A 72,089-nucleotide genomic window follows, 5' to 3' on the forward strand; every position below is an offset into this window, starting at 1 on the left:
ATAGCTAAGTTGAAACTGACAAGGAAGGTGCATCTTTGGTGGAAGTAGTGGTGCCAAAATAATGGAATCTCGAAGGTTATTGCCACATGAGAACAGATGGAGGAAGCTCTATGTGTGGGAAGTATATTTTGCCCTCTTGTGGTACCTTGAAAATGAATGAGTTCTTTGGACTTCGCCACTTAGGGTTGAGTCTGGAGGCTTACTACTTCTGATTTGTGACTCTCAAAAAGTATGCCTTGCCCATGGATACCACTCAATAAGTAGCCTAGGTTTAAATCTTCCATTGGACATCTAGCTAGAGACCACGCGACCTTCAAATCTTTTGGATACCCTAATCTAGGCCAATCCACTTTCTCAAGGCATTCAATCCAAGCATAAGATCGCGAGATATTGAGACAAGGTTAATCAAAGAAAGGGTCTCATTGTTAGGGTATTTATTGTATGACCAAAAGCCACTAGGACTTAGGTAAGAAGAGTTCACAACACCAAAAAAAAAAAAAAAGTAGAAGAATTAGACAAGAAGCAATAAAAATCCAAGAGACACATGAGAATATATTTATCATGTAAGAGCTTGACCTCAATCCTTGTACAACATATACATATACATAAATACCATTAAATTGAGGTTATGGCTCAGTGAAAACCCAACTTAATTTAGCTCATATGATTTAATGTTTGCCATGTATGAGATCAAGCATCAAATAATACGTATGAGGCTTAAAAATAGTATGCTACCTATGTAACCCAAATAGACCAATAAAATCATGTTTTGAAAATTTCAAATATCCTTTTTTCAACCCAAAAATCTTTCTTTTAATCTACTATAGCAGTAGAACAAGAATACCCCAAAGCAGTCCACAAAAAACCTCTATTTGGAATGCCAAAGAGCAAGAATCTCCTCAAGATTCTAGGTAGATCAAAGTATTCCCTACATAGACAGTAATAGATAGCATGTTTGCCATGTTTAGAATATTGTTACATTATAGTACAAAAGATCCTAGATCAACCCTTGCAAAAAGCTTTAGTTTGTTATGTTCTAGACTTTGCTCTACTTTCCCCATGATTCAAGCATGCAACACATGCTTTTTTCCCTGCTAATCTTTCCCCTACAGTAGGTGCTAGTTTGCACTCAAAAAATTGCACCAAATTTTATGGGGGTAGCCGCTAAAGCATTCGTGCTTGTCATCCACTTCAAACTCTTATCTAGGGTCACTTAACTTGAGCATTGAGATGTCCATCACAAGTCCTTGACACTTTTTACTCTATCTGATATGTAAAGTTCACTTCAACTTCATGATTAAGATGTACATATATTGTGTATTTAGCATGAACACTAACAAATCAATCCCATAAGCCCACAAGATATTGTCTCTATGAGACTTTCGATAAGTTTTCAATTATTAGACATAGAACCACATGACATCCAACCCTTCTTACACATCTTCTAGCATGTGCTACTTATTTTTCTCCATCATGCTCAAGGTCTTTTTGCTTCATCTTCATTATCTTCTTCTTTCTCTTCAGTGTCATCCCCTTCTTCTTCATAAGTGGAAGAATCTCCTCTTGAATAGTTTGATCTATTTTCTAGCTATGGGTATCTTCAACTCTATCCCATCCATCTTGCAAAGATAGTATGTAGCATTATCATATGCATGTCTCACTATGTAAGGACCTACCTATCTATTGATGAATTTGATGATGGTACTATACTGGTTATCCAAACTGCTACCATAAACAAGTAACTAATCTCGTTCAATAACTCTAGGTCAAAGGCTGTGCCTCTTAACAAATGTGTCCTTGTTTTATAACTTGGCTGCTTTCAATTGTTGAACTACAATCTCTATATCTCATGGTCTCCTCTCAATTGATGAACCCTTAGAGCTAGCATCTCTTCTTTATTCATCCCATGGCAACACATTTCCTATAGTAGTTACCTCCTCTATTGGCATGATTGACTTCTAACCCATATATCAACTCTTCCTATGGGAATATATCCTGTCATAGTGCTCATCAGCATCTAGTGATCTTGCCCACACAACCATAACCACAAATCACATCCTCCTACATATGGCACTAATAGCTTTAGTTCTCAAAGCTCGTCCTTCAACTTGATTTGTAAGATCCTCTCATGCAAGCACAATATATCTTATCTGCCATAATCACATAGGCATGGTCACCAAACCTACAACCCATTTGTAATGCACAAAGAGAGGATAGGTAAATGCAAACCATTATGGTTCCTAAAAAAAAGAAAACATCTAACATGCACTAAAAGTCTGTACAAATTGTAAGATATTCTTGTATATTGCTTTCCACCAAGAAGAGGTAAATAATCCGTCTCCACAATCACTAGTGCTCCAATAAAATACTCTTTGTTGCATTTCAAAGATGTAGCTACTCCCCATAATTCTCTCTTAATCTATGGATACTTTGTTTGTTTCTCATTCAACACCTTTGTCCGAAATCTAGCTATATATACCTATTTCTCTCATCGTCATCATGCCTAATAGCCCAACCAATGCTTATACACTTCTATGAACATTGGTGATAATTGGTCCTCCACTTGCATAATCAGTTTTCTAGAAAGTAGGTACAGTCTTCAACAATTTCTTCAGCTTTCTCATAGGCTTAGTGTGCATTCTATCCCACTAGAATTTCTATAATTTTCTCAATAATTGATACAAAGCATCTACAATATGTGCAAAGTGAGGTATCTAGATAAGATAAAACACACGCACTTACAAAAACCTCCTCATCTTTGAAACTAAAGAGCAAGTCTCTTCCATATTATCAATAGCCTCAACTTTTGTTGGAGATGGCATTCAACCATATGAGTGCCATATGGACCACACACTTGTCCCACAATCAAAATCTCATTCACCCCAAAGATTAACTTCCTTCGTGAAAGAGCCTAATATACCTCTTCCAATCTAATCAAGAGCTTTTCACAGTAAGCAATGTGTTCAACGAGCCTCCTACATCATTGTTCATTCAATTCTATATCTTTATCCTCTTCTGTGCATCCTTTTATCGGCAAGTCATCCAAAAAAGGTAAAGTAAGACGTGATATCTAATCTCCCAATACTTTATTCATTACATTCATCATGTGTGTAATAGAATTAGTTGCCTCCCTAATAAAGTGTACATTTGCAATAATCCCAATGGTGTACTCGTGGTAGTGAGATCCCTACTTTCAATTGCTAACTAGAACTTATCATAAGAAGAGTATAAGTCACCCAAACAGTATATAACTCTCCTAGTAAAAGCCTGTACAAACTCATCCAAACGGGATCTTCTACATTCCTGATGGTTACTTTATTAATGAGTTGCATGTCCTAAATGAATCTCCATGTCTCATTTTCCTTGGATAGTGTAAACCACATGTTAGAGTAAAGAGCTAAGGAAGGCTCCAAAATCCCCATCTTTATATTCTCATTCAATAGATCAATCAACTTAGGCAAATGAGCCTTTAATACTAGAATTGGTTCTAAAAATTGCATTTGACATGTACTGCAAGTCTCTACAAATTGTAAGACATCCTTATACATAGCTTTCCCCAATCTTTTCAAATGTAGCGCACACATCTCCATGACTAGCCCATATAATCTCATGAAATTCACACATAATCTACAAGCTAAGTTGGCCTATCACACACCACTCACAAATGAGTTCCTCTTTTCTACATTGGATGCACCCAAAGAGTATCATTCTTCAACATATATTCATATCCCTTTCTTCTCTTTCTTTTGAACTCATCATCTATCCATCTATCTCTTCTTATCAAGGCACTCAAATACTACCCAATCTACTGCATTCTCCATCATATGGCTCTTCTAAAAAGTTTCTACAAAAGAGATAGAACATTCATGGATCAAGTGTAGCTCTTGCAATTTTAGCCTCTTCATCATCATTCATATCCTCTTCAGCTTCATACATTGCTCTAGACAACATATCAACATTACCCTTCTTGCTATATGTCAAAATTGAAGAGTCATAGATTTTATGTAGGCAATCCACCATAAGATAGAAATGTCAAGAGTAGAATATAATATGTCCACAATCACTAATACTCCAATAAAAATACTATTTCTTACCTTCCAAAGTTGTAACCACTCCCCATAATTCTCTCTTAATCTATGGATACCTTCTTTGTCTCTCATCAATTCAGCACCTATGCAATATGTACAAAGTGATGTATCTAGATAAGATAAAACACACAGGCTCCCAAAAACCTCCTCATCTTTGAAACTAAAGAGCAATTCTCTTCCATCTTGTAAATAGTATTGACTTTTGTTGGAGATGGCATTATGCCATATATACCAGACATGTGTCCCACAATCAAAATCTCATTCAACCCAAAGATTGACTTCTACCGTGAAAGAGTTAGATTTATCTCTTCCAATCTAGTCAAGATCTTTTCACAGTTAGTAGTGTGTTTGTCAACAAGCCTCCTACATCCTTGTTCATTCAAATCTACATCTTTATCATATTATGTGCACCCTTTTATTTGCAAGTCATCCAAAAAAGGCATAAAAAGATGTGGTATGTAATCTTCCAATACATTATTCATTGCATTCATCATATGTGCAATAGAATTATTTGCCTCCCTGGTAAAGTGCATATCGACACTAATCCCAATAGTATCTTCATGGTAGTGAGATCCATGCTTTCAATTGCTAAACTAGAACTGATCATAACAAGAATATAAGTCACCCAAATAGTATATAGCTCTCCTAGCAAAAGCCTCTACAAACTCAACCACAATAGGACCTTCTCCTACATTCTTGATGGTCACTTTTTTTACCAATTGCATATCCTAAATGATTCTCCATGTCCCATTTTCCTTGGGTAGTGTAAAGTACATGTTAGAGTAAGGAGTTGAAGAAGGATCCAAAATCCCTATCTTTATATTTTTATTCAATAGATCAGTTAGCTTAGGAAGATGAGCCTTTGGTGCTAGAATTGGTTACAAGTTCCATGGTCCATGCGAAATAGTAAAAATGACCATAGGTGCAACTATACCCAAATCCATGCATCCAATCTCATGTGGCTAAAATGCAAAAGTTGTCCATGCCTAGACAATATATCCACAAAACATTGCTTCTTTGTAGGTAAAAGAAATTCATCACATCTAATTTTTCAACTCTTTGAGAGATTCTACAGTAAATCAGTGTCTAATTTCTCTTTTGGATCCCTCAAGTTCTGCTTATGAGAAGCCAACCCAACCATCTTCTCACTATCTTAAGGCAAGGGTAATACACTTGGTTTCACATTTTTTTCCACATCTTATGCTTTATATCCACTTTTACTTTATCCCTATCATCTGAGCATAGACATTCCTACCTCACAAACTCTACTATGACTTGGTACATATCCAAAGATTAAACCTTTATATATCCTAGATGTGTATTCTTCAACTTTCAACAATCTCCATTCTTTCATATCCTTTTGTGGCCTGAAAACAAAAACTTCCACCACCCACTGATTAGAAAAAGGTCTTGGAAGAATGCACGTCTTGAATAGTAAATTGGAATTTACCCTAGGAGAGATTCTTGGCATTGCCAAGAGAGAGTTTAATGAATAGATCATTTATATCATTAAGAGGAAATGACAAAAAGTTGGGGATTTGAGACATGTTATGGTGGAGGGAGAAGAAGAGTTTGGATCATTTATATCATATGAAGAATGACTCATTAGTCTTCTCAAGGAGTATTGTGACTTGTTTACCTAGAATCACTTGGATCTCAAAGGATTACCCCCTCAAGTGCTAACACATATGATACTGTTAAATGTTGATGCCAAGCCGTCAAGCAAAGATTATGTCCCATGAATCCTCACTATACTCACTGCATTCAAGACAAACTCGATAAGCTACAAAATAAGGTTCATTTACAAAATTGAGCATGACAGACTAGGTATCACCCATCATTGTCATACTCAAGAAGAGCAAGAAAATTGAAGTATGCATCAACTATAAGAAAGTAGACGCCACAACCAAACAATACCATTATCACTACCATATATTGATGATGATCAAAAGAGTGACAGAAAAAGAAGCATATAGCTTCTTGGATGGCTTCTACAAATATCATTGAATGCATGTCCACCCGAAAAGATAAGCAAAAAATTGTCTTTGCCGCAGAATGGGGAGTTGTTCACCCATATAGTCATGCCATTTGGTTTGGTGACCAATGTTTTGGCCACTTTTCAATCATTAATGCGCACTAACTTCAAGGATATATTGAGACAATGGTTTGGCCATTCATAGATAACCTTTGCATTTGATCGACTTGGGAGAACCACCTCGAGAAACTCTGATTAGTCTTTGAAAGATGTTGGCAGTACCAACTATCCTTAAACCTGCTAAAGAAGTAATTTAGGAATGGCATCATCTTAGATCATGTGGTATCTAGGAATGACATAGCAATGGACACTGCAAAGATTAATAATGGATCTTCCACCACCTTGAAAAGTATCCAATGCTTATTAGGACATACCCAATAGTATAGGCACTTCATGTTGCACTATGCTATGATAGCAATACCTCTTTAGAAGCTCCTAGTTGCCTAAGAATGGACTAAAGAATGCAAAGCTTGTTGCAAAGCACTTGAAAAGGCTCTTGTAATTGCACCCATCTTGCAAGCTTGAGTTGGACAATAACATTCCATGTGTACATTGATGCATCTAAGATTACAATTGGGTGATATTGTGCCAGTCCGATGAGCATAATATAGACTTTCTCGTGCATTTCACCAATAGGGAACTCACTAAGGCAGAGATGAGAACTATTCAACTATTAAAAGGGAAGGATATGTGTATTTTGTTAAAGAAATTTGGTATTATTTACTAGCTAGAGACATTTGCATATCACTGACATTTTCCATGGTTTTATCCTTTTCAACTATAAATTATGTACAATGTATATCCAAAAGGCACATGTACACACACACATGAACACATATAATACCAATATCATCATTAAAATAAGCACACATTTATAAATCATTTGGGATTTAAGTCATTGATAGTCATACTTGCACATGCCCTCTCCCAAAACTCCAAAAAGACTAAAGTAAAGATTTATGAGTATATAGGAATTAAGGTGTGTGAAAGGGAGCAAAAATAACTAAAATCTTTGCATGGTAAATTTTATTTTCTCGTTTTCTTTCACTCGTTTTTTTCTATTTGGACATATCAACCTTATTTGCCACCAAAATATGTGACGATCCAAGATGCTACCATGCTAGAAACATAGATGATGAAGGAGATGATGATTAAATGCCACTGGGCAAGCAAGATGTACTAGAGACATCGCAATGGTCTAAGGAGAAAGAAAGGCACTAATCATGAATGGAAGACTTTGAGTGAGTGCAATACTAGATATAAAAGGCAACAAGGATGCCATGGATAGAAGACAACTAGTGATACATTCATTGTTGCATGTATCACCACAGTCATCACAAGTTAGAGAGATAAAGTATTGAAGATAACAAGACTAAAACTTGACACCACCCTGTCCCCCATTTAGTTGTTGTTCTATACCTCCCAAAATGCCCCCTGCACCCCCCCCCCCCCCCACCCTAAAGCCCCACAACCATATCTTCACCTCTTTATCAAGAATTTCCCCTCTGGTCCTCTCCCATCTATTAACTCTTCAATTTCACCTTCCATCAACTTATTGAAAATCCCAACTCCCCCTTGGCCATATTCAAGACTCACCATTTTCCTACCCTAATCCACTAACAAAATTCTCATCCCCTCCTATTTTCCCTCCCTAACTTGGAAGACAGTAAGTTACTTCCATCCCAATCCTAGGCATCATATCAATTTCTCTATGCTACTGCTCCATCAAATCACCAAAGCATCCCCTTGCCAAGCCAAATACTCTTCTTAGACTTTTCTAAAGGCCCACTTCTAGGATTGTACAAGCATCAAACTAGGGAGTACTACAAACAATCAACAACGAGCACACATGGAATAGTTATTATGTTCATGATGGACCCTAAAAGAAAAAATGCTAGAACCTCACCTAAGTGAATAAGGCCCCACCTACTCTAGTCCAAGTCCAAGTACCCCTTGTCGTGCCAAATTTGTGCATTCTGTATTATAAAGCAAATAAAGCAAATGAGGCCCCGCCTACACTAGTCCAACTTCAAGTGCCCCTTGTAGAGTCAAATTTGTGTGTTTTTTTTCGTAAAGTAAATAAAGTGGAGAAATTAGTAGAAAATTTAAGGTACAGATTGGCTATTTGATTTGGGAGCTATTGTGGGCAAGCTTGAATAAAGTAGTTGAATAAAAATATAAACTGCCTAGGATAGAAATTTCTATAAGGAGCATTTCTCTCCAATGATGGAGTGTAGTCCATGTTGAGGACATAAATTAATTATTGGATTTATGAGTAAGAATAGAGAAGTGATTTGTAGATGATTTGATGGGGGACTCATCATTATAGGATATTGAGATTAAACATTAGAATTGAATTCAAAAGCTTGCGTGAGAAAGGCCAACAAAAGTGGGATTTATTGCAAAGCAATTACAAACCTTTCCAAATTTAAATCTTTTTTCAAAAGGATCAAGAAATGTTGAACCTAGTCTATTTAGGCAAATCATACCTAAGAATTATAATGGATAGTTCTCTTCCCTTAAGGATTGAATACTTACTAGATAGATGCCACTTTGCTTGTGAGATTTGAAAAAAGGGTTTGATTAAAGATATAGGAAATATGAAAACCATGAAAGAAGTGAGCCTTTTTCCAAAATTTCTATCATAGAAAGGAAATCTTTAAAGGAGATAGAAAACCTAGTATGGATTCTCTAAATGGATCCTAGCCAAATTGGGTTAGGAATTAGGATATAATATGGGAAAGAAACCCTAGAGTGGGGAGGGCAAGAATCCTAAAACATTGAAAAAAATTTAGATGAAAAATTTGGGCCAAGTACAATAGCTTTAGATGAATCCAAAGATTTAATTCCCTTCCATGTTGTAGGGACTAGCACTCCTAACCAAGCTATGATAGCTAAGTTGAAACTGACAAGGAAGGTGCATCTTTGGTGGAAGTAGTGGTGCCAAAATAATGGAATCTCGAAGGTTATTGCCACATGAGAACAGATGGAGGAAGCTCTATGTGTGGGAAGTATATTTTGCCCTCTTGTGGTACCTTGAAAATGAATGAGTTCTTTGGACTTCGCCACTTAGGGTTGAGTCTGGAGGCTTACTACTTCTGATTTGTGACTCTCAAAAAGTATGCCTTGCCCATGGATACCACTCAATAAGTAGCCTAGGTTTAAATCTTCCATTGGACATCTAGCTAGAGACCACGCGACCTTCAAATCTTTTGGATACCCTAATCTAGGCCAATCCACTTTCTCAAGGCATTCAATCCAAGCATAAGATCGCGAGATATTGAGACAAGGTTAATCAAAGAAAGGGTCTCATTGTTAGGGTATTTATTGTATGACCAAAAGCCACTAGGACTTAGGTAAGAAGAGTTCACAACACCAAAAAAAAAAAAAAAGTAGAAGAATTAGACAAGAAGCAATAAAAATCCAAGAGACACATGAGAATATATTTATCATGTAAGAGCTTGACCTCAATCCTTGTACAACATATACATATACATAAATACCATTAAATTGAGGTTATGGCTCAGTGAAAACCCAACTTAATTTAGCTCATATGATTTAATGTTTGCCATGTATGAGATCAAGCATCAAATAATACGTATGAGGCTTAAAAATAGTATGCTACCTATGTAACCCAAATAGACCAATAAAATCATGTTTTGAAAATTTCAAATATCCTTTTTTCAACCCAAAAATCTTTCTTTTAATCTACTATAGCAGTAGAACAAGAATACCCCAAAGCAGTCCACAAAAAACCTATATTTGGAATGCCAAAGAGCAAGAATCTCCTCAAGATTCTAGGTAGATCAAAGTATTCCCTACATAGACAGTAATAGATAGCATGTTTGCCATGTTTAGAATATTGTTACATTATAGTACAAAAGATCCTAGATCAACCCTTGCAAAAAGCTTTAGTTTGTTATGTTCTAGACTTTGCTCTACTTTCCCCATGATTCAAGCATGCAACACATGCTTTTTTCCCTGCTAATCTTTCCCCTACAGTAGGTGCTAGTTTGCACTCAAAAAATTGCACCAAATTTTATGGGGGTAGCCGCTAAAGCATTCGTGCTTGTCATCCACTTCAAACTCTTATCTAGGGTCACTTAACTTGAGCATTGAGATGTCCATCACAAGTCCTTGACACTTTTTACTCTATCTGATATGTAAAGTTCACTTCAACTTCATGATTAAGATGTACATATATTGTGTATTTAGCATGAACACTAACAAATCAATCCCATAAGCCCACAAGATATTGTCTCTATGAGACTTTCGATAAGTTTTCAATTATTAGACATAGAACCACATGACATCCAACCCTTCTTACACATCTTCTAGCATGTGCTACTTATTTTTCTCCATCATGCTCAAGGTCTTTTTGCTTCATCTTCATTATCTTCTTCTTTCTCTTCAGTGTCATCCCCTTCTTCTTCATAAGTGGAAGAATCTCCTCTTGAATAGTTTGATCTATTTTCTAGCTATGGGTATCTTCAACTCTATCCCATCCATCTTGCAAAGATAATATGTAGCATTATCATATGCATGTCTCACTATGTAAGGACCTACCTATCTATTGATGAATTTGATGATGGTACTATACTGGTTATCCAAACTGCTACCATAAACAAGTAACTAATCTCGTTCAATAACTCTAGGTCAAAGGCTGTGCCTCTTAACAAATGTGTCCTTGTTTTATAACTTGGCTGCTTTCAATTGTTGAACTACAATCTCTATATCTCATGGTCTCCTCTCAATTGATGAACCCTTAGAGCTAGCATCTCTTCTTTATTCATCCCATGGCAACACATTTCCTATAGTAGTTACCTCCTCTATTGGCATGATTGACTTCTAACCCATATATCAACTCTTCCTATGGGAATATATCCTGTCATAGTGCTCATCAGCATCTAGTGATCTTGCCCACACAACCATAACCACAAATCACATCCTCCTACATATGGCACTAATAGCTTTAGTTCTCAAAGCTCGTCCTTCAACTTGATTTGTAAGATCCTCTCATGCAAGCACAATATATCTTATCTGCCATAATCACATAGGCATGGTCACCAAACCTACAACCCATTTGTAATGCACAAAGAGAGGATAGGTAAATGCAAACCATTATGGTTCCTAAAAAAAAGAAAACATCTAACATGCACTAAAAGTCTGTACAAATTGTAAGATATTCTTGTATATTGCTTTCCACCAAGAAGAGGTAAATAATCCGTCTCCACAATCACTAGTGCTCCAATAAAATACTCTTTGTTGCATTTCAAAGATGTAGCTACTCCCCATAATTCTCTCTTAATCTATGGATACTTTGTTTGTTTCTCATTCAACACCTTTGTCCGAAATCTAGCTATATATACCTATTTCTCTCATCGTCATCATGCCTAATAGCCCAACCAATGCTTATACACTTCTATGAACATTGGTGATAATTGGTCCTCCACTTGCATAATCAGTTTTCTAGAAAGTAGGTACAGTCTTCAACAATTTCTTCAGCTTTCTCATAGGCTTAGTGTGCATTCTATCCCACTAGAATTTCTATAATTTTCTCAATAATTGATACAAAGCATCTACAATATGTGCAAAGTGAGGTATCTAGATAAGATAAAACACACGCACTTACAAAAACCTCCTCATCTTTGAAACTAAAGAGCAAGTCTCTTCCATATTATCAATAGCATCAACTTTTGTTGGAGATGGCATTCAACCATATGAGTGCCATATGGACCACACACTTGTCCCACAATCAAAATCTCATTCACCCCAAAGATTAACTTCCTTCGTGAAAGAGCCTAATATACCTCTTCCAATCTAATCAAGAGCTTTTCACAGTAAGCAATGTGTTCAACGAGCCTCCTACATCATTGTTCATTCAATTCTATATCTTTATCCTCTTCTGTGCATCCTTTTATCGGCAAGTCATCCAAAAAAGGTAAAGTAAGACGTGATATCTAATCTCCCAATACTTTATTCATTACATTCATCATGTGTGTAATAGAATTAGTTGCCTCCCTAATAAAGTGTACATTTGCAATAATCCCAATGGTGTACTCGTGGTAGTGAGATCCCTACTTTCAATTGCTAACTAGAACTTATCATAAGAAGAGTATAAGTCACCCAAACAGTATATAACTCTCCTAGTAAAAGCCTGTACAAACTCATCCAAACGGGATCTTCTACATTCCTGATGGTTACTTTATTAATGAGTTGCATGTCCTAAATGAATCTCCATGTCTCATTTTCCTTGGATAGTGTAAACCACATGTTAGAGTAAAGAGCTAAGGAAGGCTCCAAAATCCCCATCTTTATATTCTCATTCAATAGATCAATCAACTTAGGCAAATGAGCCTTTAATACTAGAATTGGTTGCAAGTTCCATGGTACATGTGAAATAGTGAAAATGACCATTTGTGCAACTATACTCGAATCCATGCAACCAATCGCGAGTCGTTGAAATGGAAAAGCTGTCCATGCTAGACAAAATATCCACAAAACATCACTTATTTGCATATTTAAAAAAGTCATCTCATCCAATTTTCAGCTCTTTGAGAGAATCTGCAACAGCAACTCGATGTCTAGTTTCTTTTTCAAATCCCTCAAGTTCGACCTATGAGAAGCCAACTCAACCATCTTCTCACTATCTCGAGGAAAGGGTAGTACTTTTTTATCCACAATCTTACACTTTATATCCACTTTAACTTCATCCTTGTCATCTGAGCATAGACATCCATGCCTCTCAAACTCTGCTGTGACCATGTACATATCCAAAGAACAAACCTTCATATATCCTAAATATACATTCTGTAATTTTCAACCAATCTCTATTCTTTCATGTCCTTCTATGGCCTAAAAACACATTGTTTTGCAACCCTATTCATAGTCTTAATCCTTTGGAAACATACAAGACTTACCTATTGAAAATCTTACAAAACTTGTAGAAAAAGCATATATACCTACGACACGAGGCAAGAGCAACATCAACCAATTTTTGCATTCCACCTTTTCCAAAATTTGGATTAAGTGGTAGTCTTGTCTTACACAATTGGATCTTCCCGTCTTTTAAAAAAATCATATTCTTGTCCAATGCATCTTTGTACATCTCACAATATCTCTATACTCGTGCTCAATGCTATTATACCAAATACAAATCAAGGCGCAAATATTAGTGTGAAGAGAACGAGAAGATTAGAGCTTTTGTCTACTATTTAAAGGTTGCCTCTAAATAGCTGGAACAGAGATCACAACTATCAAGAGGTCATCATGTCGCACTAGATGTCGGGACTGTTGTAGGCTAGGAGGGATGCAGATCCATTCTTTTGTCTGTAACAAACCTTCTGAAAGCGAGTCATTTGGAGAGTTCGATGATACATTAGGTGGAACAAACCGCTTGGTATCCATGATCCATCCACCACTTATCTCAATACTCAGATTGCACATATGGAGGCTATGCTGCATCTCGTCTGCTGTCTATGTTGCGTCCATGTCCGTGTTTGTGTGTGTTCGTTCTTAGGACAAGATTCATACTAACAAAACAACATGAGATTGGGTCGACAAAGACTTCAAAAGTCATGATAATTTGATCGGAGGGAGAGAGAGAGGTGTGTGCAGGAGCTACTACGGTTGAAATCACCAACTTTTAAATTGTTCTTTAACCTTGTATTTGCAGGTTTTCCTAATCGGTACTCTTTCCGTGGAGAACAAAACTGCTGTTATGGAAGATTGGAGGAGAGCTTTGCCTTTGCTTCTGAAAGTTCCCTCTCCACCTTCCAAGGCCTTTACAATACCAAAGCAACAAGGCAAGCAAGCAAAAGCAACTTGAACATGAGGAGAGATTCAAGAAAACTCAGCAGATAAAACTACAAATGGGAGGCCATTGAATCCTGCTAAGACCTCTTGTATCACAATTCATTCATTATAATATTTCGATACACTTCCCTAGGGAGGACTCCCTCTGTCCGCAGTGCTTTTTTCTGGGTGTCTTTGCTAACAAAAAGAACAGTGGGCAAACCCCTAACCTGCCAATTAACCAATGGAGGGGGGAAATTCATGAGCAGATCACATCAAATGGAAACTGCTTGTAATAAGCATGCAACAAGACAAACCTGCAGGCTGTTGGCCAGTTCATATTCTTCATCAGTGTCCACCTTTACAAACTTCACATTTTCCTCGAATTCTACAGCAAGCTACAGTACATGATGGATTATCAAGCTAATTGCTTCGCATGTATTCTACTTCTACAACTTGAGTAGAAAACTACTATTTGAAAGTGGAAATGCTTCTCATGCATCCTACTTCTAGAACTTGACCACAAAACAAAAAATTTGTAATTTGCTCAATGCATGTGGAGACCTTAAGAAGACACTGTCACAGCAGAAAAGCACATAATGAGAAGGCATGCACAGAGCTCATCATGACTTGACCTTCCACATCAGTACTAACAAACTCAGCAGCATCTTCCATGTTGCAAAGGTATCAGCCTTTCCTTCAAACCTTTTTGAGCTACTACTAGTTACACTGGTCTGCATTCTGACCAAAATGTTACGGATCTGGGTGGCTAATAATCAAGCCCCTTGCGCATGGTGGTTCACTCATGGTTTAACCTTCCACTGACAAACCTGGCTAGCTGACACATTCTTCATGCATATAATGACAGGGCATCTAAACAGATCATTACCAGTAACCTTTCACATCAGTACTAGTACATGCAACAGCACCCTGTATGTTGTAAAGCAATCACGCTTAGGCTTTCATTCAAAAAATTGGTCTGCACTGTGGTCCAAATGTAACTGATCTGGGCAGGCTACTTATTAATCATACTTCCAAAGGAGTCTATAGGCATCATTTTGTGGTTCGCCTAGCAACAACACACAGCTGTCCACCCATGCTTCCATTCCCAGTTGCTGTCTTGTCTTATTCCTTGTTTGGACACACGTCAAGGTAACCAATGGGTATCACTAATGCAGTCACGTCAAGGTAGATGTAAACTGTACTTGTTTGAGGAGCATGTAACACACTGTTTCATGTGTCAATATTGCCAATTAAACAAGCTATTGGTTTGTTACATTAGTGATCTCTACGGAAACTAGAACATTGACTTCTGCTCCACAATGCCAACCTAGGCTTGGGCTCTGTAAGAACTCTCTAAGCTGCAACTGTGATATTAATTTCCCTGACTACTGTTGGTGTTTAGGAACAGCCAAAACACCCAGCTACCCTCTCAAAAGAACCAAGAGCACCAACAAGGCTGTTCGGCAATGGAAACCACATGATTTCCAGGTCATCTTGAAGAACCATTATTGTCACCATCATGTGAATTTACTTCCAAGTCACTCTAGACATGATGGGCGTGATGGAAACTGCATTAGCAACAGTGTAGGACATGGACAAGTGTCAAGACATTGGAATGTAGTTGACAATGCGGACAACAGGAGTAAGACTGGGGCAGTTCTTTCCAGCTGCAAATTTGGGGATCAAAATTGCATGGCCAGAAAGAGCATTTTGAGACATTTCATTTGACTATTACAAACATGGCCATGTTCCAACATGCTGATGCGGCAATGACGACATGTAATTGTGCATGATGACATGATTTAAAAATTGAAAAGGGAAGTTAAATTCATTATTTTAAACATTAAATATTAAGTTATGGTCAAAGTTTGGGCAGCCACTAAATATTTAACATTTGGACAAGCCATTTGAAAGTTCTGGCAACCGAAGATAATATCGTAAGATCAGAATGGGAATTTTTTTGTGCAAATTGGGGAAGTGACAATTGCCATTTTAATATATTTCTTCTCATCTGGTGACAACCATTTTGGGCTGCATGCAACTGTAAAGAAGGCATTTTGGGTAAGGGAAGGTCATTCCTAACCTTGTGGAGTTTGAAAGCAGTAGTGTGAAGGCGAACAACAGCATTGTGGAAGCAGGGAACAGCATCATGACCTGCAGGGAAAGCTTATGGCACTAGTAACAGCACTATGTTACTGATTTGCTTAGTAATGTTAGCCTGCCTATGTTAGTTATGTCAATCTGTCATCTCATGGTTGTGAGCTCATGTCAGAGTTTGATGGAGATAGAGGAGCTCCGTCAGTTTAGGTGCATTTTCTTTATTTGTCAGTTTCCTGTGTGCATTCCTAGGCCAATTACTACTTTCCACAGTCTGGCTACACCTGTCAGACATTGTCATTGTCATCTAGGATTTTTTTGGGGTCACCCCTGTTTTTCTGGAATTTTTTCCTTCAATGACCAGCATTAAATGCTAGTCAGCCAACATTCATGGTCCCTACAAGAGCAAGTCGGCCAAATTTTTAGGGGATTTGGCTATTTTTAGCCAACCCCCCCCCCCCCACTTGGCAGACACACACATACTCTTCAATCTTCAATCTTCCCTTTGCAAAGTGCACACTTCCACACTCCAACTCTCTGTGCTTGGTGCTACCATTGTCCTCAGCCTGATCTAGTGCCCTCATTGATGCTTTGGGCTGCATACAAGGACTGATCAGTCCATCATCATTATATCAGCATTCTTCTATTGCATTGCTTCCTTCATCATCTGCTTGCCCTCTCTCTCTCTCTCTCTCTCTCTCTCTCTCTCTCTCTCTCTCTCTCTGTGTGTGTGTGTGTGTGTGTGTGTGTGTGTGTGTGTGTGTGTGTGTGTTCGTGTTTCTCTTCCATTGCACACTTTCACATGGTATCATCACCTAAGTGAGGACACAACCTAGAGATTTCTTGCAGAAGAGTAGGTTTTCATCGTGAAGCAGCAGCCTAGATAACGTAGTTTTTTAACATGCATTTACTGCGTTTACACCCTGTACAAGTGTTCCAAGACCAAGCAACTTTGTCTACTCATCAAGTGGCCCCAACTTTCTACATTTTGCAGAAAACGCAAATTTGCATTTTGAAAGTGACCTCTTCCTAGTGAGGCCACAACATCTTGCTGCACGAATAGCTTCCTGGGCATAGGCGACAGCTTTCTACTATAGACGATAGCTTTCTATGCAGGTGATAGCTTTTTGGTGATAGGCAACAATTGTTTCGTTGATAAACACAGATTTTTGGGTGATTGTAGGATCGAAGATGTCTTACTAGTTCACGAGCTTTGATGACTCAGACGAGGAGTTTCTTTCCAGACACTCTTCTAAGCAAAGACACGATTATCGCAATTATAGTCAGCAAGAGGATTCCCCCATTCGCACTCTTCCCCCTTCTATTCATCTATCACAGAAGGCTCCATCCTTAGTGAAGATATCATCCTTGATTCTCTTAGTGCAAGTGTCTGTCCTACCTTCATTACCCAAAGAAGACCAACTCGATGATTCGAACTATTCATTGTGGTCGTGTAAGGTGGTGCATGCTCAACACCTTTGATCTTTGGGCTCTTATTTTAGATTCCATCCCGCGTCCTAAGGAGGATCGAGCAAATGGAACTTTTATGGACCATGCAGCCTTGTGGAATTGGCTCAACTCTCGAGCCCGATCCTTTCTCGTTATGAGTTTGTAGGATTCTGTCCTTGTGCATGTTCAAAGGTTGACAATCACGGCGAAAGTGTGGAAGAAGCTTGCGTCTTTGTATCAACACAAGACGTTTGCTGCGAATGCTTAGTCTTGATTATTCCTCCTCTATTAAGGAGCACATCACGAAGATGAAGGACATGAGAGGTGAGCTTGCCTCTCTTGGTTAGATGATATCCTCTGAAGATATGGCTATGATCCTTTTAACTCAGCTATTGTCTTCTCAATTGGATGTCTTCTACACCATCCTTATCACATGGAGGACCCGCGAGACACTCTTATGGAAGGAGCTTTCACCACTTGTCTTACAGCATGACAAGTGGCTCAGAGAGATTAGGGCCATTGGTTTTGGCTCCACAAAGCCATTTACTGCACATACAAGTGGAGAAAAGAAGAAGACATAGGCCAAGGATAAGAAGCAGGAGGACAAGAAGGATGAGAAGAAGGAGAAGAAGCCCAAGGACCCACACTGTGGGAAGGGCACTCATCCCAAAGAGAAGTGTTGGCAAAAGTACCCCCATTTGAAGCCAAAGGAGAAGGATTCAAAGGCTGGCCTGACGACAACAAAGTCTATCTTTGTACATATATTTGCCAAGGAGGATACAACTCTTGCTTCTTCTGCTCAGGAGAAGCCTTGGCTTGTTGACAGTGGGGACTCTTCTCACATGACCTACAAACAAGATTGGGTTCAAGATCTTAGTGCCTAAGGGGGCAAAATTACTATTGGTGACAACTCTACAGTTCCTTTTCAAGGAGTGGGGACTATTCCTTTATTACTAGACAAACAGTCTTCTTTTAGAGCAAGTCTACCAATTTTTTAGGGATTTGGCTATTTATAGCCAATCTCCCACTTAGCAAACACACACACTCTTTAGTCTTCAGTCTTCCCTCTTCTGCACCATGTTTGGGGCCAATCAAGATTCTCTCTTCTATAGAGCATTCTAGCTCCTTTGTTGTGAGTTGCTCATTTGCTGAATTTCAGGTTTGAGTTGATAGTGTTTGGTGGTATCACTGCCCGTTAGTCTCACTTAAGGGAGGCTTCAATTGCTCTTCCTGAACCTTTGCACCATGTCCAGGGCCAATCAATATCTTTCTTCAATCGCCTCTCAATTGAGGAAAGACTATCCATTTGAGATCCAATCAGAAGTTTAATTCTTCACAATCAAGCTAAGTGGCAGGTTTGTACAATCCATTTTTGTGTGATCTGGATTATGTCTATACTGCTATTTCAGTTATGCAAGGACCGATTGTAAGTCACCATGTAGACCCATATTGCTACCAATATAGATTAGAAGAACACTCTATGCGTTGAGTATAAAGTCCCTTCGTCTCCGTGTATATAGTCATATGGGTGTGAACACACCCTTATTGTACCCTAACATATAAATACATTCTTTTATTCTTTGTGTACCATCACAATCAGGTACACCTATCTTTGCATTCACTCTCTCTAACTCTCAGCTATGAGTAAACTTGTAAATATGGAGTTGGATGAGTCTAAGCCAGCATCTGAGCATTGAGTGCTTTCACAGGGATTTTGAGTCAGTTTCAGGACTCTCGTTTGGCAGCTTTCAATGATAAATTGAAGGCTATTTTCTTATTGATGACTTTTCCTGACAGCTGGGAATCTTTGGTTGTGTCACTTAGCAACAACTCTGCTTTGACTTTTCATGGTGTTAGAGATTCAATCCTTAATGAAGAAATTAGAAGAAAGTCTAGTGGTGAAAGCAGTGGCTCAGCTTACCACGTAAGAGGCAGGTCTGAAAGAGGGGTAATGCAGCCAGTAAAGGCAAAAGCAGAAGCAACAGCAAGGGCAAACAGCAGGATGTCACATGCTATCAGTGTAGGCGTAAAGGGCATAAAAAGCCCAATTTCTGGAACTTCAAGAAAGAGCAAGAAAGAAAGAAACAGCAAGGTAAAAAAAAGAAGGATGATAAGAAAAATGATGACAACTCTTCCTCAAAAGAAGTTGCAAAGAAAAATGTTGCATCTAGTGTGGTCATTGAAGAGCTTCCTGATACTGAAGAGATACTTATTGTAGCCTCATGTAATGATACAAATATTATGGCAGCAACAAGTGATATGCACATCACCAAAAGGAAGGTAATTGATGCCTTACTTTCAACTCATGATAGACTATCACAATCATGGATAGTGGACAGTGGTGCCTCTTTTCATGTTACCCCCTCTTTGGAGTCATTTTCTAAATACACTGCAGGTTGCCTAGGCAAGGTTTCCTTGGGTAATAACTATGCATGTGAGATAGAGGGTGTTGGCACCATTCACTTGGCCCTTAAAAATGACCAAGAGCTGATTTTGCACGAAATCAAATCTGTACTTGACATAAAGAAAAATCTATTATCAATTCGATAGCTTGATGCTAGAGGGTATTTTGCTACCTTTGGTGGTGAATCTTGGAAGGTCCATAAGGGCTCTACGCTGATTGTTAAAGGCAGTAAGAGATCGTGCTTCATTTCCCAAAGGTGGATCCATGCATGTTGATCAAAACTTACAGCTTGTATATAGTCATGTTTGTGGGTCCATGCATGTCAAATCCATTGAAGGATACTTGTACTTTGTTACCTTCATTGATGACATGGCTCATCATTGTTGGGCATATGCTTTGAGGCACAATCAGAAGTGTTTATATGCTTTAAAACGTTCTTGGCCTTAGCCGAAAATGGTAGTGGATACAAGTTGATTATACTATGTATTGATTGGGGGGGCAATACATGTCACAAGAGTTCCAACTCTTTTTTGGTTGAACAAGGCATCATACTTCATTGTACTACGCCTCACACACCTCAACAAAATGGTGTGGCTAAAAGAAAAAATCGCACTTCGATGGAAATGGCACATTGTACATTGTCACACAATAAGATTGCCTCCAAAGTTTTGGCTTGATACTATCATGTGTGCAGTGTAAGAGCTAAATTGCAGCCCAACTAAAGCATTGGCTAAATGTACGCCTTATGAGGCTTGGAATGGCCAAAAATTGGTGGTGTCACATATTTATGTCTTTGGTTGTTTGGCATATGCTTTGGTGCCACAGCCATGAAGACATAAACTACAACACAAGCCTGTCAAATGCATTTTTATTGATTTTAGTACAAAAAGTAAAGGGTATCACTTGGACCAACCCTCCATCAACAAGATTTTTGTTAGTAGAGATGTGGTATTCGTTGAACGTGCCCGTCAGCCCTTCATGGACTGCAAAAATCAGCCCAATGTAGGGCCTGTGAAAATGTTTGATAGTTTGTTGCCTTCACTTCAGCAAAGTGCACCTAATTTTGGTCAATTTCAACAACCTATTAAGGGTTTCCAACAGCAAAATCAGCAACAATCACATGCTGAACAGCAGCTTGATTTTCAGCCCATTGATCAAGGCATTGCTAACTACTAAGTGGCCAATGAGAGGGTTACTATTTAGAAAGCTAAAATAGTCTATAGATGGCTGTTAGGTACGTTACAAAATAGCAAACAGTTTGTTCCACTTCCTGGTGAATTGATTTTCAGAATTAATTAATTCTAAAAGTTAATTAAATGACCGAAAATTGTTGAAAAGTGGAAAAAGAAAGCTGTCACTTGGCAAAAATTCCCATGCAATGGGGGAGAAGGCTTTTTTGGGGCTGGTGGAGACTGATTCAGTGCATTCAAGTTGAGGGAGAGAGAAGTAAGAAGCTCATGATCGGATTCTGCAACAAGAGGCCCAATAGCAACATGCAATAGCATTTATGAGCCCTACAAGAGCTGGCAACAATAGTTCTGGCCCTCTTGGTAGCAAGCGACAACATTCGGGGCAGCCTGGTTAGAGCAATAGCTATCTCTGAAGGGTTCTCTACATTGGAACTCCAAAAATTCTCTCTCTACAACATTCTCTCACCTTCTCCAACCTATGCTCAACCATTCTCAGCAAATCTTGGTCATTTAGAGTAAATCTCAATCAGATCTGGTGGGCAGCAAAGCAATTTCTTCTGTAAACCCTAATTTACAACAAAAATTAGGGTTTACCAGCCGCCTTGGGACCTGTGCCAGCAATTAGAGGCATTGAAGACTGAAATCAGCAATTGGAATTCAAGGAATTGCCAAAGATTTCAGATACCAGCCCATCCCAATTAATTTGGGGCAGCATTTGCCAACCAATGGTCAATTTTAGACAAGTCATGGGTGAAGTTCAAGGGGTGAATTGATCAAAAGGCTTGCTAATCATTTATGATAGCAAGGGGCATTTGGGTCAGCAGAGAAGATTGAAGAGTCTCAATCGTACTCCTTCCAATTGCAATATAAGTTAAAGAAATACCACAAGGGGCACCACTTTTGGAGCCAACAAGGTATTGGATGCCTTCATACGTTGAACTAGTACTGGACAAGACAAATTGGACGCACCCATTTGTCTATCAAATGTGGACAACTATGTTGCAATCAGATTGTTTCTTCTCACTTGCATCCTCTTCCAATCTCTCCCTGTTCACTTTCCTTTCGGTTGTGCACTCTCACATGGTATCATAGCCACATGTGGGAGCTGGACTCTTCGAAGAGGAGCAATCTGTCTGCCATGCCCAGCAAGCTGGGGTGCTGCAGACCTGCATTTGATCAAGGGCAAGCCTTCAGATAGTGTCTTTTTCTGATTGGAGACCTTATTTACTGCAGGGCAGACCTGTGTTTTGTGCAGGTTATCCATTATTGTGCTGTGTCTACAATCTGGGAGGTTCTGCTGCTGGGAGCATCTCACTCAGCTGGGCATCACAACAAATCTGTCAGACCAGTCGTCAGCCATTGTTGTCTACAGGACAGGCCTGCGTTTGTGCAGCCAGCCAGCCACCTCCATCCTGCATTTATGCATGAGCAGCCACCCTACATACTAGGCAGGCATTTGTCCCAGCTGGCAGCCCTTCTTTCCTATGGGGCGGCAGTTTCTGTGACATGGGCAGCACCCTCTTGTGCTGCACAACCTTTCCTTACCTGCTGATCTCACCCTGGTTCACTACGTTTTGCAGTCCAGACACATCAACTGCAGCATTTCATGCTTCCTACCCTCAGCTACTCGTTGGTTTTTTTAACAGCTGCCATCTTCTCCCCTGCTGTACAGCAATCTAGCAAGCCCTGAACAGGAGGTGGAAGACACTCTTTACAAGTCAATTTCCCCAACATTCCACAACATGTTTTCTTGTTTTCTTGCAGGTATTTTTCAAAGGACATCTATGGCCAATGCATATGACTAGGTGTCATGGGGATGTGAAATTTTGAGATGCTTTAATCTTGCTAGTAACATTTGATTAAGTTACTAATCAAATGTGCAAGGTTGTTTAGCACATGTGATGCACATGGCAATTATTTCATGGGAACACGCCAAGGATCGCGAGGATGCAGTGGGTGTTAAAGGCAAAAGTTGTGTTAAGTTATGCCAACTGGGTTTTGGTGGTCAGTTGGTGCCAGGTTGGACCCTAGGACAATTGTTTGGCCATTAAGTGTCAGTGGTGACACTAGAGACTAGCATTAATTAATTAATTAATGCTAGTCTAGGGGTCAACAGAGGTTGGAAACCACTCTAAGTTGCAAATGGCCTAGCCAATTTCATTCCAGATGGGCATGTTTAATTTTGGGCAGGGTCAAAAGGGCTGAAATTAATTTTCAGAATTCATTAATTCTGAAAAATTAATTTAATGGCTAAAAATGCATTAGGAGGGTTACCACTTGGCAAAACTTTCCCATGCAACTAGGGAGAAGGCTGTTGGAGGGTGGTGGAAGCTGAATGGCAGCCATTCGGAACTTGGTGGAAGAAGAGGAGGTGATCAGATTTGGCTCTGAGAGGCGACGACGAGGCATTGCGCGCCATGACAGGACAGGGGGCAGCAGGTTTTCTCTTCCGCCTCAAGAGAGGCGGCGGTAGGAGAGGAGGCCTCGCCAGTCGAGCTAGTGTTTTACACCCCTTTTGAAGCTGTTGGTGCCATCAGATTTGTCATCAAAGCTATGAATCAGAAGATACATTTCAGCTGATTTTCTCTCTTTCTACAGCATTCTCTCATCTCCTCCAGTCTATGCTCAAGTATTCTCAGCAATTCTCAACCATGGGTAGCAAAGTACAGCCAAATTTTGTGGACAGCAGAGAGTTTACTGCTGTAAACCCTAAATTACAGCAGTAATTAGGGTTTAGCAGCCACCTTGGGACCCGTACCACCAGTCAAAAGCATTGTACACTGAAATCAGCAGCGGAAATTCGTGGAATTGTGAGGATTTCAGATGCCAGTCCATCTATTGTGAATTTGGGGCAGCATTTGACCAGTTGGGGTTCCATTAGAGCAAGTCCTGAGTGAAAATCAAGGGCCAATTTGCCCAAATGCTTTGCTGATTATTAGAACAGCAAGGGGCTTTTGAATCAGCCAAGGAGATTGTGAAATCTCGGCTTGTAATTTATCCATCAACAATTGAAATTAAAGAAATACCGAAAGGGGCACCAGTTTTGGGGCCAACAGGGTGTCCACCGTCCAAGTTTATGAAGGTAAAGTGAGCAATTCAATTTATTTCATTTGCTAATTGCTGTAATTAAGTGCTTAATCAGGTTAAACCACCCTATCTGAGAAGGAAGGTTGGTTTCATGGTTCCATTGCCGGAATAATCACTCAATCTCTTAATTTGGTGAGCCCGAGGCACTTGATTGCAATCCAAAGCTTTGTGCTAGTGCTGATTTTTGTGCTCAGCTGAGGAATTACAGCAACATGTCTTCATATAGTGAGATGGAATCAAGCAGTGATGATGCCTCTCAGTATGGACATTCTCATGGGAATGAAGGAAATGCAATGCCTAATCTTGGACAAGGCTCTCATGATGGACAACAAGCTGAAAATGTTGTTGTTGGGCAAGATGCAGGGCCTTCAAGCCGTCATGAGGTAGATGACCAGCAAAGTGAAGAGGAATTTGATGACTGGTTCAAGAATCGGATGAGGACAGCAACAAATCTCTTTGCTGAATTGGCAAAGGATCCTCAGTTCACCCGATTTTTGAATGCTCTGAAGAAGGACAGCAAGGGCAAGGACAGCAAGATGCACTGAAGGTAGTGCCAAATCCTTCACTTAAAGCTCCTAAAGAGGCCAATGAAGCTAAACAGTTGATACCTATGGGACAAGGAATGCAAATGCAAGGCCATTATGGAAGTGCCAATCCAATGGATTTTGGATAGCCGGGCATACATGCTATGATGGGGCAGCCAGGATACTTTGGTGGTAGCACGATTTTTCATGCAATGGTTGGCCAAGGGCCGCATACGGAAATGCATGGCACAAATCCCTATGGTATGCAGCAGCCAATGCATGGTGTGCAAGGCCCATTGTTTTCGGGTATGGCTAGAAATGTACAAAACCCTATGTATGGTAGCATTGGCTTGTTGCCTGGGGCACAAAGTGGAATGTTTGGCAATGCATCTGCACCCCCGAATGCTTATGGGGCTCAAGGAACGACTGCTGGTCATCCAAATGCTTCATTTGGGCTTGGTCATGATGTAAATATAGCAAATGCACCCTTTTTGCAGCAGCCAGTGTATGACAACTTGACTCCCAAAGGGGAAGAAAAAGACTATGACGAGGGTGGAAAAGCAGTGAAGTTTGAGTCCTTCAGTAGTGCACAAGATAGGCTGAAAGCTTTGACCTTCATTCAACAGTTTGATGCAGCCTATTCAGGGGGAAACTTCACCGAATCCTCTAAGATTCGAAAGGTAGCCACTTTCTTGAATGGGAATGCATTGCAGTGGTGGTCCACGCTCTTGATGCAAGGTAGAGCACCATTAACATGGGTACAATTCAAGCAAATGTTTGCATCGAATTGCTTGACTAGTACCTTTGAGGTGGACATCATGACAGCTTGGAACAAGGTTGATGCTAAGGAATGCAAGAATTTAGAGCAATACAATAAGAAGTTTTGGGATGCATTGCTGCCCGTCACTTCTTATCGTGCCGTACCCCTTCATGAGCAAGTGAAAAAATATGTATGTGGACTGCCCAAAGGAATCAAGGATTTTTGCATAAAATCCACCGTGTCTAGCATGTCTCAGCTCATAGAGACTGCTGCTACAGCCGATGCTTTGCTGCGTGGAAAGGATTCAGGCTTCCAAGAGAGCGGGGAGAAGCCGAATAAAAAGTTGTTTAAGGCTGAGAAAAGGGGCATATCTGAAAACCAGCCTGAAAAGAGGTCAAAACAGTAAAGAAAGGGCTCGAAAACATTGGCACAACGTAGGGAATTGATGGGTGCAAATAAATGCTTTATTTGTGAGCAGGAGGATCATATTGCAAAGAACTGTCCCAATAGGCAGCAAGCTGCAAAATCAGAAAATCAGGGAGATCCTAAGGGTAAAAGGCCCAAAACATCAGTGGGATTGGTGCCCGATGTTGTTAGTGATCAGCCCAATGATGATGCTACTGAGTTATGCAGAGCACGGGGCAAAATTAGGGATCAGCATGCATTGATCTTCTTTGATAATGGTGTATGAGCCAACTTCATCTCTATTGACATGGCAGCCCGTCTAGGCATCAAAGAGGATGAGATGGGAGCCATGGGGGACGTTGGAATGGCATATAAGAGTCATGCAGAACCTGTCACACCACTCATTGGAAAGCTTTGGTTGCACATACAGGGATATGCGGGCAGCGAAGAGTTTTACATTGCTCCACTTGAGGATTGTGATGCGTTGCTTGGTATGCCATGGTGCCACCGTATACATGCAATGATTGATTCATATGCAAAAGAGATCACTATTCAACATAAGAGAAAGACACTCACACTTAATGTAAAGTTGAAAGGGGAATCTGTCCCTGTTGTATTTGCAGCTGCTATTTCTAAAGTAATGACCCAATGATGATGCTACTGAGTTATGCAAAGCATGGGGCAAAATTAGGGATCAGCATGCATTGATCTTCTTTGATAATGGTGTACGAGCCAACTTCATCTCTATTGACATGGCAGCCCGTCTAGGCATCAAAGAGGATGAGATGGGAGCCATGGGGAAAGTTGGAATGGCATATAAGGGTCATGCAGAACCTGTCACACCACTCATTGGAAAGCTTTGGTTGCACATACAGGGATAGGTGGGCAGCGAAGAGTTTTACATTGCTCCACTTGAGAATTGTGATGTGTTGCTTGGTATGCCATGGTGCCACCGTATACATGCAGTGATTGATTCATATGCAAAAGAGATCACTATTCAACATAAGAGAAAGACACTCACACTTGATGTAAAGTTGAAAGGGGAATCTGTCCAGGGGAATCTGTCCCTGTTGTATTTGCAGCTGCTATTTCTAAAGTAATGAAAAATCATCTTTTAGCGTATTTAGTTTTTGTTAAGGATAAGGATGATAGTGAGAATGTTGGGAATATGTCTAAATTAGAAAAGGATCGCATGTCATTTCTGAAAATGTACACTGATTGCTTCCCTCGGTCACTTCCAAGGCAACTACTACCTGAAAGACCCGAAGATCATGGCATAGACCTTATCCTTGGAAGTAGCCCTCCTAATAAACCACCCTATAAAGTCAGTAGAGCCCAATGGGAGGAGATTATGAGTCAAGTAAATGAGTTGTTAGAAAAAGGGCTGATTCAGCCCAGCTCATCTCCTTTCTATTCTCCAGTGCTTTTGGTGCAGAAAAAGGATGGTTCATGGCGTATGTGCATTGACTATCATGTTCTGAACAAGATCACGATAAAGAACCACTTTCCGATCTCTCAAATCGATGATGTTATGGATAGATTGCAAGGGGCAGCAATATTCAGCCGTATAGATTTGAAAAGTGGGTATCATCAAATACGCATTAGACCGGAGGATGTGCCTAAGACAGCTTTTAGGACATCTTTTGGGTTATATGAATTTCTTGTCATGCCTTTTGGACTTACAAATGCTCCTGCCACTTTTAATCGGATGATGGATCGCATCTTTCGGCCACATAGAGCATTTGTGGATACTTTCTTTGATGACATGATTGTCTATTCAAAGAATGAGACGGAGCATAGAAAGCACTTGGACATTGTTTTCAATGAGCTACGTAAGCATAGGCTAGTTATCAATGGCAAGAAGAGTAAATTCTTTTCGCATGAAATCCACTTCTTGGGACATATTGTATCGGCTGATAGTATTCGTATGGACCCTACTAAGGTTGAAGCAATACGTTCATGGCCAACTTTGAAGAATGTTCATGAGATCCATAGCTTCTTGGGTTTATGTTCTTACTATAGAAAGTATGTACGCGGGTTTGCTAAAATTGCATCTCCATTGCATGCTTTGCAAAAGAAAGATGTGCCATTTAGATAGACAGCTGTGGAAATTTCAGCATTTGAAAATTCGGAGGAAAAGATGACTTCAGATCCTGTGCTTGTGTTGCCTGATCTAAGGAAGTCATTTGTGGTTCAGTGTGATGCATGTGGTAACAGCATTGGGGCTGTCCTTATGCAAGATGACCGAGTTGTGGCTTATGAGAGCCAAATTCTCCACGGTGCAGAGAGGAATTTACAAGTTTATGAGAAAGAGCTCTTGGCTATAATTCATGCACTGTCTACGTGGAAACATTATTTGTTGGGAGCTGATTTTACAGTGCAAACAGACCATCGGACTTTGAGGTACTTTCTAACGGAAACAAAGTTGTTAGAGAAGCATATGAGATGGGAAAATTTTCTCTCTATTTTCATTTTCAGATTGTACACATTGATGGTAAAAAGAATGTTGTGGCTGATGCACTGTCACGTAAGCCACAAATTTCAGTCGTCACTATGGTTTATCACACTGAGTTGGATGCCATGCAATAGCAATATGCTGCTGATTCGGACTTTGCTAATATTAATGATCAACTTTGCAATGGCCAAAGGCATGAGCATTTTATGCTAAGAGATGGATTTCTGTTGATGCACGGACGACTGAGTGTCACAAAGCAGTTGAGACCTAGAGTGATCATTGAAAGTCATGCTCCTCTGTATGCAGGACACAAAGGTATTGATGCCACAGTCAAGGCAGTGGAGCATTTCTTTTATTGGCCAGCTTTGAGGCATGATGTAGAGCAATTTGTTAGGATATGCATCATATGTCAGAAGGTAAAGCATGATAGGCAAAAGATACCGGGCTTGTTGCAGCCCTTGCCTATTTCAGATAGGCCTTGGCAGAGCATTGCTATGGACTTTATCTTTGAGCTTCCTAGGACACCTACAAGGAATGATGGGATATGGACTATTATTTGCAAGTTTAGCAAACAACCCACTTCATTCCGGTGAGAAAGAAGATAAAGGCTGATCATATGGCACGATTATTTATGCAGCACATTTTCAAGTATCATGGTATGCCTGAGTCGATTATCAGTGATCGAGACCCTCGGATGACTAGTCTATTCTGAAGGGGTTGTTTGAAAATATGGGTACCACGCTGAAATTCTCATCATCCTTCCATCTGCAGACAAATGGTCAGTCTGAGGAAGCAAATTTCAAAGTGTTGGATCTTTTGAGGTGCTATGTTTCAGACCATAAGACACAGTGAGAGCACTATTTGCCATTGGTTGAGTTTGCATACAATAATACGGTGCATAGTTCCACTGGCAAGGCTCCATTTGAGGTGGTTGAGGGTGGCAAGAAGGTTCCACCTATTTTGCACACTAAGGATAAGATCTTTGAGGCTGATCGTTTTGTGGAAAGCTTGGATGCAGCCTATGCAAAGATAAAGTATGCACTTTAGAGGTCACAGGACAAGCAAAAGCGGGCCATTGATCGCCATAGACGTGCTTTGTAGTTTGCAGAGGGCGATTATGTATTGCTGCATTTCGAAAAGGCAAGGCTGCAAAAGATGAAGGGAAAAGAGAGGTTGTATCCGAAGTTAAGCATGAGATACTATGGGCCCTTTCAAGTGTTGGAAAAGGTCAACGATGTTGCATATCGGCTGAAATTACCTCCACATTGGTGGATACACAATGCCTTTCATGTCAGTTTGTTGAGACCTTTTCATGGTGATGTGCCAGAAGATGTATCTACTGAAATTCAACCAAAGGTTGAGGAACTAGATGAGATTTTGGTACCCGAGTAGATTTTGGCACATAAGGAAAGGAAGCTCAGAGGTAAAGTTTCCAGAAGATATTTGGTGAAGTTTCAAAATTATTCACCAATGGATGCAAAATGGATGGAAGAGGATGACTTAGCAGACCATCCTCAGTTGTTGCAACTTTATCTCCATGCCTTTCAGTTAGGGCTGGCTTTGGATCGGGCTTACTCAAGTTCAGCAGAGCGGGCGTCTAGAGCATTGGCTAATGCTCAAGGGGGAGGTAGCACTTCCACTCCACTGGTTTTGGACAACTCTCATATGTAGTGAATCTCGGATGTATCAGCATGCATCCAAGGTATTGTGCTGACAGTATGTTTGCCATGAGGTCACTACTCGATGTACTAGTCACTGTGAGATACATGTATATGAGTATGGTTGTCACCGCGGCTCTGAGACTATACTTATACATGAGTTTTTGGACCAATTTGGCATGAGTTTTTGCCTCAATTTTGAGATCAATTTTTAATTAGTTTCAGCTCAGTTTTTGATCAGTTTGAGAACTGTTTATTATCACTTTGGGATCAGTTTTGCATCAGCTTTTGCATCAGTATCTGATCAGTTTTTTTTTACCATCAGCCTGTGATCAGTTTGGAGTCACATTTGCAACCGTTTGTGATCAGTTCTCATATCAGTCCATGATCAGTTTATGATCAGGTCATGCTCAGTTTTTAATGGTTTACAGCTAATTCCATGGACAGCCACATGTAAACGAATGTCATTGAAAGTTTCAGCCATGGTTTATGCTGAGAATATGCTTTACTGTGGTTTTGAAATCAGAACGGTTGAGAAACATGAGTTATGGATGCATCCAATGGTTTCTAGCAACAGTTTTGGATTGTTTTTCAGTGTTTTCTATTATGTTTTGCTGGCTGGAAATTTTCAATAAGTTTTGCGCATATGCAACGGTTTGACAACAGTGGCCAATGTTGTGGTGACTGTCATGCCAAATTGAAATTCCAGTGCAATATACTTTTGCTTTGGCCCAATGCAGTGCAATTGAGGACGATTGCAAGGTTTTCAAGGAACGTGAAATTTTGAGATGCTTTAATCTTACTAGTAACATTTGATTAAGTTACTAATCAAATGTGCAAGGTTGTTTAGCACATGTGATGCACATGGCAGTTATTTCATGGGAACGGGCCAAGGACCCCAAGGATGCAGTGGGTGCTAAAGGCAAAAGTTGTATTAAGTTATGTCAACTGGGTTTTGGTGGTCGGTTGGTGCCAGGTTGGACCCAAGACAATTGTTTGGCCATTAAGTGTCAGTGGTGACACTAGGGACTAGCATTAATTAATTAATTAATGCTAGTCTAAGGGTTAACAAAGGTTGGAAACCACTCCGAGTTGCAAATGGCCTAACCAATTTCATTCCAAATGGGCATGTTTAATTTTGGGCAAGGTCAAAAGGGCTGAAATTAATTTTCAGCCATTAAATTAATTTTTCACAGCCGAGCTGTAATTTTTCAAGCCGAGCTGGTGTTTTACCCCCCTTTTGAAGCTATTGGTGCCATCAGATTTGTCATCAGAGCTAAGAATCAAAAGATACATTTCAGCTGATTTTCTCTCTTTCTACGGCATTCTCTCATCTCCTCCAGTCTATGCTCAAGTATTCTCAGCAATTCTTAACCATGGGTAGCAAAGTACAGCCAAATTTGGTGAACAGCAGAGAGTTTACTGCTGTAAACCCTAAATTACTGCAGTAATTAGAGTTTAGCAGCCACCTTGGGACCCGTGCCATCAGTCAAAGGCATTGTACACTGAAATCAGCAGCGGAAATTCGTGGAATTGTGAGGATTTCAGATGCCAGCCCATCTATTGTGAATTTGGGGCAGCATTTGACCAGTTGGGGTTCCATTAGAGCAAGTCCTGGATGAAAATCAAGGGGCAATTTGCCCGAATGCTTTGCTGATTATTGGAACAACAAGGGGCTTTTGAATCAACCAAGGAGATTGTGAAATCTTGGCTTGTAATTTATCCATCAGCAATTGAAATTAAAGAAATACAGAAAGGGGCGCCAGTTTTGGGGCCAACAAGGTGTCCACTGTCCAAGTTTATGAAGGTAAAGTGAGCATTTCAGTTTATGTTCATTTGCTAATTGTTGTAAGTGCTTAATCAGGTTAAACCACCCTATCCGAGAAGAAAGGCTGGTTTCACTAGGGGGATTGCATGGATTGGAAGTGCAAAGACCGACCACCATCTTATCATTCTCTCCCTTCACATTCTTCCGAGACTACCAATCTCCGATTGGCAATGCTAGCACCCCCTATGCAAATGCCTATCCTACACTCTCTACTTGCCTGCGAGAAGTAGGATGGGAAGAACTATCCTCTATGCTCCTGCAAAGTTGAGTGCATCCTCAACACTTTCAACCTTTGGGATTTTGTCACAAACTCTTTACACTAACCTACCATGGATCCCCATGTTGGAATGACCTCAAACTCGGCAGCTTCATGGGGTCAACTGAATGCCAAAGCCTGCTCTTTTCTCTTTGAGTTGGGTAGATTATGTGCTCTTGTATGTAAGATGCATCCACACCGCCACAAAGGTTTGGAAGAGATTGGCTACTCTATACCAAATCCAAACATTTAGGCATTGCCTATCTCTTGATTGAAGCTCTGACAACTCTCTATCCTCACAAATTTCCCTACGATGAGGAATCAATTATCACATCAAGAGGAAGAAGATTTGGCATGAGATTGTATTCCTTGGTAAGGACATTCCTTTGGAGAACCTAATTGTGGCATTGCTTTCACATCTACTATCATTGACATATGATATGTTCTACACCAATCTTCTCACCTCTTGTACACACGACATTCTAGTACAACCACTGCACATAGCTATGTTTTTACCATATCATCTACACGTAACGGACAAGCCAAGTAGAGGAAAGGGAAGAAGAAGAAATTGGAGTCATCTCCAAACTTTGATACTCATTCTGAGGGGAAGCACAGAGGATATCCCAAGTATCCTCACTGTGGGAAAAGCTCGCACCCCAAGGATAAGTGCTGGAAGAAATACTCTCACCTTAGTCTAGGAGTGAAGGTTGGATCTACATCAAAGCCGCCCTCACTGTGTCAATGTTTCTTCATATTCATCAAGTGAAGGAGCCTTCTTCACCAATCTTGTCTAGTTGAGGAGATTGGCTCCAAGATCTCCATTCATCAAAGGGTATAGTCACTATTGGTGACGTTTCTTCAGCACCTATTTGTGGTGTTGAGCCCTTGCCTCCATTGTCTACCCATTCATCGAACTCCATTTCGAAAGCCCTAAAAATTCCAAACTTGGGTTTCCTCTCCTCTCAATTTATGGTCTTACTAGACTTGGTACTCAGGGTGTGCATGTCCTAGTAGGCTGATAGGCAATCAACAAGCACTATTTGACCAATGCCTTGGCCTCTTTGGGGTAGCCCTTTGGACTCTCCAGGTAAGATAACCATCACCTCTATAGCATGATAGATCCTTGGGTGGCCGATTTGCACCCATTAACCGATGCCCTAGCTACTTTGAGGTGGGACATCTAAGGGTACACAAATAGTGAGCTATGCTTGGCGTCCCTTTCTAGTTCTAATTTTGGGCCTTAGAGGGGGTGTCAAGCTAAAAAAGGCATATTACACATCAAACCCCATTAGTGCCGCCCTCCATCCAACCACAATCTCGTTTTTGCGACTTGAAGGTGCTAGAGCTTTGCTATCCACACCCTGCATGCGAAGGATATCTCAACCAAATCTGTCCACCATTGTCTTCTACCATTAGGCGCCTACTTCTCAGCCATCATTGCAAATTCTGGCTCTTTCCAGCCATAAGACATCTCCACCCTGCTGGTCATCAAGTCAGCTGCTATCTACACCCTAGAGTTTGTGTTAATCATTGTAGGCTGCTCGAAACTATTGCATTTTCCCCAAATGTGCTATCGTCTATAGCTGGCAACCTCCATAGAGCTTATGTTTTGATCAATCTACTACCACCTTGCTTGGTCACTACCCTCCAATTTTGCTGCATTTTGTTGTTCTAGGCCTTCCCCATCTACACGACATCATCTTGTGCTGCATTTGCAGTTTTCTGTCCGTCTTCTCCCCACTAGTCATTGATCAAGCATTCTACTACTGCATTTGCTGCTGCCCAAGTTCCAACACATCCCAAGGCTGCCTTGCTGTGTTTCAGGATCCATCAGAGTACGACATTCTCTCCAACTGGCAATTTACTATTGTACAATTAGCACTCTCGAGGACAGTTACGCATTTCTTGTGTATAGATCAGACAATATTTTTGCAGTCTTCTTGTGATTTCCAGCATTACTGGGGGCAGTTAGGCTGGCCACACAAGTTGTGCGCATGCCATGTGGCATCTACGGTGTGGTGCAGCATTTATTATGCGTTATTTATTGCTGCAATTAGTTATTTGCAGCAATCAGCCAGTTAAAACACGCCAACCTGATTTTCATGCCTATTTAAAGGCTGGCCAGCCTCCTGTCATTCTCACTTGGTCATTTCACATAGAGAGAGAGATCCCCTCATGGAGATACATTCGACAGCCTATGTACATATCTGCCTTCTTCATTTAAGCACTCATTCACTGCAATTTTTTGTGTTTTTTGTCTCTTTTCTCTCTCCCTCTCCTCTCATGTTCATTTTCTTTATATCCAATCATATGCTACCACATTCATTCACTCTAACATGGTATCAAAGCAGCATTGAAGGGCTAATTGATTGTGGGCAGATCTGAACGGGAGATTTTAGTGCAACAAAAGCTTGCATTTTCAGCGTTCAAGGCCAAAGGGGAGGGGCTGCACATCGAGACAAGGCTGAGGCGAACAAGTGAAGTGCAGGAAAAGGGTGAAGTTCCTATTTTTTGCAAGTTTTTGTTTTTTGTGAAGAAGAAAAGGTTTGCACTTTCAACCTTTTGGTGCAGATTTTAATTTTTCATCGCCTCCAACGGTTGAAACAAATTTTAGGACAAGTAGAGGAAGCCTTAGCAGGTTGCATCTTCGGAGTAAGAGGGGGCTCCCATTGTTTTTGTGCAGGTTATTCATGTGACAATGTCTTTCGAGATCAACATGAAGTTTTAGGCTATTATGAAACATAAGGTTCATGTGTTACCGGCTCTTCCCCCATCACAAGCTTGATGGGGGGAATTACCGCATCTAGCGGGTGATGATGCTCGTCATTCTAGAGTCCAAAACTCATGACCAAGGCTATAGATTGTCTTACAACTACGGGTGATGATGCTTGTCATTCTAGAGTCCAAAGCTCATGACCAAGGCTATAGATTGTCTTACAACTCATGATGCCTCCAAGCTTTGTGCTGATGAGAAAGCTGAGTTGGTGAAGATACTGGCACATTGGGATAAACTGAACTCCTACATCCGCTCTACCCTATTTCTCTCTTGCACTCCGGCTGTGATACCTCATATCAAGCATTTGACTGTTGCTCAAAAGATATCTCTAGAGTTAGACCAATTGTACAATCAGATGACCTTTAGGAAATGGATGTCTTTAGAGGTACAAATGCAGACGTTGAACCCGTCCAAGTCTGCTTCCATGTGCGAGCATATCAATAAGTTTCGTTAATTGCAGGATTTTTTTTTGTTCAATATATTGCATTTCTATTCCTATTCATATGGGATTTGACTTTCAAATTTCTAGTGAATCTTTTATTCTTTAGTACTTTGCTATTTTTATTGCTGCAAAAAGGACAAACTAGAAAAAGAACTATGAACCCCACAATAGCTACAGGATATCCGCCCTTCATTAGATTGAGAATCAACCCCTTGACCTTTTCATGATCACCCTAAATCTTCATCAATTCAATCCAAACCATTTTCCTATCTAATAGTTTTAGCAAAATAATATTGGGTTTATGCAACTTTGACAAAATAAGTTTTGGCTCTTCCACTTTAGGGCTTTTAAAACCAGCCTTCTTCTCAGATAGGGTGGTAAATAACTTGATTTGACACTAATTACAAAAAGTATAAAATTCACATAAACTGAAAATGTGAATATTATCACTTAATCTTGGATACTAGACCTGTTGGCCCCAAAACTTGGCACCCCTTGCAGTATTTCTTTACCTTGTATTGCAAATGGATGAAGTACAACCAAGATTCTTCAACCTTCTCTACTAATCCAAGTGCCACCTACTATCACAAATGACTAGCAAGCCTTCAAATCAATTTTCCCCTTAATTTACTAGGGGATTGACCTTCACTTGTGCTCCTTGGGAAATAAATTAGCCCTAAATTCAATGTTAGTTGGCTAGCCTCTTGAATACTCCTAAAATACACTGATTTTGGCTCTAAAACTTCAAGTTTGAAGCCTTCAAATCTGAGCACACTTCCCCAGGTGGATGTCAAACCCTAATTTCTACTATAAAATAGATTTACAACAGAGATTCACCAAAATCTCCACCTCCAATAGCTAGATTGCTGTAAAACTTAGAGGAAAGCTAGGAAATGACTAGACAAAGAGAGAGAATGCTGTAGAGAGAAAATTCAAACATTTTTCATGAGAATTTAGTGAAATTGAGTTGTTGACCCGGTTTTCCAGCCCGAAATGGATTCACCAACAACAAAGGGAGCATCAGAGGCTATAATCTTCAAGAGAAAGTGCATCAAATGCAATCACCAGCTTCCCCTAGTTAGGAATATGCAATCGCCTTTCACCAAAATGGTCTTCAACAGCTAAGTAATGGCCCCAAGGGCAAGGGTGGTAGGGATGAAAGAATGAGAAGGGCAGGCTGATCACAAAGGATCCATGATGGATAATAAGAGTGGAAGGGCAATCTGCCTATATACAGGCAAAAAATGGTAAAACCATAAATAGGGTCAAAAGTGCCCAAAAAGAAATGCACTATTGTGCCCTCCATCTAAAGTATCTAAAGCACATAAAATGACAAATAAATACAATGTCAAAGCTCCTAATATCCTCCTTTGACTCAAATTGAGGCTCACAAGTGGAAGATGACTACATAAGACACACGACTACTAACACCCCCTCTCATATCCTAAATGTGAAGAAAGGCCAAAGAAGATGCAGATCTAAGGATGGTAAAAAGAGTGTCAATGCCAATGAAGTCCGTCGATGAAGAGAGCTAGCCAAGGAGCAAGACCCCCTTTCCATATAAAAACCCAATCAATCGAAAGGCCACCAAAGGGCAATGGAAGCGGAAAGGCCTCGAACAAATCACTCCTAAAAACTCCAGTTCGGAATGGGCAAGCCAAGCCTTTGACTCAACTATGAGATGATAGTAAGGAACTATCGAAGGCACCATAAGCTACATAGAAACAACAAGGACCAGGGGCCAAGCGGCAAGGGATGATGGCTTAATGACAAAGAAAAGAGATTGCCAGGACAAACAACGTTTCCGACGAATGGTCAATTTGCATTGCGTGCATGGACAAGGGACACGTTGATTGAGCCAAGCCTCACGATCACCACCATGTTGGTCGTGAGTGCTAGACATCTTGATTGCGATGTAATGGAATGATAATTTAATAACGATTCTATATTGTATATTGGGACCACTCCACTATATATATTTCAGGTCTTTTTTTTTTAATATTCGTACCTATCTCTTTGAGTTCGGCTCTAAACTTATCTATCTTTGAGGTCGGCTCTAAACTATGCTCACACACATACATTTTCCTACCTACATTGCAAAGAATAAAAACCAACACAAGAAAAAAATTACAAACACTCGCTTCCATTTCTCTCAAAGACCCAAAGTAGACTAGAAACCTTGAAGAAACTCCTCACAATCTTAGAAAGACCCTCTAAAACACAAAGGGCTAGAAAATCCACAGCCACATCACCCATATCATCCCCCTTTGAAATGGATGGGAGGTACGAGGGAGCCACCAAAGGAGATGGTGGGGAATGGGATGGAACCTGTGGGATAAATGGTACACAATCAAGAACGGATGCAGCAATAGAAAGCTTCCTTGAAGGGAGTCGCATATGGAGTTATGGCACAAGCATCTTGGACAGATGAGCCAAAAGGGTTTAAACTTTAGGTAGCATTGTCTTCTCTTGGAAGAGTTGATGTGAAAAACTCAAAACTTGACTTTTATAATGACTATGTTTTGGGAAAACATGCAAAGAGTTCATACTCTGATGGAGCCTCTGGAAAGGCATGTATCTTGGATTTAGTCCATTCTGATGTATGTACCATGCCAATAAAAACACATAATAGTTTTCGTTATTTTGTGTCCTTTATTAATTACAATTCTAGAAAGGTATGGGTTTCCTTGCTTAAGTAGAAAAGCAAGGCATTGGATGCCTTTAAAAAGTTTTATGCATTTGTTAATACTCAAAAGGGTTTTAATTTAAAATGCATAAGAATAGGCAATGAGGGAGAGTATGTATCTAAAGAATTCAATAAGTTTTGTGATGTCAATGGGATTAAATGGGAGCTTACAACTACTTATAATCCCTCATCCAATGGTGTGGCTAAGCAAATGAATCACACATTATGTGAGAAGATTCGGTACATATTGTCCACAGCTAATCTCCCAAATGGAAGTCTCCCTTGTAATTGGAAAGCCGCCTCATGCTCAAGCAGCATTGAAGACATATGTGTAAAACTCACGGATGTCGATGATGTCTAGGCCGGCTAATGCTAAAGATTTCCACTGGAAAGGGAACCTGCAGTAAAGACCAGTAGACAGAGTGAACTGGAGAACCCTAAACTCAACCTCGGGAGAGAAGCCATTAGCTCCATGCATCCATGTTGGAAGGAATATGAAGGCCTCGTTACCAAGTCACAGCTGAACCTCCGAGGTCTCAATCTAGGTGGTACCTGAAGATCCTGGATATCAGTAGAAGAGATAACTGATCGTAGACAACCACCCTAAGAAAGTAGAGGATGGGTAAAGAACTTCATGTGGAGTAGGTTCCCCCTCTGAGATGGGAGGTGGAGGGGCCCCCGCTGAAGTCCAAGAAGAAGTAGATGCCCCCTCTGAGGGCAAAGAAATAACATCCCCCTATGAATCCCCCTCTAAAGTAGATAGGGAATCCAAAAACTCACGGATCATGGACTCCGAAATGCCTGATGACGAAGGAAGTACCGCCAGTCGGGCCGAAGAAGGTATCTAGGGTGCCGAAGAGCACCCAGAGGTAGCCTCTCAAACCTGAGTAGTCAAGGGAGGGGAAGGGTGGGGCTAAGAATGAGCAAGATGTGGGCAACAGTCGTTGTCTCTCAATGGAGCGGACTGGGTGCCGAAGAAGAGGAAGGAGTCGAGCACCCCCTCTCTCTCGAAGGAGCAAACTGATGACGAGACGGTATCAAACAATTACTGTCTCTCGATGAAGCGGACTGTAGAGCCATAGGTCGTGGAAGCCACTGTACCTGAAAATAAGTGAAAGAAGACTATCGCTGGCATTGCGACGATCTCCAAGAGGTCATAGCACCAATCGATCCTCCATGTGCTCGAAAGGACTTAGAGTGCATCGGATGCATCTTATTGCTTTGAGCATAGTGTAACCGGCCTGTTCACTGGGAAGGGCGGTAGTGTACAACCAAAATATATAAATGCTTTCACCCAATTTACAGTCGTCCACTTTACCTGAACTTAAAGACACAGAATCAAGAAGTAAAACAGGAAGCTAGAATGCTCCTGTTGCCACACAGACACCCTGTTGGCCCCTAAGTTAGGCGCCCCTTGCGGTATTTCTTTATTTTTAAAAAGAGAAAGTACAATGGGCTGTCTTTCACCTATTTTGGGTGAAATTTGACAGCATAACAATACAATTACTGACCCAAATCAAGTTGACCAGGAGGGGAAACTCTGCCCAAGTCTGAAACTTCTGGTTCGAGTGCAGAATTGACCGTTTCAGTCTGCTGTAATTACTGGTTCAGACCTGTTCTGAGACCTGTTTACAACTCATATTGTTGCCTGTATTGTTCAGCCCACTGTAATTACTGGTTCAGACCTGTTCTGACACCTGTTCTCAGCTCATATTGTTCCCTGCACTGTCCTGCATCATCTGGGCCAAGTGCCCCTTGATTCTGACATCAATTGGGCTCTGAATTAACCTCTAAACAGTCCAAAATCTGTACTGATTTAGTGCTGTTTCAGACACCTGCTTGGTGGGATTACCACCCTCACCTATTCCTGCTTGTGGCCAGCAAACAACTGCTCCTGTTCCTGGAGAAAAGAGGCTCTTGCCTCATGCAAAAACAGCATATTCCACACAGCTGTACCTGAATCAGAAGAAAGGCCCTTGATTCTGCAGCATGACCATACTGTCGGGGAGAGAGAGAGAGAGTAGGAAGCAAGCTCAGCCCTCTGTGCATCGTAGACAAGGTAGGCCAGCTCTCAAGAGCTCTCCATCTGCAGCTGTTCATCACAAATGAGCCCCTTTCCATCAAAAAACTGCACGCCAGCCCTCTTTAAAGAGGTAAGTGCACAACTTTGTGCCAAGTGGCAGCACTGGAAGATATTTCCCATTCCAGCCTTCCGGTCTAAAATTCTCCATCCTCGGTGCAGAATTTGACCTCGGCACAAACCAAAGGATTGATCCTCGTGCAAAAACGAAGATAATGACGCGAACAGATTCTGGGATCCAAAAATAGTAACTCCCTAAATTTTAGGAGTTGCTTCCATTGCATCCCCACTAGTCTTCTGACCATCTTTGCAGACTATGGCTACATTCAAATTTGCAATGTAGCTCAACTGAAAGTGAATTTCCACTGATGACCCCGCATGGACTAATCTCTTGCAGATTTGTCCATCTTCACTTTGAACTAGTCTCTTCCAGGCTAGTTCTTCAACACACTTGTCCATATACACTTTCACAAGTCTCTTCCAGGCTTGTCAATCTACAGTGCCATCAGTCTCTTCTAGACTTGTACTGGACCTTAACTGTCCACTCTTGACTCACTAGACATTCCTGTCCGTTTCACATACTGGCCATGCAACTCAGGCATTTAGATTTCAAGAGGGATCCTTCCAAAAAGAAAAACCAAATAAAATATGTAATAAAGAAATCAACAAAAAAGTAATAGTTGTCACAGTCTTGTGACATACCTCCCTCTCGAAATCGCAAACGTCCTCGTTTGCATGAATGTCATACATGCTTCCAGCTAACCTAGTGAACTTACACTTGGCAGCACATGTACAACACATACATGCTTTCTGAACATCCATGGCATTCCCAACAAGACATCACAGCCTTCAAGTCGCATGATATAAAATTCTTCTGCATCAACATAAGACTGTACATGAAGACGCAGCTTTTCAAGAATGGGTGTCACAGACTTTGAGTGGCCAGGACATGCCAACCCTGCCTCTGCTGTGTAGCCCATCTCATCTGCTCTGATGCCCAAAGTAGAAGCCAACTTTGGTGAGATAAAGTTTGCCTTAGCTCCAGGATCAATGAAAATAAGTACATGTTGATCCCTAACTTTACCCCAAGCTCTGCAAAGCTCATTAGCATCCGAGTGTGGCTTGTCTCCCAGCATATCTGGCACTAAACCTGCTGAAGGTTTGGGCTTCTTTCCTTTCCTGTCCTCTTTATCATCATCCAGCTGATCTCTTATTCTTGTCCGGACAATTAGGCGCAATATGACCAGTCTGCTCACAGATAAAGCACTTCCTCTCAGCCATTAAAGCCTTTCTCTCTTCAAGAGACTTGCGCACAAAAGGTTTCTTCTGGTCCTTTCATTGCTATCCAAAGGACTTGGCTGATTTCTTCTTGAACTGCCAAGGTTTACCTATGCTTTGAGAATTCTAATAAACCTGTTTACCAAATGGCTTCTTTGCTGAAAATTTTTCAGATTTGTCCCGTTTAATGCTGCCCCCAAAACCACTTGACTGTCCCAACAATAATGCATTTCCTGTAGTGGCATTCTCAATTAACTGAGTCAAAGTGGTGACCTTTGTCTTTGTACAATAATTCCGAAGTTCCTTGGGCAGCCCACAACAATATTTCTCTATCTGCTCGGTCAATGGCACAACCCTGTAAGAAGTGACTGGAAGCAAAGCCTTCCAAAACTTCTTGTTATAATCTTCCAGATCCTTGCATTTAGATGCATCCAAATTGTGCCAAGCTGACATAACATCAATCTCAAATTCATTGGTCAACCAAGCAGAAGCAAATACTTGCTTAAAGTAAGTCCAAGTGGCAGGAGCCTGTCCTTGCATCAACAGTGTACTCCACCACTGACTAGTATTGTCCTTAAGAAAAGTGGCAGCTTTCTGAGTCTTAGAAGGCTCTGTAAAGTTCCCTCCTACAAATGCGGCATCAAACTGCTGTAAGAAAGAAAAAGCCTTAGTCCTATCTTCAAATCCTCGAAAGATGTCAAACTGTACGGCTGCACCACCTTCCTTGTATGGCTTTGGCTTCTCATGAGCCATCAAAGGGTCCATAGGATATGCCTGCAACATAGGAACACTAACAGGTGGCATAGGAGTTGCCGGACCACTGACTACAGGACTTGTAGACACAATACTTGCTTGCTGATTTTGATAACCAGCCATACCAAAAGTGTCCTGTGGCATGCCAAAACTGCCCTGAACTCCCTGAAATCCAGGCTGCATGCCTATATTACCATACATGGGGTTTGGCATAAAACCCTATGTACCCCCAAATTCCAGGTGCATAACCAGCCATACTCTGAAATACAAATCCACCTCCAAAGTACCCAGGATGTACAAAGGTCGGTGGGAAAACCTGTGGTAAAGCCTAAAAACTGTTTCCATGTCCATTTAAACCAACATTTGGCTGCTGTAAAGTGGCGAGCTGCACTGGCAATGCCTGTGTAACTAGCGTTTCCGCCACCTGTTCCTGGATAGTCGGAACCAATCTTGGAGTCTCCATTGACTCCGCAAGCTACCTTGGTGTTTCCACTGAATCTGCAGCATGCTTACCCTTATCCTGGACCTCTAGTGGATCCAAAATCTTTGCAGATTGCCCAACTTGCTATAAAGGAAGGGAAGGCTGCCAAAATGCCAAAAACCTTGGATTCTGCATCACTTGAGTAAACATACTCACAGCAGCAACTAACTGAGTCTTGAAAATGTCTTCATCCATAGAAGAAGCCGTATGAACTTGTGGCTCAACCATAATGCACAATTCTGTGTCTTACACCCAAACAAACCCTGGCTCACTCTTTAGGGAAAAAGTGATTCAAATCCCGGCAATGGAACCATGTAACCGGCCTGTTCACTGGGAAGGGCGGTAGTGTACAACCAAAATATATAAATGCTTTCACCCAATTTACAGTCGTCCACTTTACCTGAACTTAAAGACACAGAATCAAGAAGTAAAACAGGAAGCTAGAATGCTCCTGTTGCCACACAGACACCCTGTTGGCCCCTAAGTTAGGCGCCCCTTGCAGTATTTCTTTATTTTTAAAAAGAGAAAGTACAATGGGCTGTCTTTCACCTATTTTGGGTGAAATTTGACAATATAACAATACAATTACTGACCCAAATCAAGTTGACCAGGAGGGGAAACTCTGCCCAAGTCTGAAACTTCTGGTTCGAGTGCAGAATTGACCGTTTCAGTCTGCTGCAATTACTGGTTCAGACCTGTTCTGAGACCTGTTTACAACTCATACTGTTCCCTGTACTGTTCAGCCCACTGTAATTACTGGTTCAGACCTGTTCTGACACCTGTTCTCAGCTCATATTGTTCCCTGCACTATCCTGCATCATCTGGGCCAAGTGCCCCTTGATTCTGACATCAATTGGGCTCTGAATTAACCTCTGAACAGTCCAAAATCTGTACTGATTTAGTGCTGTTTCAGACACCTGCTTGGTGGGATTACCACCCTCACCTATTCCTGCTTGTGGCCAGCAAACAACTGCTCCTGTTCCTGGAGAAAAGAAGCTCTTGCCTCATGCAAAAACAGCATATTCCACACAGCTGTACCTGAATCAGAAGAAAGGCCCTTGATTCTGCAGCATGACCATACTGTCGGGGAGAGAGAGAGAGAGTAGGAAGCAAGCTCAGCCCTCTGTGCATCGTAGACAAGGTAGGCCAGCTCTCAAGAGCTCTCCATCTGCAGAGCTGTTCATCACAAATGAGCCCCTTTCCATCAAAAAACTGCACGCCAGCCCTCTTTAAAGAGGTAAGTGCACAACTTTGTGCCAAGTGGCAGCACTGGAAGATATTTCCCATTCCAGCCTTCCGGTCTAAAATTCTCCATCCTCGGTGCAGAATTTGACCTCGGCACAAACCAAAGGATTGATCCTCGTGCAAAAACGAAGATAATGACGCGAACAGATTCTGGGATCCAAAAATAGTAACTCCCTAAATTTTAGGAGTTGCTTCCATTGCATCCCCACTAGTCTTCTGACCATCTTTGCAGACTATGGCTACATTCAAATTTGCAATGTAGCTCAACTGAAAGTGAATTTCCACTGATGACCCCGCATGGACTAATCTCTTGCAGATTTGTCCATCTTCACTTTGAACTAGTCTCTTCCAGGCTAGTTCTTCAACACACTTGTCCATATACACTTTCACAAGTCTCTTCCAAGCTTGTCAATCTACAGTGCCATCAGTCTCTTTCAGACTTGTACTGGACCTTAACTGTCCAGTCTTGACTCACTAGACATTCCTGTCCGTTTCACATGCTGGCCATGCAACTCAAGCATTTAGATTTCAAGAGGGATCCTTCCAAAAAGAAAAACCAAATAAAATAAGTAATAAAGAAATCAACAAAAAAGTAATAGTTGTCACAGTCTTGTGACACATAGTACTTTGATAGCCGATGCAGAACGATCTCTGTGGCCCAAAAAGGAGAGGTGGCACAAGGAGTGCCTGGTGGAAGACGCATGTACTCCGAGGGGGTGGGGAGCAAAGGTCGAAGTCGGCAAGCATCAATTGTGTGTCCGGTGATGCCACAGTAGGAGCACCCAGTAGTCTAGTCATCTGTTGGTAAAGAAACCATGGATACCAGTGTGCCTTGTTGCAGAAGGAAGAGATCAGCCACCATGAACCACGAACCGCAATGTCCGCCTCAAGGGGTGTGAGAACAATGTGAAGCATAAACCACAATGTCCGCCTCAAGGAATGGGAGGGTAGTGGAAGGGCTGGAAGTGAGCTGCTAGTGGGAGAATGTGACCAGCAATAAGAGGTTGCAACCAGTAGAAAAAACGCAGGTGAGGAGAGAGAAAGACTAAAAACGCAGGCAATAGGAGAGAAAGACTAAAAACGTAGGAAGGACAGCCTGCAGGAGAGAGAAAGACTGAAAACGCAGGCAACAGGACTATGATGACGTGGAAGACTGTACAGTAGCAAGACTGCACAGGAATAGCAATCGCCTGGCTGGAATCAGCTCCAAACTGCGTGAAGAGGGCTAAAAATCGGGCGTCAACTGATGGAGACAGAAATGGATAGCTTCGGCTGAGATATCCTTCGCGAACAAGGTGTAGGGAGCAAGTTGAAACACCCGAAATATGCAAAAACGAGATTGTTTTCTGAATGGAGAGTGATCAGCAACAGTCGCTTTGCTGTAAACAGCTGCAAGCTGTAGGTGAAAGGCTGAAAACAAGCGCTAGACTGTAGATGATAGCAAGGGATAGCTGAGACTGCGATGTCTACTGCGAAAGGGGTATGGGCAGCAAGCTGAAAACACCTCAAACCTGCAAAAATAAGATTTTGATGCAGCGGAAGAAGAAAAGAAGTGGAGGAGGAATAAATGAGAGAGTGGTCTATAAATAGGCACAGTTAGTCTAGGATAGCGCTCCTTTTTGGGGCTGCAAACCCTAAACACAAAACACAAAACGCAAAACACAAAAACGGAAACTATGGGTGAAGGATGAAGGGTTTCTCAAAACAATTTGCTTTGTTAAGCTTACGGTATGCTGGTAAAGGAATACCAAGTGGCTAAGCATCTGCCATAGAAAAACGATCAAGTACTTTGCTAATGTACTTTTCTTGTGAGAGAAATAAGAGTTGCTGCTCTCTATCTCTTGTCACACTCATGCCCAAAATGTGTTCAACACCATCCAAATCCTTCATGGAAAAGGCTGAATTCAGCTGTCTTTTCAATGCATTAACCTGGCTTTTATGCTTACTAGCAATAAGCATATCATCTACATAAAAGCACAAGTATAATAAGGCTTCCATCATCGACCTTCTTTATGTATAAGCAGTGATCTGCATTACTCCTTTTAAACCCATGTGAGAGTATGAAGGCATCAAACTTTTTATACCACTGTCTAGGACCCGATTTCAAACCATACAAGCTTCTCTTAAGCTTACACACCAAGTGCTCCTTTCTTGGCATAACAAAGCCTTCTGGGTGCTTCATGTACAGCTCTTTTTCCAAATCACCATACAAGAATGCAGTTTTAACATCCATCTGATCAAGTTCAAGATCCATAGATGCTACAATAGAAAACAATACCTGAAGAATGATCATTTTGACAACAGGTAAAAAGACTTCTTGAAAGTCAATCCCCTCTTTCTGTATATAGTACTTAGACGCAAGCCTAGCTTTGTATTTGGGTTTGCCATCCACACACTTGATTTTATAGATCCATTTGTTAGGAATAGCTCTTTTAACTTTGGGTAATGGAACCAAATCCCAAGTATCATTCTGATACAATGATTTCATTTCTTCTTGCATAGCTAGATCCCACTTTTTCTTTAACTCACATGATAATGCCTCTTTATATATGAGAGGCTCACTCTCATATGTGAGTAAAATGCAATCCAAAGAGGGATCAAACCTCTGTATAGGTCTCCTAACACGTATAGACCTTCTTACCCAATGATGTGTGTTATCAGGCAATGGATCCACATCCAAAGGAATATCAATGACCTCATTATTTGGTTGCTGAACTGCATGTTCAGGTTGCTGTAATACATTTTCAGGCTACTGTAATTCATTTTCAACATGCTGATTTTGTTGCCCAAACTGGTCTTCAGCATCCCTTTGCTGCCCATTTTCATTTGGCTCAATGATGATTCGCTGATTATCATAAGCAGCATCAAATGGAGCTGAATTTTCAGTGTCTGATGGCTGTTCAAGTGGCTAATCATGCTGAAATTTTACTTTCTTATTGTCCAAGTCATTAGATATGGCATTTTTCAGCAGCTTTGACGCATTAGATACCACATTCCGGCTGCGTAGCATCTTTTTCATGCTTGGAATCCAAATTCTATAGCCCATTTCACCTTCATCTCCATAACCCATAAAGATGCCTCTATGGGATCTCATGTTAAGTTTGGCTTTGCTATCAACACATACATGTACATAGCATTCGTAGCCAAAGACCCTTAAGTGGTCATATAAAGCACGTTTGTCAAACCAAACCTCTTCAAGGATGCCACTTTCGAGTGCACAATGTGGAGATCAGTTGCAAATATGCACCGCGGTTTTAAGCTAATGAGACCTTTGCAGCTTCAAAGAGGGGTGACATGAAGAAAAAGTTGAAGGCCCAATGCTATTAATGTGAAAGGAAGGACATTTGTGCAAGGATTGCAAACAATTAGCAACTTCGACGAAGAAAAAGAAGAAGCAGGATATGAACTCCTCCACCAGGTCATCCGCCTCAAATCCTCAGGCTAAGACGCGAAAAGGATCATCATCTTCAAACCAAAGAAAGGGCTTGGTGACCCCTCCTACTTTCTAGTGCAAATCATGTGTTCATCCCTCACAACTCTCCAATGCCAAAGAGAGTGTGAGAAGGTGGTGAGGTGAGACACGTAAGTCTCATCTATACAGGTATACATGTGCATAGGTTCTAGAGAGAGACTTTCCTGACACATCGTCCAAAGTCTGACAGGTTTTCAAATCTTGGAGTTGGGATTGACTTCCATATTCATGATGGGTTGTGACTTCACAAAGAGAAAGATTGGCTCCTAGTCTGAGCTCACATGAGGGGACCATTTTGTGGTCTTGACCAAAGGCGGGAATCCATGTTCACATATGCTCAAAGGCATTTTTGACAAGATTATCATGTATACTACTATGGGGCATTGATGACACACACAGAAAGTGCTATGTTTATTCTCTATTTTCAAGTTTTGGTACGATCAACATATTGACATTAGCTTCTCTCCGAGGCACCTTGGTGGTGGCTTGATCACCCACTGCTTGGGTATCCATGTTTCTATTCTAGTAATCTTTATTGTATAATCTATAATGAGTCACTATCATTGTATCATTGTATTATATCAAATCACCCATGATCTAAGAGAGGATGTTAACAATCTAGTAAGCTCGTGTGTGAGTCTAAGATGACTCTAAGGTAGTACAAAAAGAAGTTTTGGGATGCCTTGCTGCCAGTGACTTCTTATCGTCTAGTTCCTCTTCATGAGCAAGTGGAAAAGTATGTGTGTGGGCTGTCTAAAGAAATCACAGACTTCTACATTAAATACTTTCTATCTAAAATATCTCATTTGAGGCTCATAGAAACAACTAGTAGAACCAATGCAATGCTGCGGGGGGAAGATTCGGGCTTCCAATATATGAATGGGAAACCGAATAAGTAGTTTTCAAGGGCTAAGAAAGTGGCAAATCTCAAAATCGGGCTGATAAGAGGCCAAAACAGCAAGGAAAAGACTGGAATGTTAGAATTTTCCACTTCTACAGGTAGTGCCCAATGTTTCAGTTAGTTTGCTTATAGTGTGAATGCAACTACATTAATAAGTCGTATTACCACTTCTAGAGTTAGTTCTAGAGTTAAATTAACTCTAGTTGAGTTAGCAATAGGTCTAACTTACTTAAGAACTATTGTACTTTCATTCTATCACTCTAGTATTTGCACCTTTTAAGTGTAGAATTGCCGCCCACTCTTGCTCGTTGTCTTGTGCTCTCTCTCTCTCTCTCTCTCTCTCTCTCTCTCTCTCTCTCTCTCTCTCTCTCTCTCTCTCTAACATTTGGTATCAGAGTTAGACACATGGGTTCTGTCTCTCCACCGCTTAACTAGTGCCACCCACACAAAGTCCACTCAAATCTAGATTTTAAGAAGGCCAATGCAATCATGAAGCAATTTGGCTTAAACATGTGTGGAAGGTGCACAAGTTCTTGGGAAATAAATATAATCATCGATAGCAATAGGATATGTTGTACTTCAAACCAAGCATTGACTTGTGATGCTTTCTTCATGAATCCTACTTTATCTAAATTTTTTACAACAATACAGCTGAACAATCGCACTTCAATATACAAGTAATTACAATCATATGACAGCAATCAAAATGTTAAAACGACAATTTAGAACACCAATAATTATCAAAGCCAACCAGATTATATGTATGTGTGCATATTAAATTGTGTTGTTAGAAGACTAAGTGCCATACTCACCTAATCTTCTGTACTTGCTGCCTGGCATATGCAAAATGTGAGGGTGCACATAAAGTGTAGGTATCAATGTGTTCCGGTGTCTTCATGTGGCTGTGCACGCATGTGAGTGACAGCATGAAAGCAGGTTCTATCTTGCTCCTGACCTTCAGTACTCAGAATTAAGGGTAAAACCATACTAAATGCTTTATGGGATTGTCATAATTCTGTGCTCTCAATAAAATGGAAAAGATCATACCTGCTCAAGTTCCTGTGCAATGGTAATGCAAGGCCCACACCAAGTTGCATAAAAGCCCACCACAACAGACGACTCTCTGTTTGCATCTAGAAGCTTGTTCAGCTCCTCTCCTGAAACCTTTTGCTGTTTGCAAGGTACAAGGCCATAAACCATAAAACATTGATTCTCCACAGGATGTTTATCAAAAATCTACAGTTTCTATTGTAGGACGTGTCCATTTGTCATCAGAAAGTGTTGATAGAATTGTGTGATGTCCCCCAAACCCAAAACACAAAAAACAAACAAAAGAATGGGGACAAAAAAACTTACCACCAGGTAGTGTCTTCCGCCCATAGCTATCACAGGCTGAATTCTTCTCCACGGAAGGGGTTTTAGAGCAGGAGCTCTTTCCTTCAAACGAGGGACGGACAAGGCGGGAGGGAGGCTGCCTCGTTGCCAGCCTCGTGCTCGAGCAGACAAGGGAGGACCGCAGACACGCTCCCCTGCCGAGCTGAAGACACAACAGCTCACGCTGGCTGTTGCCATTCCAGTTGCAGGCAAAAGCCCCTCACTCCAGCATTTCTGTTCTGCAAGATTGATCCAAGGTTCAGTCAAGTTTCTTCTTTTGCACGATAGACTGTAATGATGACACTGAAAGAATCAATCTTAGGATCCAACCAATTGCAATTCACCTTGCAATGAGAGGACTTGGGCCTTAAGTATTACGTTGTGGGTCGTCATGGGCACCCGGGTGAATACGCTTATTTTTTCACGGGCTCGTATTTGGGTGGCGGGCAGGCATATTATCCACTGCTTTTTACGCATAAAAGCCACACGTATCTATACTATTAGTTAACGAGAGGTGGGGGCGGGTGCCACATGGCAGCCCCCCACCTTCCCCACAAGAAAAAAAAGAGAACGCGGGGGCGGGTGCTACGCGTCCAGCACCTGCCCCCGCCCCCGCCCCCGCCTGCAAAAATTGCGCCCGCCTAGTTTTGACATAAAGGATTTGTGTTGTAAGGAAGTGGAACCCAAGATTGAACTCATGCACCTGCAATACTCCAACCACTTGGTTATGACAACCCTATTAGGAAAGCCTCAATGTTATCTCTCACAAGGTCTTAAAGATCCCGGAGAGTTGGGATCTATGGTCCAAATTGCATTCAAAAAAAGCAACAAATCGCGATCATTACCATATTTTAAAATAAACTCAATCCGCAAAAAAGTAGATATCAGAAAAATGTTACCCAAAAAAATGGCCCGTCCAAAAAGTAGTTGCTTCAAAATATATTAAAGCTCTAAATGTGTGTATAGTTATATGGAGTAATGGTGAAAAGCTTAACTCTTATGTAAGAGGTCATAGATTCAAATTTTTTCAATTATCTCCCTTTCTTTTTATTATCTCCTTAAGTTTTTGTTTCTCCCTATAATTTTCTATGGCAAGAAACAAGCTATTTTTTAAGAAATATTTAATTTTTTGGAAAGAGATTTAGGCTTTCAAAGTTTGGAGGCAAACTTTCAGCTAAAAAGGTAAACTTAAAAGGTAAAGTTTAAATATTTAAAATCCAATGAAAAAATAAAAACTTTTTTTTAAATAATCCCTTAAGTTTTTGTTTCTTGCTATAATTTTCTATGGCAAGAAACAATCTATTTTTTAGGAAATATTTAATTTTCTGGAATAGATTTAGGCTTTCAAAGTTTGGAGGCAGACTTAAGCCAAAAAGGTAAACTTATAAAAGGTAAAGTCCTAATATTTAAAAACCTATGAAAAAGTAAAAACTTTTTTAAAAATAATAAAGGGAAAAGTTCAAAGGCTTTGAAAGCTTATCCTCATGCATATCATTCAAGCTTTCTACCATTACTCCATATATTATACACATGTTTAAAGAAAACTGTTTTAAGGTATCTTGAAGCAGTTATCTTTTTGTGGGCCATTTTTCGACAACAATTCTCAATAATTACTTTCCAACAAGTTTGGCTAGATTTACTTATTAGGTTGAGTTTACTAATCGGGCTAGGTTGACATTTTAAAAAAGTAACAGTCATGATCGCTTGCTTTTTTGGGTGCGATTTGGACCATAAATCCCAACTCTCTAGGCTCTTTAAGACTCCATGGGAGATGGGGCACATATATTTGAGTGACAAACAATCATCTTATCTAATACTTTTTACACATAAAAGTGGCAAAACAGTTGACAACTTTTTGGCATGCTTCTAGATAGGCAATAGTGTCTACTAACATTGCTCATTAAAGCTGGTACAATCGTACAATCATATGGCGAGTAGTTTACTAACAAAGTACTCTTAGAAAAAAAGTAGCCCTTTCTTCTGAAAACTAAAATAGCGCTTAGCATAGTTGCACATTGCCTCAAACATGTACCAAAATATTATAGCCACTACATTTTTAAGATGATAAACACGTCTAGGTGGGCGGACACTCCTATCTAAACCAACTCACAAAGAGACAACCCCCATTTAGGAAAAAAGTGCACTATTTGTTTGGGAAGGCTTGAATCTCTATCAATCAGCGTTGAGGCCAGTCTTATATATCTTTAGTTTTTCTTTAAGCTTGATGGTTGTTTTTACAAGTGCAACACAAGATCGATTCCTATAAAGTTTCTCCTATTTAGACTTTCTAAATTCTTACTTATATCTTATGAACCACAAGGTTTCACTTTTCTTGCAAGAAACTGTCTCTCTTTTTGCCTTTCCAAACACATGTCAAAAGTCACCTTTGTTAGAATATTAGAATGTACTCATATGAACATGTAATTAAAGAATATCTAGGAAGATAATATCTAGATATTTAGGGGAACTAGATAAGATGGATAGATCATTTGCTTTATGTGTAGATTAGTAGAATTTAAGTCTCTGTCAAAGTAAACTGACCTTATCCTCATTATCCTGAACTCATCTTATCATGTCCACCTACTTTTTGCATATTCTTATCATCTTCACCTACTCTTATCTTCTTCATTATCACCTCTTCTTAAGAGAGAGAAAGATATTTGTCCTCTTGATCATTATCATCCTTATCTCATCTTATCTCCTCTCTCCACCTACCTACCCCTTTGGTCCTTTGCCATATTAAGGTCTAAACCCATTCTCTCTCACACTCATTTATGGCCCACCCATCCATTACCCATTAAAGTGATCTCCCACGCACAATCCATTTAATTCTCACCCAACCTTATCCTCAAAGAATCTTTTTCCTAGCCACACATATTTTCTATCTTTTCTCAAACCAACCTCACCATCTTTGTGAGACATTCAGCTATCCATGCCACATATACTTCACTCATTTTATCCATGCCACATATACTTCACTCATTTCTAATCTGGCTCAAGCCTTTACATTACCTCCCATTTTTCTCCACTTTTATTGATCCTTATCCACAAACCTTATCCCTAATATTTTCCTTGCTTACATAGACTACCTTATTCCTTGTGCCAACATGCATATGCTTCAAATAGTTTTCTAGCTCCTTGCCTTTGCCACACGTTTATTATCACCTCTTTTATTAAACTTTGAATGTTCTTCCTTATCAAAAGTCTTTGTCACAAGATATTTCTATCACATCATGCAATGCATATGTTCCATGTGATTGTATCCTCATTAAGTCCATTGTTCACTCTATCTTGTCAACTAGTGGAATACACAGAAAATTCTTTGATGGACAACCCCAATCCCCTACCAAACAAAGGCCCCTCATATCCACATATATGTCATGAATCTTCCATTTTGTGCTCTCATGCCCTAAACTCATCCATCATAGCGCATGTTCTAGCTCTCTTGGTCACTTTGAATACTACAATGTTTGTCACTCCTATCAATCTCTTCTTTTGAATCCTGAAATAGAAGGCCCTATCATAAGCTCAATTGGAACAACAATTGAAGAAGGGAACGCCCTTCATACCTAACACTCGAGGCCCAAGAAGCCATTGTCCATGGCCTCTCTATTGAATTGTGTTCTTTAAGAAAAATTTATGTTACTTTAGTGGCAAAAAGATGGCAAAACCTCATCACTCTCTTAGTTGATAGCGTGGATACTCCTACCATTCGATATCAACTATTATTGGATATTTCTACTAACCTTCAAGGTCACTCCCTCATCAAAGTACATTGCTTCTACTTCTCTTACATCTCTATGTTCTATCCTATTGCCTTACATTTGTCACTCAACATCTAGTCTTTACTCCACTTCAATATCACATCCTGGTCCTTATCTTATACTCTCTCTATGGCCTCAATATCATCATATTCTTATGGTCACACACACACACACACTCCACTTCAACTATATGCCACAATCTTTTGGCCAAATGTAATCACACATACTCTTGGCTTCCTCCAACATATTCAAAATTCTCACAATGTTTCCACATTCACATCAAAATCCTATCTCCTTAACTATCTCATTATCACATCACTACTACTCAATGTGCAATCCTAAATCCCTACACATGATGTTATCCTACCATTATGTGGGAGCTTTCGCTCAACCGCCAAGACCCCCAGACCGCTTATTATTTCAAGTGTTCCAAGCCGAGCACTAATGGCTACCTCTCACATAGCCGATGCACCATCCATATCTACGGGTGTAGTGAGCTTATCTCCATGCCATTGAGTTACCTCTTCTCCCGCGCATCCGGTAGCTCCACGATCCAAGTGGAAGCTTCAAGCAAGCTCCATCCTCAAGCTCCATCACCGTGAGCAAGAGAAGAGAAGAGAAAAAAAGAGAAGAAGAGAGGAGAAGATGGAGAGCTTCTCCACCCCATGGTCCCTCACCCTCACACACTCACTCCCTCACACTCTCACACTCCCTCTCTCAAGCACAAGCTCAAGCAAGCAAGAACAAGAAGAAGAAGAAAAAGAGAAGAGCCACTTTTTGCCACACACAAGAATGAGCTTCTCATTCACTTTTCAACTTTATATACAAAACCCTAAATCCCTATTGGGCAGTCATCCCCTTATCCCCTTTTTTGCATGGCCAACCGTGGCCTAGGCCCTTTTTCCCATTGCCCTTCTATCTTCCTAGCTTCCTTCCTACCGTCCATCTACCTTTACAAATTGCACGGGTGAGAGCCCGGCGCTCTTTAAATTAAACCATGATGCGCTTGCGCTCTTTTACAAAAGTATTGATTCGCGCTTTTTCTTGTGCGCCCTTTTCCTTTATTTAAGACTTTTCTACATTTCTTGTGCTTCCATATATTTATTGGCGCGCCTTTGTCTTCCGTTTCACTTTTGCCTTGGCCTTTGTCTTCTGCTTTAGCTTTTTCAGCTTTTTTCACCTTGTTCGTCTAATGGTTAACATTACCCCCCTCCTAGACGAGTGCCAGTCCAATGGCACTCACCGTTGTAGGTAGCAGGCTTTAGCATGCACCGAAGACATGGGTAGCAAGGACATTGGTGGCTGATGTGGAGGAGTGTTGGTGGTGGTGTGGAGGAAGGTTGTTGGGGGCACGTTGGTGGCCTAGGTGGTTGGTGATAGGGTTGTTGGAGTTGGTTGTAGGGCTGTTCTTTGTTGGGGATTCGGCACATGACGATTCTTGGTGGGGCTGCAGGACGATAAAGGATAAGAATTCAAAGTTGGGTGTCGATGAAGAGCAAATGACACTGTTGTTGGAGTCTTCAATACCTGCAATTGAAAACCTCTCATAGGTGGTCTGTCCCTAGGGGTAGTGCTAGTCTTCTCTCTTGTGCCAAGACATAGTGTAATTAGTTTGGGAGACAGGTCGAACTCTAAGCAAGCTGAGAGTATTGCCCTCACTTGAGGATCCAAACTGTGTATATACTTCGGTACATATATTATGTGAGTACTCATGCATACTTAGATATTACATAGTTAGAAGACCGCGGGCTAGTTTCTCGTAACAATGTGTGGATGAAACAAAGTTGTCCATGTTGAGAAGAAGTACACGTGAAGGTATATGAGACATCCTTTGCATTGTGGCTGCACGACGTAGCATAATTGAATATAGGGACACCGCACTTTCGGTAGCTAGAAGCTATTGGACTTGCTTGATGGGGATGGTGTACTTTTCATGGCCAATCGTGCAGTGCTTACCACAATTGATTGCAATGGTATTAAGGCAGAGTGCAAGAGGGAATTGTGCAAGTGGGTCAGGGTGACAGGTCTAACCATAGGCGAGGCAAGCTCCCTAGGTATGTCCTGCCCTTGATGTGCCTTGAACAATTGTGGGTGATGCTAAAGGGCTAGGGGACTAGGGACGGAGCCAGTCGACCAAGGTCACTGGATGTACCTAATTTGAGGACCCCTAGGTGTTGTGCTGTGATCGTGGGTGCTTCTTATCTTTTCGTTTGTTTCTTTTTTTTTTTCTTTTCTATTTTCTTTTTCTTGTGCTTTTTTGTTTCTTTCTCTTCTCTTTTCTCCTCCTTTTTTTTTTTTTGAACTTGCCTGAGTACAACCATTGCAATATGTTGAGGCTATCAGCCTTTCGATGGGTTGAAAAATGTCAAGCTTCGAAGGCTCAGGAAATGGATATTACAGTGATGATTGTGCCCTAGCCTCGTTGTTAGAGAAGCAATTGTTGAGATGGGGAGATACACTTGAGATATTGCAAACCTCTTTGCGACACGCGATGTTGGTACAATTAAGGTAACAACTGCCGTGAGCCAACTATAGAGCTTGACCCAGAAAGAGAGCGTAGCCCATGAATATGCTTTGGGCCATGCGACGTGAGCGGTTGGTAAGGGTGATTTTTGCTTTCGGCAGCGTGGCTTTGTCGCGGCTCTCTGTGGGGTCGATGGTCTTGCGGTGATCGGGCATTGAACTCTTTCACACAAAGACTTGTATCATCCTGCATCCACTTGTCACTTCATGAGAATACATGCATGGTATATGCCGCAACTATAATAAACCAGTGTAATGCAAGGAGACATCACTTATCTGAATTCCATGGTGTTGACTTAGATACTTATCATATGCGCTTGATTAGCTTTTTCTTTTGCTAAAGACGTGAAATATATTAAACGCAGATATGAAAAGTTTGTACAATTGGGGAACATGTCAACACTTAACCATTTAAAGACAAAAAGTCATGGCTAGGTAGCATTTGATAAGCCTTTTATACAACATGGGGCTACTATATTTGTACAAGGCGGGGCGAGTCTGGGTGGTTGGGCGACTGAGGCTGTGCTGGTGAGGGGCTCCTGTGAGGCTGGGAGGGGAAAATTTCGGCTGGGACCTGGATGGTGTAGTCCCTGGCCGCAACGGTTTTCAGAATGCTTTTAAACAATGCATCAAATTCTTGCTTGTCTCGAGCTACCCTCTCCTCTTTCGAGCACCTGGTGCTCGAGCGTCTGGTAGGAGCCTGCACGGCTGGTGTTGCCACGCCCTGTGTGCTCCCTTGAGCTTCTATTCCCCTGGCCTGGGGATCTTTTGGCCTACGTCCGAGCTGGTGTCGCTTCGTTTCTTTGCATATCTTTTAAGGGTAGATACGTAGCGTTCCGGCGAAGGTGCTTTTTCTACATGCTCCCTTCGATAGCAGATAGCGTCCTTGCAAGCCAACTGCACTGGGTGCTCCATGTTGGCTATTGTAGGGGGACCTACAAAATGCGAACCAAGGATTAGGCCTCGAGGTAGGATAAAACTATTTGCATGGAAGGGATTATACAGTGGGTTATCAAGCGCATATGATGAGGAGGGGAGAGGTGAGGCATGCAGTGTTTATTGTAGAGGGATGGCCCCCATGATGATGTTCATTTTGCCTCCAGCCATTAGCAGATATTGGCTTATGCTAAGTTGTGTGGACTGGTTGTCATGGAGTGGGGCAGGGCTCATCCTCGGAAGGATAGACCAGAAAGGGGGAAAGGTGTATAGAAAGGTACGGTACCCCGTCTACACCATCAGAGTTGTTGGTCAAGGCTTCCTATGGCGGTAATGAGGGTTGCATGCCCTTCACTTGGAGGTGGGGATGATCACACGACTTTTAAATATGTAATGAGAGGAGGACTTGAGGAGCTTAGCCTGTCAAACCCAACTCTTCTCCCTGCGCTTGACTATCATTGCTTGTGTGTGTTGATATTGTCTATACAGGGTTACACAAAAATCATTGTTTATTTACATACATATTTACGAATCCATGTCACTTCATGAGGATAAAAGCCAATTGTAGAACTCCAGATTGTATTGAAGTGTGGCACATGCATCTAGTAATCGTGGCATCTTACTCAATATCGATAGATATTTTGCAACATCGAGTAGCATTGAACCTTGTCCGAGTCTACTGGCAACATGTAGCTCCTCCTCAGTGAGAACCTTATCAGCCAAAGAGTTCTCTTGCCTAGTTCCAGCTAAGTTCGTACTCCGAATGGCAGTTAGCACTCAAAAGGAAGTTGGTGCCACATAGGTTGGGTCTCTTTGAGACCGCCATTTGGCCAATCGCTCTTCTGAGACTGTCATGATTTGGGCTCCTAGTTCGGCCATTGCAACACGGTTTTCAAATCAACGTTTCTCAAATTGACTTTGACCCTTCGATTGTCGCTTTAGTTGCTCTATCTCTAAGAGATTTGGTTGGTAGAGCACATCATTGAATGTTACAATTAAGCGTAGTTCGTCGGCTTCCTCATCAGAGATGAGTCGCATGCGTTCATGCAGGAGCCTATCATAGTGCTCGTTAAGATGTTCTTGCTCTTCCCAGGATAGGGAAAATGGCAAGTATTCTCCAAGCTGCTCCTTAGGGAATGCGCCCATGTCCGCAAGGACGTAGACACGTGCGAACGCCTTGAGCTTAGCATCCAACTCAGTTAAGCATTCTGCGACACTTCTATGTTCAACGAGGGCTTGCTCGGTTGCTATCTCATGCAAGGTTCTAGGAGTTTGCCTAGGCTTTAGCATAGCTAGGGGCTCAGGCCTAGATGAGTAAGATCGGTCAATGCTAGGATTGCTTATGCTCTAGGGGATTGTGCATTTTTCCTGAGGTTTTGTTGCTATTTTGTCACGGTTCTCCTCGGATGTGACTGGTATAGATTTGTCACCCTGTTGTGACAGCGTTGTATCCACTCTTGATTGGTCGATGCGAGTTCTATTGTCGGTGGATTGAGTGTTGAAAGCAACTGTTGATGTCAACGGCTGCTTTGATTTTTCAAAGCACACGGATGTGTCTGAGGTTTCACCGCTATTAGGAGAGACATCAATGGGTTCATTGGTGGATGGACTTGATGCTTTATTCCCTAGCTCTCCAGCGCTCTTGGTCTCAATGCTCTTGGGGTCCACAACCACCTATAGCTGCTGTTGTTTTCGCTGTTTTCTCCTCTTTTTCTTGGTCAGTGAAGGTGCATAACTTAATGACTCAAGACCTTGAACTAGGTCACTCGTTGATGTGCTTGGTTGGGCCTCAACTTTCCCCTACTCTGGTGTGTCCTCATGGGACATAGCCGTGGCCTGCTGAATAGCCTTGCTAGGTTGTGAGGGTACAACTACCTCCCTTTTTGGAGAGTCTACTCTTCCCTTCTGTTTAACTCCTCTAGTCTAGGCTTTAGGCGCTTTGGAAGTGCTGGAGTTGTTAATGAAGTTGGTTGTGACACCTCCTCCACAGGTAAACTACTAAGGATACGTTCCGCAAGGGGCATTGTCACGGCCAAGGGCTGTGACTGCTGTGATCCCTGATTTGAAGTAGTAGCAGCTAGTGCAGTGGACTTGCTACTATTGGTGGATTGCGGTGTCAAGTCCTTAGGGCAATTGGAAGTGGTCGTGTCTTTTGTTGCCCTTAGAGCATTCACTTGCGTAGATCGAGTATCAGTTGAGCTAGCCACGGTGCATTGCACAGGCATATCCTTAGGTTGAGAGCTAAGGGTGGTGTCGTGTGTCGTGTGTCGTGTCCTGCCTCTTGGACATTTGGAAGCTCTGATGTAGGTAGAGATTGAGATTGAGTAGCCACACTTGACGAGCGTTGTGCTTCCTGTGTCCGTTTAGGGGAAGAGGGTGTAGGAGACTTGGGACTCCTAAGTGGCTTTGACACTGGCTGGGAGATTTGCTCGTGGCTGTTAGATGATTTTGCTATTTGCTTTGTTGAGCATTTAACCTTGCCATGAGCAATGTTGTGCCTATGATGCCTGCTATCCTCTTGGGGAATCAAAGGCTCCTTGGGTACTAGTGGCTTTTGCGTATCCTCAACAATTACATCTAATGTCTGCTTGTCAAGCACGCTAGGTTGAGGATCTACCCTCCAATTGGTCCCGTTGGGTTTCTTGATTTCGACCATGAGGGGCTCGGTCACTCCACTGTTTTTGACTTGAGGCTTGGTTTTTCGTTTAGATCTCCTCCTACGCTTCTTTGCTCTTGATACGATCTGGCCTTCAGTCGACAAAGGAGGTTTAACGGGGGTTTTGGTACCCAAATCCATCGGTTACCTGCATAATACCCTTGAGCATGTGCAACACTTTGGATATCCATCGCGGTGTTGTATTGACTCTCCATCAATGCCTTCGTCTATACGGCTTGGGCTTCTTTTGGGGTTCTACGATGTTTCTAAGTCCAAAGGCCGTCCTTGGCATTGTCTCCTGACCTTCTTGTTTCAGGCATGGCCTCACTCACTGGTTCTCGTTATTCGACCTGTACTTGTATTAACTCTTCCAACAAGTCCTTGCTCTCATCAGCAGGCTTGACTGTTATGTCAGTACCTTGCTTGCCTTTCCCTCGAGGTTCGATGAGGTCACCCTTGCTAAAGGTCGTGACTATCCTTACACCCGGTAGTGTCAGGTGTATCCTCTGTGCTACATAGTCGGCCTCACACTTGGTCGCTCTTTTGAAGGGTCTTCCAAGGAGGGTTCCCTTCTCACAATTAGCACTATTTGGAGGAACATCAAATATGATAGGCAAGCTTTCAGTTTCAATTGTCGCAAGGATTTTGCACTTCCCTATGAGTGCTTGTCGGTGTCCCCCGTAAGGGCTAAGAGTTGCATTAGTTGGCGTGAGCTCTGGTTGGCCTAGTAGGGTCCATGATTCATAGGTCAAGATATTAAAATTTGCTCCTTCATCAATCAGAGCATCGATAGTATGCTCTCTTTTCGCGGTGAGTTTGACCCTAAGATAAGCAAGTGGTACTATGTCTTCATCTTCCAGGTCTTGGCTTGTAAATTTAAGCCTTCTAACAAATGCCCTTGAGTCCCCAACTGCAGGACCAGATGTGGATTCTCCACTGGTGCCTTGGATCATCAGTGTAGTGCTATTCAAGGAGCATCTATCGTCAGGACTGTCATATCTAGTCATTCTTGCTATTGTAGCTTGATGTTCTTGCTTTCGGCTTTGACTAGATGCAGTCCGAATGCAACACATATGTGTTGTTGCAGTGTGGCCTTTTTGCCCTTGTTGGCTAGATGGGGCCATTGAGGTTCTAGGGTCTCTGTTTGTCTCTATTCGTGTACGGGCTTTTGGTTGCTCTTTTGCAAGTGAGAATCCATGCTCGTGTAGAGCCATTGCTACACTAGGGTCTGTTTTGGAGGACCTATCATGGCACGCGTTTTCTCCCCAACCTACTCGGGGGAGGTGCGGAGGGGGCAGAGCCCCCTCTGCGTGGGTCCCGGGGGGGGGGGGGGGGGGACAGTCCCCCTCGGCCTGTAGGGCCGTTATGGTAAATGCCATACGTGATTTGAAAGACCGTTTATAGCCTAAGTTTCAGCCCAGTGATCCACGATATGGTTTCGGCTCTATATGGTCTCTCGATCAGTTTCACTGCCTTCAGGCTAAAATTTGAAAAAATCTAAATTCGGCCCGACAGGTCTGAATTGCAGGGGCCGAGTGCTCGATTCGGCCCATCCGAGGGCCGAGTAGGAAGGGCCGAATGTGACTGGTCTAAATGTCCAATTCGGCCAGTCCGAGTCTGGTTGGCCAAGGGCCGAGTCGAGTGGGCCGAGGGCCGAGTCGAGTGGGCCGAGGGCCGAGTGGGCCGAGGGTCGAGTCACGTGGGCCGAGCCAAGTGGACTGAGGGCCGAATTTCAAAGTTGGTCCGAATGATCAATTCGGACAGGCCGAACGGTGGGTATCCAAGTCGAGTGGGCCGAGTCAAGTGGTCCAAGTGGTAATGGGCCGAGAGCCGAATGGTTGAGCGGTCCGAGGGCCGAGTCAGGTGGGCCGAGTCAAGTGGTCTGAGTGGTAGTGGACCGAGGGCCAATTCTGGGACTCAGCCCAGAATCGCCATCACTCGGACACGCCGAGCACGGTGCGTTTTTTGCCGGCACAACGATAAATCGCCCGAATCACATGATTCAGGTCACGGCCTGTCATACACACCTCCAGATCAAAGCTATGGATGGAGGGGAAGAGTTGTATATACCTGGAATAGCCAATAAACTCCAAAATGCAAATCGACAAATGAATCAAATCCTCACGCCCTGTTATGACAGCAGAAACCTTGACGCTTGTTTTTCTTCTTTTTCTTTGTTTTTTCCTACCCTAATGCTCCCAAATCACAAAGCAAATAAGTACCCTACTCCAACATGCTTTTCTAAATCCAAAAAACCAAAAATCTACTTGCTAAGGAGATCGAATACCTCTTCAAACTCCCTCGCTTCCTACCTATATACCTCAAGCACCGGTTTGGGGGGAAAACCCTTACTTCGATGCTCGATTCAAAGCGCGCAAGTGCTCAAGGCTTGAATCCGTTGGTCCCAGCAAGGGAACCAAAATGTGGAAGCTTTTGCTCAACCGCCAAGACCCCCGGACCGCTTATTGTTTCAAGCGTTTCAAGCCAAGCACTAATGGCTACCTCTCACATAGCCAATGCACCATCCATATCTACGGGTGTAGTGAGCTTACCTCCATGCCGTTGAGTTACCTCCTCTCCGTGCACTCCGGTAGCTCCATGATCCAAGTGCAAGCTCCATCCTCAAGCTCCATGCTCCAAGCTCCATCACCGCGAGCAAGAGAAGAGAAGAGAAGAGAAGATAAGAGAAGAGAAGAGAAGAGAAGAAGAGAGGAGAAGATGGAGAGCTTCTCCACCCCACGGTCCCTCACCCTCACACACTTGCTCCCTCACACTCTCACACTCCCTCTCTCAAGCACAAGCTCAAGCAAGCAAGCAAGAAGAAGAAGAAGAAGAAGAGGAGAGTCACTTTTTGCCACACACAAGAATGAGCTTCTCATTCACTTTTCAACTTTATATACAAAACCCTAAATCCCTTTTGGGCAGTCATCCCCTTATCCCCTTTTTTACATGGTCGACCGTGGCCTAGGTCCTTTTTCCCATTGCCCTTCTATCTTCCTAGCTTCCTTCCTACCGCCCATCTACCTTTACAAATTGCACGGGTGAGAGCCCGGTGCTCTTTAAATTAAACCATGATGTGCTTACACTCTTTTACAAAAGTATTGATTTGCGCTTTTTCTTGTGCGCCCTTTTCCTTTATTTAGGACTTTTCTACATTTCTCGTACTTCCATATTTTTCTTGGCGCGCCTTCGTCTTGCGTTTGACTTTTGCCTTGGCCTTTGTCTTCTGCTTTAGCTTTTTCAGATTTTTTCACCTTGTTCGTCTAACGGTTAACACATCACATTCCATCCATACTATATCTATGTAACTCCCAATCCACTAAATCATTATTTATATATATCCTACCCTATCCAACCATCCACATAGTTACCTTCCTCCTACAATCATATTGTTCTAGTTGTATACTCAAATCTCAATCATTAGTTTACCTTACATGGCAACAACCTCATCAACAATCACAAGTACTCTCTCTTCCAATTTTCTCTCAGTATCATCATGAAATGGTAGACCTCCTATCATACCCAAATCATCATCTAAAAATTATATATTTCTCAAATTGGCTAACTATCTTGGCCTTCAAAAGGAAGGAAAAAGAATGCAAGGTACAAAGAGATGCATGAGCACATTGGTATGAACTACTTTGTATGGATAAAGGGGCACACTGATATAGAGTATACTATTACAAAAGATGTTATGCTCAACTCTTGGCAAAGACAATATGCTTAAAATTCCTCATTATTCACTAGTTATTCATTCCAAAATATCAAGTCACAATAACCTTATCAATCTCTATCTTACTATGATATCTAGTCACATTGGGATCATATTTCCATGTACAAACATGCTATCACCATTATTTTACTCCACAACTATCAAACCCCAATTGGAGTATATAATCTATTTATATGATGAGCCCATCTCTTATCAAGTTTATCATGGAGCAAACTATGGTGATCATCTCTTCATCAAGGTATCCATAAGCCAAAGCCCAAAGTTTTCATCATCAACTTACATCCCTTAAATCGTTGCAAGCAAAGATTGATATATATTTCTACAACAACAAGGACAAGGTCTCATGCTATAGTCATCATTGTAATCTTACTTCTCTTGTAGCCAAAATGATTGGTAGAAAGTATTTGTACTGCAAAAGAAAATCCTATTTTCTTTTGAGAAGGGAGGAAGAATGTTAGAAGATATTGTTAACCTTTTCTAAAGAGGGGGAATGTTAGAATATTAGAATGTACTCATATGAACATGTACTCAGAGAATATCTAGGAAGATAATATCTAGATATTTAGAAGAACTAGATAAGATGGATCTAGAACATGTGGAGAATATTCTACTAAGAGAAGCTACCATATCCACACCTTTATTGCAAGACGGGAAAAATAAAATTCAAAAATATGGAATAATGCATAAAAAGCCAGTCAGGCAAAGGAATAAGAAAAGAAGGCCAAAAGCACAAGGGCGATCTCAAATGCCAAGTTGAAGACAAAGGCGCATCTTAAAATGCAAAGATGCCACTAAAATTTTGTAAAAGAGCACCAAGCTCCCTCTTGTGCAAATTGTAAAGTCTAAACAGGCATAGGTGAAGGGATAAGGCAATTAGAAGGAAACAGGGAAAGAGGACCTTGGCAAGATGCCCAGTCATGTAAAAAAGGGGATGTGTGCCCAAGGGATTTAGGGCTTGTACATAAACTCAAAAAGTGAATGAGAAGCTCATTCTTTGGTGTATGGCTAAAGTTGTGTCTTCTTCTTATCTTCTTCTCTCCTTCTTGCTTGCTTGTGTGTGCTTGAGAGAGGGACTATGTGAGGGTGAAGGAGTGAGTGTGTGAGGATGAGGAACCGTGGTAGAGAAGCTCTCCATCTTCTCTTCTCTTCTCTTCTCTTCCCATCTCTTGTCTCACACGTGGCTATGGAGGATGGAGCTTGAAGGAGGAGGCTTGAGGTTGCTTGAGCTGGCATCTTGAATCATGGAGTTATCAGCTTGCTCAAGGAAGGAGGCTAATCATTCGGGCATCAAGGTAAGCCCACTACACCTTTGTGGTGCGTCGGCTAGGCAAGAGATAGCCTTTTTGTGCTCACTTGAAACACTTGAAGCAATAAGTGATCCGTGGGTCTTGCGGGTGAGCGTGAGCTCCCATTTTGGTTCCAATGCCAGGACCAACTAATTCAAGGTTGAGCACTTGCGTGCCTCAAATCGAGCGTCATCCCGTTTTTACATGGCCGGCCATGGCCTAGGCCCTTTTTTCCATTGTTCTCCTATCTTCCTAGCTTCCTTCCCACCGCCCATCTACCTTTACAATTTGCACGGGTGAGAGCCCGACGCTCTTTTATAGAGGTTTTGGCTGCGCCTTTATATTTAAAGGTGTGCCTTCTTGCTTTTGGCTTCTTGCGGCTTCCGTGGTTGTGTCTTGTAATCCTGGTGGTTGTTCCCATGCTTTTAGATTTCTTCTGGGCCCAGTCTCTAGTAGGGCAGCTTTTTCTTTTTTTTTGCCTTGTGCTTTTCCTCTTGATGCCTCATTTTCCACTTCCTTCGCTTTGCAGTAAACACAAAGATCATGCTGAAAACCAAGAGTGCAATGACACTACCTGTTGGAAAGAAAGTCATGGACGTAGAGGCAAAAACATCTGCTTTGAAGGCTACATAGAAAGAGAGTACTAAGGTAGGGGAGTATCCCAACCCGAAGCACCAACTCAAAGCCATAGAAAAGGTCAAGGAGTGGGTGAAAGGAGCCCAAGAATACCTAAAGGCCACAAAGCCCATTTTGGAAGACGATATCGATGATCTCTTGAGTGTAAGCATGCCAATCTCACCCACACAACCGAGGGACACATCTGTACCGCACATTGTGCTAACTAGATGGAGCTTGAACACTACGGGATAGCAAACCGGTCAAGGCCATTGGCCAAGGAGCACAAAATTAGGAGAGAAGCAAGTGGCTAGCAATTTCCTCACAATGCTAGTGACCACCTCTATAACTCTGAGCCTAGGAGATGTACTTAGGCAGCATCCAACACTATGGCAGGAGCTAAAGCAATGAGTGGAAGGATCGATAGAGCAAGCTGTCGTCGCTGACTTGCACGAGCAGCCTTCCAATACTCCATTTTGATCCTAACACTATAGATAGTTGCAGATGGCTTGATAATCATGCGAGCTACTCTATTACCTTCATTTTGCTTAGCCCTTCTAGAGGACATGAATAATAGCCGCTTCACCCGCTGCAATCATCCATTCCTCTCCACCACCACACTTCAAGTTTGCTAAACCTCAAGGGGTATCTCCAAAGCCGCCAGTTTCTTAACAAAGCTATTAAGCCCCCTTCTCCACCTCACTCCAATGACGAAGATTAACTTTTGTCATGACTATGTAACTGTGTTTTTTAAAAAAAAAGATATCACACGTATACATCGCAAGCTGCACATCGATCATTGTCACTGCACCTAGGGGTCCTCAAGTTAGGTGCATATGGTGGCCTCGGTCGGCTGGCTCCGTGCTTAACCCCCTAGCACTTGGATTCCTCACGACACTTGCTTAGGGCACATCAAGGTCATGACATACCTAGGGAGATAATTCTTACCTAGGGTTAGACATATCACTCTAAGCCCCCTGCACTGCACCTCCCTTATGCACAAACTGGGTCCTCAAGTGTGGGACATCACCAAAGGCTTGGCCAAGGTTAGACCCATCTCCCAGTTCCCCAAGCATGGGCACCCCGCACTCCATGGTAAGGCAAAAACACCCCCAGGTAGTGCACCTTTCTTTTCTTTCCAGGTACAAACCAAGGCCCCGACCACTAGCTCTAGAGACCCCATCATCCATGTAATGCACTCTCCATCGTATGTGAAATGTCACCATGCAGGCACCACAAAACAAGGGGCGGATGCAATAACTCCAATCAAAAAGTGAATGAAGAAGCTCATTTGGAACAACATAGAAGAAGGCACCCAGGGAGTGCCAAACGACGGATCTGTCTAACTGTATCTTCAATTTTATGTTGAGATATCGAGCTCCACTCGTGATATACCAGGGTGACCGTTGTGCATTTATGTCACCGACGTGTTAGTTGCAGATGCGGTTGGTACACCGCCCATGAAAAATAGCTACATGATAGCTATCCTTATCTACTCTAGTTTGTGGCTCAGTTAGTATGCCACCCTAGTTAGTTGAGTTTGGTTTGAGACCCATATATAGGGTTCTTCTATTTCTTTGTATTTGAGTTCTTTTGACTTACACAACTAAGAAGAGGAAAACTGTTTTCAGCCTCCACCTCTGTGTGTATTCCCCCATTGTGCAAGCAAGAAAGCTACAAGTGAGACTCCTTCCTTCTCTCCCACAATCTTGACATGGTATCAGAGCCTTGTTCGTGGTAAGGAGCTCAAGAAAGCAAGCCAAGCTTGCGGCGTTCTGGTAAGAGGAGCAGTGTTGCTTTCATTTTCTGTTTTGGGAGCAGATCTCTGCAGGTAGCACAGCCGGAAATTGCAGGAGTGCATTGTCTCAGGTTGAGACGCCCTTCGCGGTGAAGCAAGAGGGCAGTATATGCTGCGAGAAAGGGCTTTAGCCCTTGGCGACCCTGTTTTTTTGATTTGAGGCCATTTCGGGGCCTGTTTTGGAGGCGGAACTTTTCTGCACGCACTCAGGAAAAGGCCCAGTTTTATGCTGTGCAGCCACTGTTCTACAGGTCGGTGAAAAGTTACTGTAGAAATTGCATCGTATGCTTATGCGCAGAGACATTGGGAGTTTCAGAATCATCCTTGGTTCCTGTTTATGCAAAATTGTCACTAGGAAGTGACTGTGTGGTCAAATACCACTTTCGCCAGTTTTGCAGATTTGCCCTTGTGAGGGTGAAGCTGTGTTTTTTGCAGTGATAGAATTTTTTGCAGTAATGGCGTCTGATTCTCTTTCACAGATTGTAACTGAAAAGCTTGACAAGAACAACTTCCAGGCATGGAAGTTTAGAATGACGAATTTCCTTATGGGAAAAGGATATTGGGAATTTGTTGCAGGAAATGAAGAAGAACCAGTTCTTCCTGATGTTCCCAATCAACAGCAAATGCAGGCATTCAAAGCATGGCATGAGAGAGCCAGGAAAGTTATGTACTGGTTGTCTATCAGCATTTCAGACTCTATGATTGTGCATATTCAGGATGCAAGTACGCCAAAGGAGGCATGGGATACTTTGTCAAAAATGTATAGCACAAATACGCAAGCCAGGAAAATGCAGCTCAAGCAAGAGTTGCACAATGTGCAAAGAGAAAATATGAGCATCAATGACTACCACATGAAGGTGAAGAAGATTGCAGATGCACTTGCTTCCATTGGGTCGCCAGTGGAAGATGATGATTTAGTTTCTGTGACCTTGAATGGTCTAGGAAAGGATTATGCACAGTTTCGGACATCCATTTCAGTTCGTGAAAGATTTTCTGATTTTGAGGAGTTGATTGCTCTTCTAATTTTTGAGGAGCAGAGAAATGGTGGTGCATCTTCTTCAGGAGGAACTTCAAAAGAAACTGTCTTCTACTCAAATGCTGGAAGAGGTAGAGGCAAAGGTAGAGAGGCCGATTTGGAGGCCGTGGCAGAAATCAGAATATGCAGCAAACTCAAGAAAACCAGTCCTATGGAGGAGGACGTGGTAACTCTAGAGGCAGGGGGAGCCAAAGAGGTCGTGGTGGATGGCAAAGAGGCCAAAATGCAAACAGTAATGTTGAATGCTACTACTGTGGTAAAATGGGTCATATGGCTAAAGATTGCTATAAAAAGCAGAATGACATTATGAATGGAAAACTGCAACAAGGGAATTATGCATCTTCAAGTAGACAGGGTGATGACAGAAATGAGCATTTGTTTATGGTGCAGCACATGAACAATTCTGTGACAAGTGCAGAAGAAAGCAATGGTGTATGGTATGTTGACTCAGGTGCATTAAACCACATGACAGGTCATGCAGAATAGATGGAGGATGCAAGGAAAATGGAAAAACCAGGATTTGTGGAGACTGGTGATGATACTGCACATCCTATTGTGTAGATTGGAAAAATTCCTTTGTCTATGCAGGATGGGAAAAAGAAATACTTGTCCGATGTATTTCATGTCCCAAATATCACTAAGAATCTGGTTTCAGTTGGTCAAATGGTTGAACAGGGCTTGCAGGTCAGATTTAATCCTCATGGATGCTTTGTTGAGGATATGAAAAATAAAGGTCGCTTGATAGCAAAAGGAAAGAAGAAGGGCAGAATGTTTACATTGGATGCAGACATGTCTGAATTGAGTGCAGCAATGTTTGCACATGGGACCGGTGTAGTTGCAGATATTGATATCTGGCATAAACGCATTGGTCATGTTAATGTACAGCGACTTAAATCAAAGCAGGCCCAAAATATTGTTGCAGGATTGCCTAAATTCAAGGTTGCAAAAATGCATAAGGTATGTGAAGCCTGTCAGTTTGGAAAACAGGCAAGGAAACCATTTCCTAGACATGTTCAAGAGAGTAAGAAGCCATTGGAATTAATCCACTCTGATGTGTGGACTACTAAAGCTGTATCTCTTGGAGGCTGTCATTATTTTATCAGTTTTATTGATGACTATAGCAGAAAAGTTTGGGTGTATTTTATGAAAAAGAAAAGTGAAGTTTTTGGACATTTCAAAACTCTTAAAGCTATGGTTGAAAAAGAAACAGGCCTGCAAGTAAAATGCCTAAGGTCAGATGGAGGGGGAGAGTACCTCTCAAATGAGTTTGCAAGGTTCCTGCAAGAGCATGGCATAAAGCAGCAATATTCATGCAGTCATACCCCACAACAAAATGGAGTTGCAAAAAGGAAAAATAGGCATATTGGAGAGGTATCTCGTGCCATGCTCAATGAAAAAGACTTGCCAGATTTTTATTGGGCTGAAGCAGTTGCTACAGCAGTCTACATAATGAACAGGACTCCCACTGCAGCAATACATGGAATGACTCCAGAGGAGAGGTATACTGGTAGGAAACCAGATATTTCTCATTTAAAATTTTTTGGTTGCATTGCCTATGTACATGTGCCAGATGAGTTGAGATCCAAGTTGGATCCAAAAGCTGAGAAGTGCATCTTTATTGGTTACTCTCTGCAGCAAAAAGGTTATAGATTCTATAACCCTTCTACTCGTAAGTTTACAGTGAGCAGAGATGTTGTTTTTGATGAGATGAGTAGCTGGTATAAACCAGTAAATGTGATAGATGATGTAGATGCACAAAATGGTAATGCTGCACAGAATTCACAGCAACAGTCACAAAATATTAGTGGACCTAGAGCGTCCTCTAGCAGTGGTTCACATTCTTCGCCATGGACAGGCAGATTGAGATCAGAAGAATCTTCTCAAAGCAATGCAGATAGTGGTATTCAGGTATCACGAAAAGGAAAAGAGAAGGTAGATCAGCCCATGTTTGATGTGAATACAGGTCACTCTTATGTGGATGGTGAATCCAGTGGCTCAGAACAGAGCATTGATGATGAGTTGGGTATTCCTTCTATTGTTACACCTGGAGTAAGGAAGACCAGGGATGTTTTGAGAGCACCTGGGAGTGAGCCTACTTTACGCAGGTCAACCAGAGTTAGGTATCCTGTGGATAGGCTGAAATATGATGGATTTACAGCCATTCACTATGCATATATGGTCAAAGTGATACAGGAACCAGAACCCACTTCTTTTGAGCAAGCCATGGGAAAAGAAAAATGGGAGAAAGCCATGGATGAAGAAATGGATGCCTTGGAAGCAAATGCTACATGGGAATCGGTACCTTTGCCTAAAGGTAAGAATGCAATTGGTTGTAAGTGGGTTTATAAGGTGAAGCACAATGCAGATGGTTCTGTGAATAGATACAAGGCAAGATTAGTAGTCAAGGGGTATGCACAAACATATGGCATTGATTATGAAGAAACATTCAGTCCGATTGCAAGGATGGCAACCGTAAGAGCAGTCATTACTATGGCTGCATCAAAGGAATGGTCTTTACATCAGATGGATGTAAAGAATGCCTTCTTGCATGGTGATTTGCAAGAAGAAGTATATATGGAGCAGCCACCAGGTTATGTGCATGCTGTTCATCCTGAGTTTGTTTGCAGGTTGAAGAAAGCCTTGTATGGCTTGAAGCAAGCACCTAGAGCATGGTTTGACAAGATAGGACAGTATCTTGTCACTATTGGCTTTCAGATTTCCAAGGCAGATTTCTCACTTTATGTGAGAAAAACAGAGAAAGGTATTATGCTACTTGTCATTTATGTTGATGATTTGATTATGACAGGCGACAGTGATGAAGATATCCTTCATGTGAAAATGCTATTGAAGCAGAAGTTTGAGATGAAGGATTTGGGAGAGCTGCGTTATTTCTTGGGCATTGAGGTGATTAGATCACCAAGTGGAATACAGCTCTTGCAGAGGCAGTATGGATTGGACATGCTGTCCAAATATGGGATGACAGGCTGTAAGCCTATTTCAGTTCCTTTGGAGCAGAATGTGAAGCTGAGCGCAGATGCAGGTGAACTTCTGGAAGACCCTACTATGTACAGACGCATAGTAGGAAGTTTGATTTATATGACTATTACCAAGCCAGATTTGAGCTATGCTGTTGGATTGGTAAGTCAGTTTATGCAGGCTCCAAGGAAACCGCATTTGGATGCGGCTAGACGCATACTCAGGTATGTGAAGTCCACATTGCAGTATGGACTATTTTATGAGACTGGGGTTCAGATACAGCTGCATGGATACACTGATGCTGATTGGGCTGGTAGTATTTCTGATAGACGATCTACCAGTGGATATGTGTTCTCTTTTGGGAGTGCTGCAGTCACTTGGAGCAGCAAGAAACAGCCTACAGTTGCCTTGTCGAGCACAGAGGCCGAGTACAGGGGTGCAGCAATGGCTGCATGTGAGGTAGCTTGGTTGCATAAACTACTTCATGATATGCATCAGCCTACAGATGGGCCAGTTGTCATTTATTGTGACAACATGAGTAGTATACACTTGGCAAATAACCCTGTCTATCATGCTAGAACAAAGCACATTGAGGTACATTATCACTATGTGCGAGAGAGGGTTTTACTAGGTTTTATTGATCTAGTTTATGTTAGCACAGAGGATCAGGTAGCTGACATATTCACGAAGGCATTGGGCGCAGAGAAGCTGCGCAAGTTCAGAGACCTGCTTGGTGTGCAGGAATTGGGATTGAGCTCGAGGGGGAGTGTTGAGATATCGAGCTCCACTCGTGATGTACCAGGGTGACCGTTGTGCATTTATGTCATCGACGTGTTAGTTGCAGATGCGGTTGGTACACCGCCCATGAATAATAGCTACATGATAGCTATCCTTATCTACTCTAGTTCGTGGCTCAGTTAGTATGCCACCCTAGTTAGTTGAGTTTGGTTTGAGACCCATATATAGGGTTCTTCTATTTCTTTGTATTTGAGTTCTTTTGACTTACACAACTAAGAAGAGGAAAACTGTTTTCAGCCTCCACCTCTGTGTGTATTCCCCCATTGTGCAAGCAAGAAAGCTACAGTGAGACTCCTTCCTTCTCTCCCACAATCTTGACATTTTAAAGATGGATCCGCATATCCGCCTCTCTCCACGCAGGGATTTGTCCAACTTTATCTTCAATTCCAAAGGCATAAATCCCTCCAACACACCTTTCCACTAGGGCTTGTATAAGGGCCTTCC

The 72,089-nt window shown here is 41.7% G+C and overlaps 1 protein-coding gene and 1 pseudogene across 1 annotated transcript; one reads left to right on the forward strand and one right to left on the reverse strand.

Moving 5' to 3' along the window:
* Positions 1-13,105: 13,105 nt before the first annotated feature.
* LOC148035121 (thioredoxin-like protein CITRX, chloroplastic) lies at positions 13,106-49,852 on the reverse strand. The gene is made up of 4 exons (XM_087680091.1): positions 49,507-49,852; positions 49,198-49,320; positions 14,235-14,315; positions 13,106-14,147 (listed from the first exon to the last, which is right to left on the reverse strand). The coding sequence occupies exons 1-4, from the start codon at positions 49,720-49,722 to the stop codon at positions 14,031-14,033; spliced, it is 537 nt and encodes a 178-aa protein (XP_087536217.1). The 5' UTR covers positions 49,723-49,852; the 3' UTR covers positions 13,106-14,030.
* LOC148035122 (uncharacterized) lies at positions 26,144-29,962 on the forward strand (annotated as a pseudogene).
* Positions 49,853-72,089: the final 22,237 nt, after the last annotated feature.

The sequence above is a fragment of the Lygodium microphyllum genome, chromosome 6 (genome assembly GCF_053477565.2).
Source record: "Lygodium microphyllum isolate KBCC chromosome 6, Lygodium_microphyllum_v1.1.10, whole genome shotgun sequence".
Taxonomy (NCBI): Eukaryota; Viridiplantae; Streptophyta; class Polypodiopsida; order Schizaeales; family Lygodiaceae; genus Lygodium; species Lygodium microphyllum.

Bases quoted from the DNA above. Each gene is read 5' to 3' on its own strand.
- LOC148035121 (XM_087680091.1), bottom strand. From the start codon at position 49,722: ATGGCAACAGCCAGCGTGAGCTGTTGTGTCTTCAGCTCGGCAGGGGAG. The intron at 49,321-49,506 runs GTAAGTTTTTTT...CCTTGCAAACAG, and splicing joins GCGGAAGACACTACCTGGTG to CAAAAGGTTTCAGGAGAGGA. The intron at 14,316-49,197 runs GTATGATCTTTT...CATGTACTGTAG, and splicing joins TTGCACAGGAACTTGAGCAG to CTTGCTGTAGAATTCGAGGA.